Source organism: Perissodus microlepis, chromosome 8, assembly GCF_051167445.1.
Source record: "Perissodus microlepis isolate ML-2025 ecotype Zambia chromosome 8, ASM5116744v1, whole genome shotgun sequence".
Lineage (NCBI taxonomy): Eukaryota > Metazoa > Chordata > Actinopteri > Cichliformes > Cichlidae > Perissodus > Perissodus microlepis.
Genome location: NC_140468.1, coordinates 21,666,902 through 21,727,619, shown reverse-complemented (window position 1 = coordinate 21,727,619; position 60,718 = coordinate 21,666,902). Strand labels below are relative to the sequence as shown.

The window sequence follows — 60,718 nt, the reverse complement described above, 5'->3', positions numbered from 1 at the left end:
AATCATGAGGAAGACTGCTGACTTGACAGTTGTCCAGAGCCACAGAAGGTCATTGCTGCATAGACTGTCTGTCGGAAAAAGTGGACAAGCAAAAAAGATGACCAGTCTTCAGATGATTGTGCGTTAGAAGAGCTTTGCAATCAGTGGACTGTAGCTGGTGTTAGTGCATTAGGAGGCACCACAAGCAGACATCTTTAGGAATAGCGGGGAACAGTCACACACTAATTTTTTGCACTTCATTTTGAAATTAAGGCCGTAGAGCACACGAGTCACATACAACTCACTTTGATCTTAGGTGCGATGGCGCAGTGACATTACAGGATAAATGTGTAAAATTACAGAAAGAGTTTGGGTAGTTTATTGCCCAGGGTGTCCTGGTTTTTTTTTTTTTTTAATCATTAATTCACAGAAATGTTTCTTCTGTGAATTCTTTTACTGTGGACTCACAGAAAAATAAATAAATAAATGAAAAATAAAAAAAACTTACATGATTTAATTTAATAATTTGGTGTAGTATTAATGGTATTTATTTTGGGCGGTGGTGAAGTCTTTACCAATAGGAAAAGCTTTCAAACTAAAAGTTCAAAAACTATCCTCCACTTAATGTTTTCCAAAGTCTTTGCTGGGCTGATCCTGCTCCCTGGGCCTTATAGTTGTTTGGAGGAAGAGTGGGAGAGGCACAGAATCCAGTGGGAAGTTTCCACGGTCTGTGATGATGCTGATGTTGTTGGTGGCTGGCCCACTGTGTGTTATGAAGTCCAAAGTCAACACAATCGTCTTCATGGTTCCATCTGCTGACATGCTTTATGGAAACGCAGATCTCCTTTTCCAGTAGGACTTAGCATCTACCTCCAGTGCCAGAACTGCTACCGAATGTTGAACATCTTATTGTGCTTCATTGGCCAGCCAGCTCACCTGACCTGAACCCTGTAGAGAATTCATCTACAGGGTTCAGTTAGTGTTAAGAGGAACATGACAAACACATGATTAAAAATACAGATGATCTGAAGGCTGCTGTCAAAGCCACCTGGGCTTCAATAACACCTCAGCAGAGCCACGATGCACTAATGCAGCAGTTCTTGGTAAAGGAGTCCAAACAAAAAACTGAGTATAAGTGAACAAACTTTTCAAGAGAAAAATAGTCTGAAAAACTGGATTTCTGATTTTCATGAGCTTACATGAAGATCATCAAGTTGGGGGGAAAAAAAAAGATTTGAAATATTTCACTTGAAGTATGATGAATATATAAGGTATGAAGGCTTACATTCTCTGATGCACCACAATTTCCCTGTGAAATGAACAAATGTTCTAAAGGGCAACATGTCATTGTAAAAGTGAGACATACTTTCCACACACTCACTGAGGCCCAGAATAGCAGCATTATAATCTACATGTAACCCAACAATGACCCTTTGAAAGCAAATAGACACCCATTTAATACACCCACACACCAGCTTATACATAAAGTGCCAATATAAGCATTTTATTTCTATTGAAAAGAAAATTACAGTGACAATCAGGGTCCTTTAATAGGAAGGGCTAAATGGATTGTCATGGCAAAAAAAAAGAAGAAAAAGGCAAATGCTGAGTGCAAATGTGTCACACTAGTCATGACGTGATTGGGCTGAAAACTCTCCACAAATTACTGACGATTGCTCGGCTTGGATATAACGAGGCGGTGATGGCCAACAGCCTGCGCTGGAGTCACTCTAAAATAAGACATGCACCATTAAAATAAAGTAATCTTTTTTCCTATAAAAGTCACGTCATTTCAAACGTTTGAATAGACCATAAAGTCCTTGGCGGCAAAACTGAAAATATCATTACAGATTAGTTTCTTTGCGTACTGGATTTCTCGTCGGTGCTTTGGAATTAACCTCCTGAAGTGGCGCCAAACTGCACAGCCCCCCCGTCAATATTTCAGAGCAACGTATATCTATATGTTTCTTTCAATGTAAACAAGTTAAGGCCAATATTGTCGTCAACAGACAATACATTTATAGTAGCAAACAGTTTTAACAGTTGATAAATACGAAAGCTACAACAGCAGAATCTCTCATTAGGCTCATTTCACTACACTTTCCCACAGCACGTGTAAAGGCTGGAAATTTGGGACACTTTCCAACTTACACTTTCTTTACCTGACACCTCCTAAAGATCTTCAAGCTTTTTTTTTAGTTTCATTTCCCCTAAGCCACCAACAAAATCTTCCACAGATTGAAACTTCACGCAACAGAAGCAGCTGCGTAAGACTTGGTGGGACAATCGTTGACATTCTCTCAGAGCTGTATTTTGGCAATGTTTGGCAGGATATTTATGAGAGGATACAGAGAAGGAGAATCTCTGCATAGGCTGAGCTCCAGTGCTACTGAGGACTGCTGTGGTGGGGACACTCACAAGCCAAAGTAAGAGGTAGGGTGGGGGCTACAGTGGGTTGATAACTGTTGTGTCATCTGCGTGAAAGATCACTTTGAAGACGTTTAACAAATGTTGGTGGCTCTGAGTAGAAGTCGGTGACGGAGGGAAACAAAATTATTTCCTCATATGCATGATCTCTCGTTATCTGGCGTACAGAGCCTGACTGGTATCTGACTTGACTGATATTTTTAGACGACATTCACCTATTACAGATATCTCAGTATCAGTATATAAATGCCATCTGATATGTGCAGTAACCTTTGTTTTTTTAAATATTACTGTTTCTTTAAGGAAAATAATGGAGAAAGGGATGTGTCGGGCAATTATGGCGACATTACAGAGTTTTACACGCTCCCATTCTTTTGCCTTTAATACAATGCCATATTGCACCTCAGCAGATCTGAATTAACGACAGAAGCAATTCCTCCTCTAATTTGACACATGTATTTATATGCTGTATATGTATATGTAGAATACATATACATAAAAAAAGCAACCCATCAGGAGCAAATCGGCCTCTACAAAATATGGTGACGTTTTTTCATTTTGTAATATGGAACAGGCTTTGCTGGTACACTTTTATCTATCATTTAGACTTACATTTGAAATGTCACACTAAATTGATTATTATATGCTGATGTAAAAGAATCCTGCTAAAGGTAAACACCACCTTTTCGGATATGCAGACTTAACTCTGTTGCAGTGATACTCTAACTTTGGGAGCAGCCAGGTTAAAGATACAAACTAAAACTAACTTATATAAATGTGATTAGTTTTTTTAGGGAAACTGGACAAACTGAAGGTTGATGACTCTTGTGCTGACCAGTGTTTAAGCTAAATTAAAGCTGGACCCATTTTGATTAATGATTGATTTAAAAGGAAAAAACAGTCACGGGGCATTGGCTTCTTAATCAAGGCATGCCATAAGAAGTTTGAGACTTCAGAAAAACTGGATAGGTGATGATGGTATGTCTTGCTTGACTGAAAATTAGGCAAACATCCACTAGAGGGTCTACTTGGCCAGGGTGCTGTTGCATTGCTTTGTTGCCATATAAAAGTGTTGTGTTGGCAGAGCCTCCGCAGCAAAGGCTCTGTCTGTGCCAGAAATGTTTGGGAGGTGTTGAAGTATACAAAGTTGGCAACGTGATCACTCACCGATTCTTACCAGTGACGTGAAAAAGACAGAGATGGAGTCACGCTGAGGCAACGAAGGGCACGCTTTGGTGAAAGTGATACGGACAAAGAGAAAGAGAGCTTTACAACACGAAGGGAGGGACACAAACACAAAGACACATCAGTGAACGTCATGACGGAAGCGGGGAGGATCACTGAAGGAGACAGGCACATGAACATAGCATTTTTCATAAAGCCTGAACTCGAATGACTTTGGAAACTAGAAAAGTAAAAAGGGAAAAAAACAAAAGCAAAAGATCAAAACTGACATTGAAAATATGCATCAATATAAAAAAATCCACAAGAATAGCAGAAACAGGATAACACTTCAGAAGTCTTAGCTGTGTCGTGAGAAAGAGCTGTGATTCTTTGATTCTCCCTGTATGTAAAGTGTTTGCTTCCTTCATTGCATTGTATCTCGCCAGATAATTGTCCAGCAATGGCTGTGTAAACAAAACCTCCAAAAAAGGTGTGTGTGTGTGTGTAGTAGATATATATCTGCAAGTGTGCATCAAAGGGGTTTGGCTGAGCACAACAATGCTAGTTCCTCTTCCGTTTATTCTGCGATTGGACTGCTGGCCCAGTTAGAGCTGTGGTAGGCTGGTTAAACCCTTAGCCATCAGATCGCCATGTCTGGTGTGCCTCCACTTCCTCTGAGACGACTAGCAGGAGTTCACAGTTCTTCCCTCGTAGCTGCTGGTGGAGAAACTTCCTGAGAATGTGATAAAAATCAAACAAAGAATTACATTTTTTTAAATTAAAGTGAAAGTGATTAAAGTGAAACAACAACAACAAAATGAACAAGGTGTACACTGATGTAAAGCTTCAATGAATTATTTTTTAGCCCAGCAGAATAAGTTGTAAACCACAAACTGGAGATGTAGCGATAGACCAGCATTTTTGGCCCTAACCAGTGACCCGCCAGTCAGCTTCACATACACTACCGTGAAAGGTTTTAGAACAACCCAATTTTTCCAGTTATTTATTGTAATTCAAGTTGTTCAAGTTCAGTGAATAGCTTGAAATGAACTGCCAGAGGTTAAAAACGTAAAGGTTGCCCAAAACTAAAGAAATAATGCAATTTTTCTTAAATGAATTATACTAAAAGGCCTTTTTCATGGAACATAAAGTGGGTTAACAATTTAAACTGTTCTGCAGCAACGGAGGTTTATCAAGCCTTGAAACCTGGTGTTCCAACCCTCTGTTTACATAAACACTGGAACACACTGTGGATCCATATCCTCTTGAGCATCGGTTGAACAGTATTGCGCTGCATAAAATAGTGTGTTGCTACAAAAATGGTGAGAAAAAGGCAATTAATAATGGAAGAGAGACAGACCATCATAACACTTAAAAATGTGGGTCTTCCCTACAGAGAAATTGCAAAGGAAGTCAAGGTGTCCACCATCAAAATGCACTCAGGAACTGGGGCCAACTCTGACAGGAAGAGGTCTGGCACACCCAAAGCCACACCTGAATCAGACGACAAGTTTCTGAGAGTTAACAGCTTGCGTGATAGGCGGCTCAGAGGACAACAGCTTCAAGCACAGCTTAATAGTGGCCGTAGTAAGCAAGTCTCAGTTTGAACTGTGATGAGGAGACTTCAAGCGGACAAGTTGCAGCAAGAAAAATATAGTTAAGACGTCAGAATAAGACAAAGAGGTTTGCCTGGCCATGAAACATTGCCAATGGACCACTGAAGACTGGAAGATGGTATTATGGACTGGATCAAAATTTGAAATCATCACACAGGATATTTGTACGGCATCAAGTAGGCGAAAGGACAACTGTCAAAAATGGAGGAGGAAGTGTGATGGTCTGGAGCTGTTTTGCTGGACCCAATGTCGGTGACTTGTACAAAGGGTTACCACAGCGCCATGCAGTACCCTCTGGTCAGGGGTTCATCCTACAGCAAGATGATGACCCAAAACATAAGTCCAAGCTATACCAGAGCTACCTCAGGAAAAAAGAACAAGACGGTAAGCTTGAAAACATGGAGTGGCCAGCACAGTCTCCAGACTTAAAGCCCATCAAGCTGGTTTGGGATGAACTGGACAGAAGAGTGAAAGCAAAGCAACCTACTGCCACACATTTATGGGAACTTCTGCAACAGATATTGTAAGAACTTTCTGAAGAATATTTGAATTCTATTGTAGAAAGAATGCCACGGGTGTGTTCAGCTGTTATATCTGCCATAGGCTACTTTGATGAGTCAAAAGTTTAGAATACATTTTGGTCTATAAATTGATTCCATGATTTTTTTTTTTTAAACTCCAATTGTTTATTTGTACTATGCTTTCATCTTAGAGTGCAATGAGACATTAAACTGCATAATTTTCAATTCTAAAACATTTGACTGGTAGTGTATGTCTGATTAAACCGTGTCTTTTCCATGCATGTTCAACTTGTACATAGAGGCTCAGGCAAATAGTCTTTTGCAAATTTACAACCACATGCTAACATGTTGTTTTTTTCCCTTTTTTTATGTTTATATTTTTAGTGTACACTGAGGGCCATGGGAGCATTGCGATTTCAAATTCCTGTGTATAACTCTACATATGGTCTTTAACAATAAAGCTGACCTTGATTTGACTTGGTTAGTATGTGTATAGAATGGGCAATGTCACCAAGTTTGTCAGAGTAAACCACGGTGTGCCCACCACGAGACTCCTCGTAACAACAAACCTAATCAAACACTTGAATTACCCTTGACCAGCTGAACATGGACATTTTAAAGAAGCTAACAAAGGAAAAGTGATTAAAGTGAAAGCTATCCAGAGCTTAGAGTCAGCCTCGGTATGATCAGTGAAAAACCCCCAAAAACATTAAAGCAGCCAACAAGGAAAACTTGTTTGGTTAAATGTATAATATATATAAATATTTGTTATTGATATATACATATCAATAACATATCAAATATATCAGGTAAAAGTGGGTGTACAACAACCCATTTTAAGTTGTTTATTAGTTAGTTATTTGTACCTCTTCTTAGTAGCAGGGCTCTTTATTTTTATTGCTTAGGGGAGAGAAGATCCTGCAACGCGTGCACCAGGTATAGCGGAATGGTTCGGTTTTCCCCAGTATACCTTTTTTGCTTTCTTCTGACCACTACTCATGCTAGGGCCTTCATCTGGGTTGGACATTTCTCCAGGATGCAGGTCATATTGACTATGTTTTCTTTTAAAATATTTATCTATTGCTATTACAGCTGCATTATCTCACATGACTATTTTGTAATTTCTTCTTTATCTTCTTCTGTTTTACTGGCAGTTGGCAGCCCATTTAATTAGAGCAGGAAGTTGTACTGCCCTCGGCCCAGCCTACCTGGGCCTCGGACCGGTACCGGTCCGTGAGTCGTTTGGTACCGGGCCGCGAGAGTTGAGGCTCAGGTGTGAAATGTATGGTTTTCAGGGTTTTCAGCGTTATTTTGTTATCGTTTTTATTGTTAATTCGATTTTCCTTGGTCTTTTCACGTGTGTTATGAATAAATCTTCTTTTTTTCGGTACCGATACTAGTTTTATTTTGTTGTATTTATCTGCGACACCTTAAAGGCCGGTCCGTGAAAATATTGTCGGGCATAAACCGGTCCGTGGTGCAAAAAAGGTTGGAGACCGCTGGCTTAGAGTACTAATCAGGTGGAACCAGATTATCTTCCACAGCACACCTGATCATTTCTCGCGGCACACAGTGGTTGGGAAACACTGGTCTACAAGACACAGCCCTCTGCCCTGACCTCTGTCTACACTTTCTGATGAGTTTATAATCTCACTCATTCATTTCAGGACATATGTAATAAAACATTAAGACTATATGGTAAAGTTAGGTCATTCTAAGTAAGTAGCATGAGGTTTTATCACTATAATAGATGGCTAGAACATTTTTGTGGATCAACATGGCTGTCTTGGGCCTTTACAGATCCTCGAGTCATCTAGAATCGTTATGAGGTACATTTCGTCATGAGATGATGAGCTTGATGGTCCGTGCGGCTGTCCGCGTGCCTCTATCGTCTACAGATTTTACATTACAATGCAATAACTATGCATGCACCCCAGGCAGCAGACTTCAAAGAACTACAACAGGAATAACTACTCAGCTGTGATGCATTAGTTGTCCATGTACATGCAGAGCATCATCAAGGCTTCACACTTACTTCTAACATGGAGCTAACTATACATTTCTCAGCTAGATCCTCTCCACTGGCACATCTATTCGTTTTTAAAACTTTATGACAACAAAATTATAAAACAACACAGCTGCTGCTGCTACACATGCACACACTCCCCATCCCTCTCACCTGAGCTCATCCGGATTGCCAATTGGTTGAGGGCTACGTAGCTTGGAGTCCAAGTTGTAGTAGACTCCTCCCACCTCTCTGACGCCTATCCAGTGCTGGCGCTTAAGCGGCAACCGGAGGGGCCCCCAGCGCAGATTGGACGGTACGTTCAGGATGAAGCCCTCCACATTGGACAGTTCAATATTGCCAACATCCCTAAAAAAAAAATATTTTTTTAATGATAATAATAATAATAATAACAATAACAACAATAATAATAATAGTAACACTAATAATACATATATATTACATGACTATTTGAAAATATTTGTATTTACTTTTTTTAAAGATTATTTTTTTTGGCCTTTATTGGATAGAGACAGTGTAGATTGAAAGGAAAGTGGGGATTGAGAGAGGGGAAGACAAAGGGCTGCGGGTCGGACTCGAACCCGGGCCTACTGCTCTCCAGCCATACAGCATTTTTGTTACCTGTCATTATTTGGGCTTGCATTTACTTGAGCAAAATATATATATATATTTTTTTTTACATTGAAACTTTCAGCTACGTTCAGATAAAATGCACTTACAAGTGTAGTCACAACACAAAGGTCCATTCTAAGTCAGGAAGTCCAGAAAAAAACCCCTGTGATAAACCATCTGCAGTAACAATCACAAGCAAAGCTATTCAGCTATATACAGGACATCGCAAGAGACTGCGTAGAATACCAGAGAGAAGCATTCTTGCAGCCAGAAGTTTAAACAAACCAGGAAGGCATATTCATTTTCAAATGAAACAAACAGGTTATATGACATACATGCTTACGGCACGTCAAAGCACTCTCGATTTTGTCAGTTCCCATTGATGACTGTAATGAACACTGTGTAACTCAACTGCGCTGACCTTTGTGCAGTTTGTGTAGCGACATGTGTTGCAAACTTTGCATCTGTCAAAATTCAAAACTGTCATTAACTGGCAAACGAAGACTGAAGTGGAGACTGTGAAGTTTTAGTGCTTGAATGCCTGCCACACCTACGCTCCAGTATCAGAGCACACTTCTAAACACAGTTGACTGTACACTGATGATAATACTACACGAGGACAACGATCAACCAATCAGATTTAATAAAAACTCAGAGTTTGTGGGTTTTCTGCTCCAGAAATAGAGCTAACTTAAACTCTGGGTCTATTATTGGAGTAACAGACTCTGAGACCGCTGGCAGGTTTTCTTCAACAAACTCTGAGCACATACTGAAATGTATTAATTTAAGAAGTTTACAAATATTATAATCCCACTGATATGTTAGCTTAGTACTTGTTCTATTTAACCTGAGTGCTTATATAATTGATCTTTTCATCTGTGATTCTGTGGACAATAAGTCATCTCTGAGGCTGTCTGGTCAGGGTTCTCGTTGAGGGACATTCACATTTCTGGATTAAAACGAAGACTCTGCGTTTTCTTTACCCAATGCTGGTACCTTTTTTTTTCATTACACATGCTGAACTGCTAGAAAGAAACTCAAGAGTTTTTTTAAACCTGCTCTGTGGATCAGGGCACCAGATTTCCTTGTCTTATCAATCACTTGTCCTCTCATAAGTGACCTTATTATTTTGCTCCCTTCCAAAAATAAATGATATTTATAAATACTGGGTTGGGTTGGAGCTTTTAAGCACACTTTTTTCACCGTGGTCCAAATACTTAAAAATATCTTGGCTGCAAGTGTTTACCGCATCAAAAATCCCCTGTGAGTAGAGTTATAAAAACAGCCTCAGGTCACAGGAACTTCATAAACATAACCAAAGAATAAAAAGAAGTCATGTCTTCTCTTGTCGAGAAATCCAAAATGAGAGAGCGCTTAAGTGCTAGTCCATTCATCGTGTTGTTTTCTCGCCTCAGTCTCCGGTTAACGTGCCAGCAACCGAATGTTTACAACATGTAAGCATGTAAAGCCTTAGTTACATGCAAAAAAGAGGTGAATCTCCACTGTGTTATGCCAAACAACAACAGCGCGCATCTGCAGAGCTCAAAAAGAGAAAAACAGGAATGGGTTTTATCAATATAGCAAGTCTGTGTTTGGTGCTGCTGTCAACAGTCATGTAAGACTGATAATGAAAGAAGCAGGAATGCTGATAAAACCGACTCTTAAACTTTATCAACCACAGGAAGCACTGACTAATCACAGGGATCACTCAGGACCCTGCTGATGAGGTGGTTGAGGTGCAGATGAAAACAAGGGGTGCCTCCTTTTTAGTATTGACAATATATGTGCACTCTAGCGAGATAAGAGAGGAACAAGTGTAAACAAGTACAGATAAGCAACAATAGACTGATTGCTTTTCTTTGGTTTGGGTTTCCTCAGCCTAACATTGACTATTTTGGGAAACAATCAGGGGTAGAAGTCATGAGGCAAATTGCAGTTACAACGTAAGCAAATGGAAATAAATCTATTAAATCAGTATTTCTACTAGATTAAATATGATTTATCCATGCTAAGGCTTCTTTTGTTGCTACTCCTACATACCTTCTTTTATCCCACCAAACTGCCTCAAACCCTCGGGTCTGCAGGGCTGCCATAATGACATTGACGTCATAGTTCCCGTTTCCCAGCACGCTCTTCTTGTGAGGCGTCACCATAGTGCTGGGAGAGAGCCTGCAACAAGTTGACAAAAGGAATCGTCCACAGATCACTTAGTCAGATTGTATTTACGAAACATTTTATGCACACCTTAACACTTTTAATCCACATACTGTCTCACCTCTGGTAGATCTCCTGCAGGGTGTCCCGGCTGAAGGCTGTCCCATCCTGGAAGACGTTATTGAGTGCGTGCAGGGCGCACAGCTCCCGCCGCTGCTTTTCATGATAAATGGCCGGAGGCACCAAAGAAGCTTGGGGAGGAGCTGGCGAGGTGAGTGAAGAAGAGGACGATGAGAGATCTTGCTGCTGAGTTTCCCTGGGATCCCTGGACCTCTTCTCCTCTGCTCCCACCACCGCCTCCCCTCCTCCTCCCCCTCCACTTCCTCCACCACCTTTCTGTTTGCTGACCTTCCAGGGCATGCACCCCAGCTCCTGCAGGCTGCCTCGCCCCTTCCCCTTCCACTCACCGGCTGGATACGGAGCACTTCCCATCCCTGGATGTTCACCACCGCCAGCGCTGTCGCCGCCCCCACCTCCACCGGTACCTCCTTCAGCTCCACAACTACTAATGTCAGGACACTACATGAACATCATGACAACCATTTGCGTGATAACCTCTCAGCCACTTGGAAGAGAGGAGCTTGTATCTGGAGGGAGGGTAAATGAGACCTGTGGCTCTCAAACACCGCAAAACCTTCTTTCTGTCTCTTTCCCACTAAAGGACAGATGTGCAGAAAGATCGCTATGAGTGACCAAGTATAACCAGCAAAGATACTCTAGATGCTCCAAAATGACAGACTAGTCCTCCAACAGCACAGCAGTGTCATCAATCATAGTGCCGTCACTCTTTGCGTTTTCCACTTCCTCCATCCTCTATGTGCTGACATCTCTTTCCATCTAAAGCCTATAGCTTAGCAGGTCTTTCCATCCTCCAAGACTTGCTGACGGCAAAGCTACAGTTCCACAGGAACAGAGGAGTCACACACTGTGGAGAAAAATACAGTCAATAAGCAACTGAAATGCAAAAAATGAACACATTGTATTAAAAAGGAAAGGAAGGTCACGTGTTTTTCCTCATAATTTAGCTATTACACATAATAACACAAGTCCCCAAATCACACCTCGGATATGGTTGGTTAAAGAACAGCTGCCAAATCGGCCTAAACAACACGGTGAAGCACCACTGAATACGCTGCTACATTATTTAGAGCTTCAGTTGGTCAGCAGAGCTCAAATGAAGGGAAGGTAAACATTTCGAGCAGCTTTGAACTGGATAGAGGAAGCAAGCTGTTCACTGAGCTAGCAACATTTGACAAGAGCTACACGTTAATGTGAACCTTACACAGCGTTAAGGAGACATAGCAAATATATTCCCCTAATAGCAGGAAAAGAAGGTTTTAATCCGTGTTAGCAGATATCTGGCGTTGTTCTTACTGCTGCTCTACGTGACTCCGTGTCTCCAGCAAACACAACCACAACGCCTCCTTTTATGATTTATAACTTCATTTTCTCTCGCCGACCACTTCCCCGCCCGTTACCTGCCGCTGATGTCACAGCTGGGCTGCCGTAAACCGGTCTAAAACCCGAGTCTCCTCTGTCCTTTTCCCCCTAAAGGGTGCTCAGACCTTTGTCTTTGCCACTTTTTTCCTGTTGTGGCTCTCTCCTGTCTCTTTCTCCGTCCGTGCAGTCGCGGACATGCGCAGTAGCGCCTCCCTGGCTCCATATTGCTGTCACCGCCTGCGTCAGTAGACTGGAGCAGATCCTCCCCTGAGACTGCCAAAGCCTACCTTTCTCACTTTGTTCTCACCTGTAGTGCGCTTTTCATCACAATACTGCTGCACAAAGGGTTTAAATACGTATAAAAATATGTTTTACCATAGGAAACATCACCTGCTGTGTTCTTAAAGCAGTTCCAACTCTTAAACTTTACATGAATGGGTCATACAAATGAGGACTGCTTTAGCCTCCTTTAGCTTATTGTTTAGCTTTGTCGTTTTTGATTTAGTCTCACAACATAAAATTTGCCAGTCTGTAAATACTTAAGCTGCTTAAAAGTTAGATATTTTCCACTTGGTGGGAACTTAAAAAGAAAAAAAAGTCTATTTCAGTTAAACTAATGCCATATGCCTATGTCCATGTTCACTGGTTGAGCAAATTAATAGGACGGCTAAGTTTGAAATTTGTTTTTGGTACAAAATCTTCCCAAGAGGTTGATTCTGTTCATCTGGACGTAGCGTTTTCAGTGGGAGAAACGTCTCAGCTGACTGCAGTTTCCCCCAACCTTATAAACAGTACCTTTTCACAATGACTGCAACTGGCACCACTGAATGAACAATGGGCTGTGAGGTCAGTTCCTTGATCACTGGCTGGGGAAAACTTGCAGTCAGCTGAGACTGAAGAAGTAAAATGGATGAGCGACGAAACGTTTCTCCCACTGAAAACGCTGTCCAGATGAACAGAATCAACTTTTTGGGAATTCCTTACCGGGATGATCAAGCATGCATCAAGATGTTACAAAAACTTGATAAAAAGCATAATAATATCCAAATTGCAGTGTTGGATTTCAAATGAAGTGAATGTTTTCACATCATGAGAAGCAGATATCCGTTTAAACCCACAGTCATTAATATGTTGGGGAGCTCAAGTTGCACAATATGTGAAACAAATTAACAGGAAACAATTGATGTGAAACACAACACTGCCTCTGAAGCAGTCTTAACATGATGGCCTTCTTGTGTTGTCCTTCATTAAAGAAAAGTGAGAGAACTGTCTCACCCCTTTATTTATTTTACTGACATTAAAGGGACACAGGAGTTTTCTCTCTTAATTTAGCATTTCGATTTGAAGCTACTCTTTCGCAGTCACCACCAAGCACCAGGCGTCAAACCAACATTTATGACGTTAAACACATACCAGTTCAACTGTACCTCAAAAAACCCCACCAAAGGACGCCCTCTCTAAAGTAAAAGCAGCGCAGACAGTGTGTTGCATTGTCACAGGAATTTGCATAGTTAGTTGGTGAAGCAGAGGACACCTTAATATATATATTTTCATGCTTCCTCCTGATTTGCATATAAGCTGCTGGAGTTGCAGCTCACACTACACCCATTAGAAAGGTGATCAGTTCATTTGTATATTTGCTTATCACCAAGAATAGCCAATAAACACAGTTTTCACTTTATACGTGTTGTTTTGTTACTCTTTATAGAATTTTATCAGAATTTTATCATCTGTTCCTCTGATAATGTTTGATTAAAGCGGAGGGCAATCCGTTAAGTTTGTGCTGAAGGAAGAGTGAAATGATGTGTGAAGGAGAAACCCTGAGTTAACAAACAAAGTTTTTTTGTGATAAAATGTTTATTGTGTTTAGACAAATGTAAAAATATAATAAAAGAGTAAGGGAAAAAGAAAGAAGGGGGAGAGGAACAGACAGAGAGGCACTGAGTACAATAAAAACTTCAAATTTTACGCAACATCTTCTTCAGCTTTGTGGGTTCGGGCTGTTCAAGATAAGCAACATCCATGAAAATGAGCAACCACTGCTGCCAAGTGAGCAACTGAAGCTTCCTCCGTGTGGAAATCAACTTTGTAGCAGCTATTAAACCAGCTAAAAACACACTTTTCTGAGCCCCATGCACTCTTAATCGACACGAATCCCTTAAAATTGAAAAAAAATGGGGAAATGGAACTGAAATATGTTATAAAGTAGAAAGATTTTCTTTAAACATTTCCAAAACGTGGACACTCCAGGACTTTCCCATGCCATGTCATAAAAGGTGGGTTGGCAAAGTCAGCCTTAAGTTTCATACTATAAAATCTTTGTGAAGTCATATATGTCCTATGTACAAAATAAAGAAATGTATTTGTTGATTATTAGGGTTCCTGGAGGACTGTTTAACGATGTCCCAAACACCGTCCCAGTAAAACTAGTGCTGAGGTCCCATATCTGTGCACCATAATGAATCCACTGGCAATGGAAGGTTTGTTCCTTTTCAATTTAATTTGGAAACTCTATGACCGTACCATTGACTTTAACAAATGAAGTCTGGCGACACAGATCAGGTGTCTATGTTGTGAATTTGTAACAGTAATATACTGAGTTCTTCACCTGTAAATACAGACCTCATTGTCTGCTGCGCGGATGACTTGGCATTTACTGTAAAAGTCAGTTTCGAATGTCTGTTTTCGAATTTGCATGTGTACTGTGGAATAACATTTGTGCTTCTCCTCTTGCTTTTTAGCTTTGCTGATTTTGTATTCAGAGAGGATATGAAAATGAGAAATGCTACAGAGCAAAGAGCAAACAAATTTCCAAGAAGTGTGTACGTGTTATACAGTTTTAAAAGAAATACATACAAATAAATGTAGACTTACAATAGGTGAAGGTTAAGAACTTGATGAAAAATGGAGTTGAACCTGAGGCACAGGTAAAAATGAAAGACTGAGAAATGTTCGAGAGAAGGAGGGAGGCAGAGGAAGCGGCAGCCTCCTCTGCTCTTCAGTTGCCCAAACACTTCTTATTCTTGTGAATCCAGCTCCACAAACCTTAACTGTCATCTTTCTCTTTCTTGTTCATCTCGTTTTCTTTATATTTTTTCTTTTTATTACTATGCATTCTTTTATCTTTTTTCTCCTTGTGCTCCACCTCCATCTGTTCTATCGCCATTATTTTGAAAACCCTGGAGCATTTTTTTTGGGATGTTCTTTCTTAAGCAGCATTCCTGCAGCTCTTGATTCTTCTGCTCCAGGTTTTCCTTCTCCTTTTCAATTACTTCTTGTCATGCTCACGTTCTTTCTACCGTACGTTCCCGTCTTCATATTTTTGCTGCAGTTCCTCTCACGTCTTTATTCAGATGCAGTTCTTCTATCTGCCAGAAGTTTTTGGACTAACACATTCACGGTCTTCATCCTTTGCTTTAACAAATCCCCTTCTGTGTTTTATATGTATGCTTTGGATCACTATCTGCTTGGCCGAATGGCAGCATTTGGCAGAAAGTATTTTGGAAGACATCCAGGTAAATATTTCCATGTACTGCATAGGTGATGAAGCGGACGACACATTGGTAAATGGTAAATGGCCTGCATTTGTATAGCGCTTTACTCAGTCCCTTAGGACCCCAAAGCGCTTTACACTACATTCAGTCATTCACCCATTCACACACACATTCACACACTGGTGACGGCAAGCTACATTGTAGCCACAGCTGCCCTGGAGCGCACTGACAGAGGCGAGGCTGCCGGACACTGGCGCCACCGGTAGGCAAACATGGGGTTAGTATCTTGCCCAAGGATATTTGGCATGCAGCTAGGAGGGATCGAACCTGGGATCGAACCACCAACCTTCTGGTTAGTGGCTGACCTGCTCTGCCACCTGAGCTACAGCCATTGACAGACAGCAACAACATGCTGCAATCTAAAGCCCAAGGACAGGACTATCACATTTAAAATTGACACTGGTGCTGATATGACTGTCATTCCTGACCACGTATTCAATGTGATGTTCACAGATGTAAAACCAGCTCTTTAGAAAGAAAAGATGCCCATACTTGTACAAGGTTTTATACCACTGGGCATGCTAGGGTTCACAAACCTAACACTACAGAAAGGAGAGAAACCAATATTTGTGATCAGTAACCTGCACTCTCCTGTTCAGGGCTAGTGGGCTCAGCTAGTCGCTAGTGGCTAACAGCCCCAAGTCATGAAAATGTATCAGGATGGATGACCAGAGAGCAGATCATTAAAGCTTGGTAAAGCTGCACTGTGCAGATGCCTCCTTTATTGTGCATGATAGCCTCTAGCTAAAAAGGGCATAATTGGTCATTCCTGCAGCTTTAAGAAACAGTGTCCTCAGCAGGCTACATGAGGGGTAGCTAAATGCATGCAGAACATGCGTGTGAGCCAAAATGAGCCATTGCTCCCAACAAATCTACTGGAGAGACCCAGGTGAGGGCAGACCTGTTTACAATCAAAGGGAAAATGTACTTGCAGGTAGTGGACTGTTGAAATGATATGCTGAAATGGCCAACCTCCACCACATAAAGTTTCCTGACGTCACTGTCCATCTGAAATCCATGTTCGGATGTGACGGGGTGCCTGAGATCTTAAGGACTGGCAATGGCCCACAGTTCTCAGCGGATAATATACCAAACTTTGCTGATACATACAGTTTCAAACATGTGATCAGCAGTGCACAGTACCCACAAACCAACGGGGAGGCTAAACAGGCTGTTCAAAAAGACCAGATCAGTACTTCTGCATATCTTGTCGTCCCACTTAAAAATGTGTTTTAGCCCAGCTCAACGTTTGATTTGGTGCCAGCTTGGTTCCACTGTGCTGACCCAGCAGTGCTTCCCGACAGCGCAGCGGTCACTGTAAAGGAGAAAGAGAGAATGAATTCACATCAGAGATTCTTCAGCAGGCATCACTGTGCACAGGAGTTCAGTTATCCCCCCACGTGGGAACAGGCGTGGTTGAACTGCACTCTAGTTCCTTCCCTACAAAAACCAACACCCGGAACTTTTCCAAATAGCCCCACAGTCATAACCAAGTCAGGCAGAGCAGTTTTGAAACCACAGGACTGGACTGAACTTGTAGACAACTGTGCAAACAAGAGTTTATCCTTAGTTTGAAAGATAGAAATCAGTGGGAAAGCTACAGCATTATGATGAAACTTGGGCTGTTGTTGGGCTGTTGGGCTAAAAAGTTTGTTATCTTCAAAAGAAACAAAAGAACAAAGCAGCGTTCAAGTTAAGAATCTGTTCAACAGTAACCAAATCCAAAGTCAAATATTTTATGTTCTCCTTAAAAAGGGAGCTGGTGAGATGTTGGTTATGTAAGGAGGCCCAGAGGATTTTGGGTAACGTTGTTTTTGTTGTAGTAGGGGGCTCCAGTTCTAGTAGCCTCACATTGCAGGAATTAAGGGAGCCTTATACAGTGAAAACCTAGAAAATATAAACTCAAGACTCTGAATCAACTTCATATATTATGTCTGCTTCATTTGTCATGAAATAACAGAACAGTCCTCACCTTTCCATGAAACTGCAGTAATTGTCGTCCAATTACCTATGAACCTCTGAATGTCAATACACACTGAAGGTAAAGTGGAAGAACTTAAAATCCATCTGGGGCCCCTCACTTAAGGGTGTCTCCTGGCCGGGTGGGTACCTAAAGAACAACCTGACTGATCCTGCCAGCAGCATGTGCTTGTCTCTGTTTAAGTACATGTGGTGGTTACAGTAAAACTGTGAATGGTGCATGAAATCACTTATGGTCAAAGGAGCTTGCAAAGAAAAGCGTCTGGACTTCTTTAAGTTACTTGAAGACGTTTCACCTCTCATCCGAGAAGCTTCTTCAGTTCTAAGGTCAAATGGTGGAGAGTCCCAGATATAAACCTAGTGACTGTATAGTAGTATACAGTCACAAGACTGACAAGACTCAGCAGTCCATCTGCATCTTAAGGATAAAGGACACTCTTTCGAGGATGCCAATGTTCACATTTTGGACAGAGAGGACAGATGGTTTGAAAGAGGAGTGAAAGAAGCCATCTATGTCCACTGTGAGCGACCATCTTTGAACAGAGGCGGGGGTTTACGACACCAACTCTCTGCCATCTATAATCCAGTTTTGAGATCCCTTCCCAGACGCCTTAACGCCCACTCACATCCTGGGCCATCTGACCTCAGGAATTCGCATGATAAGGTGGGGCCAGGTTTCACAATGAACACACCCGAAACTCTGGCTGATTGGGACCCACACCCAGTTTCACACCTTGGCTCAGGCGATTAGAGGATCATCAGGGGGTCCTTTTGTCCCTCTGTGGGGGGATACTCCCACTAGGTTTATATCTGGGACTCTCCACCATTTGACCTTAGAACTGAAGAAGCTTCTCGGATGAGAGGTGAAACGTCTTCAAGTAACTTAAAGAAGTCCAGACGCTTTTCTTTGCAAGCTCCTTTGACTACGATGACCTGGATGACTGAGAACCTTCACAGACGAAATCACTTATGGTTCCTTTGATTGCTCAGCCATTATTTGAATAACAATGGCAATCCGAGGGCTAATAAGTATAAAGTTTAAAGGAAAGCTAGATAGAAATCCAGACTTAGAAATCTAAGTGCACCAAACAGAAAATCCGGGGCTATGTATAAAAATTGACCTGATATTATTTTTTATTTGGTTTGCAGAAAAATCTTTACCATAAAATAAAACACTGATTACTCTACAAATATAAATCCAAATAATCTGAATCAATAACTACATTACACACATCCATAAATACTTTTTTAAATTTACTTTTACCTAAATGCATCTGTTTGTCTTTCAAACTAAGAATTAGCATGTCAGTTTGGCTTTCTTTATTAAAAATCACATAAAACATACTTTATTGGATTAATTATATTACAAAGAAAAAAGACTGTAGTATTGCAAACATCAGACCGAAGTGAAAATCACATAGAAAAACGCGCTTCTTTATTTCGGAGACATATACCTGTAGCTCCGTGTGTCCTGAAGTACACGCAGTTGAACACTAGAGGGAGACAGAGACTGCGCATGTGTGACAGAAACAGTTCTCAGAAGTGCAAACACATTCTCCACTTCAAGTTAAACAGCATACCTATTTTTGTGGCGAGGGCAGTGTTTTACAGGGATATGCGGGCAAAGCTCCGCTCTTATTTCTCCTGTTACCGAAGCGGGCTGAACCCGTGGGAACGGCGTAGCGAAGGAAGTGGGTCTCTGCGTCCCACGCAGAGGAGGGTTTTCCGGTTAAAGTTTCCTTTGTGATTCGGGGGTGGCGCTGTGATGCCAAAGGCGTTTATCCTCACAGACACAACACACAAGTGGCGAACATTATGAGTAAGCATAAAAATACGAATTCATGGTTCGGAGTTAGAGCAGCAGCTTAATTTCTATTCAGCGAGAGTAACAGCCTGGCAGATAACTGATCGTAGGCGTTGGCACTTAGGGGTGATGTTGTTATGGCATGCTAACGGTTGCTAGCTAACTTGGGGTGTCTGTGTCTGCAGTCAGCAGGGGAGCCGAAGAGTTTTCCGCTGAAGCCGGTGTCAGCGTTAAATACTTTATTGTTGTAGTTGATAGCGTTTCACGTCCAGTACGGTGCGTGTGTCCGCTTTTCTATAGCAGCCCGACTTTGGCTCGCGTACTGAATGTTTAGGTTCACTCCCACCCAGACAGGCTAACAATAGCTTAGCATGCCTGTGTGTTTTGGACAGTGACAGCTGCAGGCTGCGGCCCCATGACATCTGTGGAAAGGCCTCCTGAAACGTGGATTTCTTTAGCCCATCTTATCAGTTGTCATGAGTCTTGTACTATTGTAGATCTTTGTTCTTTTCTTTTTTTTCCTGCACATGCCCTGGTTACTGTGATACAGCTGCTCAGCATCATAGTACATACAAGTAGTGGATCAGAAGAGCAAAGGGGTATAACAGACTATTTGTACTGAAGCTTTGTTCTTATTTTGCTTTACAGGACCGTTCAAAGCTCTGTCCTCCTGAAATGGGAAAACCCCCCTTCCAGATTTTGTAACACAGGTAAGCAACAAGCCTTGTTCACATCTGGCGTGGTTTATGATAAGCCAGGTTGCAACCACATCCTTTTACCTGTTTGCTGGGGAACTGAAAAGCTCTTGTAATTCTTGGTAGCTGGTTTCCTGTGACTGATGGTGAAACAGCCCTGGCTGTCAGGACGTGTGTGCCTCGCAGTGTGTACCAGTGTAATGATGATGCATATCTGAAAGGCTAGTGTGGGCGTGTAGGGAGGAATGCTTCCAGTGTGTTTCAGCATTTGAATGTACTATTCAGCAGAATAGCACATTATGCATGTTTGAACAGCAGCTGTTTGTTGGGGAAAGTAGGGATGAGGCAACTGTGAAGATCTGTCGTATTCATTTGTGACTTGGAGGTTAATTTAATGTGTGACACTTGATATTTAGGTCACTGGCTGTTATTGTATTAAGCTAGCTTTTGTGTGAGGCCTCGACAAAAGCTGCAGACATAACGCCTCGCAGTTTTTCTCACCTGTTGTTGAGGAGATAGGCATCTCAGAGTGGTGTGCTGAGACAAAGATCACACATCAGATTGAAGAAGCAAGTGCATGCATTATCTTGCGTGTCTCATCATGTTGGCTTACGCTGTTATTGAGCTCATGTAGATACAGCACTAAGTAATTTCTTTATACAATTACAATACAATACAAGATTTAGTCTGAATTATTGAGTTAATGTTATTTTAGCACCATTGTCAAGGTTTTCTGAGCCTTTCTAAACCAGTTTTCGGATTTGTTTTCTCTGGGTGAGCAGTCAGGCTGTCTAGCTAGAATAGTTTTGGCTGTTGTCATCTGTAAAATGATTACAAATCTCTTGCGTGATCAGGTCAAAAAATCATTGTTAAATATCAGGTGATTTTGACAGCTGGACAGAATGGTGAAAAAATGCTTATGCAGTTTGTTTTCTGTCTGTAACATGTATACGCACTGATACAGGGTTATTTGGACCAGCTATATAATTTGTTTAAATAATTGTCATCTTATTAAATCATATTAAATTATAATATTTTGCTAATTTTTAGCTGTATTTTATTAGGTCCGTCATTGACTAGTAATGAGAGAATCTGGTTTATAATTTGTAAAAGCGGGTTGTGTTAGCCTCGTGATAGACTGGTGACCTGTTTCTCACCCTTTCACAGCTGGGTTAGACCCTAAAATTGGATGGATGGATGCTCTGTATAAGGTGCAGATACTTACTGAGTAAAAGCCTCGTGCCAGATAAATGAGTGAACAATATGTTTAGTTGTTTCTTTAGAGGATCTCTTGTCCATTTGTTGAACCCCCGACTCTACCATCTTGGACAGTAGCTGCCAACGTGAACCCGCTCGTATTCTCAGATGGATAAAAAGTAAATTAAAGTCAGTTTGTGAGGAAACTCAGCCCCACAGATGAGAGAAGACTGATTTTCAATCCAGTTTTAACAACTCAAAATTATTAGTATTTTCCATAAAAAGTAACACTATTCACCTACATTCTGATAGGTTCACATATTTTTTTTTTATCTCTCTGTTTTACTGTTTTACTGTTACTCTGTTTTTGACTTAAAAATAACATTTGATAGAACACAAATGTTATCTAAATGTTTTATGTCTGTCGCGATCAAACGTGCAGTGATCCAGTGAGATCAAGAGAAACTTTAGTGTCGTGCGGTTAGTGTGTCGCTATTCAGACGTGTAAGCTTGTGTTTGATTGTGAGAGAAAGAGAGGAGCAGCATCTCAGACAACACTGCCTCATTGTTTGCAGCCCCGCTGTGCAGTAATGACAGAATCCCCATCAGAACCCCACAGCTAGAAAACACATATTTGCAGAGAGAGCAAGAGGGAAATCAGCACACAGCACAGCGGCAGGTCCTGCCTTTGTAAACAACCATTAGCGAGTAGCTGTCAAAAGTTACTGGGCCTGCTCAGTCCAGAGGAGTGCTTGAGAAAGGAACCAGTTACACCAGGCTTGTGCCAGCAAATCAGGAAAATCTCTTCCATAACATGGGTTTGAATGGTTTGACTATTCACAGGAAGGTTAGCCTTCAGGCTTCGCTTCTTCACACGCTTAACCAGTTTGTGTTATAAATGTACCTGCCAGTCAGAAAGCAACAGCGATTTTAAGAATTTTTTTTGCCCCCAACTAGGGCTGCCACGATTAGTCGACTAGTCACGATTACGTCGACTATCAAAATCGTCGACGACTGATTTAATAGTCGACGCGTCATTTGAAGCTTTGTAAGATCACAAAAGACGCAGGAATAAGTAGTAGGATTTAAGCGTGTAATAACGGACTGAAACAGAAGATGGCAGCACTGCATGTACAAGGATGCCAGCTGCCGTTATACCCCGAAGAAGAAGAAGTAGCTCTGTCCCAGAATTCATAGCGCGGCCCAGCGCAGGCCAGCTCATTTTCCAACAATGGCGGCAGCTAGTTAGTTTTAATATTACTCTTATTATTCTTTCTGGGTCACAAAATAAACGTTTAACATATTTTCAGGCGAGAATGTAACTGCGTAAACCTCAAATATCTGCTCAATTTATCAAGACACCACATACTTTCAAAAGTGCTCCGACGTTTTCGGAGACGTCTGTTACCCTCTAGCTCGATAGCTAGCCGGGGGCAAGACTCACTAGAGCCGGTGAGCACACCGGACTTCAGGCAAATCGTTTTCAAACCCACCGCCATCTTTCGCTACTCAGGTTAAACATGATATATAAGTCACTTAGATAACTTAAAAATGTTATTGTTTGGCTTTTTTTTTTAGTATTTTATTTGTTCCTGAGTAAATCGGTTTGGCTGAGATTAAAGTTATAGTTTTTACACAGCTGAATAAATGTCAAGCAGACAACTGATTATCAGAAGCATGAGATGCTCGAGAATATACTCCGGTGTCCTGTTATATTTTAGATAGCAAGGAGTTTATTAAACTTCACCGAAACAATCTGCAAATTTCATTAAAATTTAACAAACTATCATCTTGTCTTTATTTTTAGTTAGCACATACCTTAAACACTTAAAGCTATAAGCTAATGATAGTTATATAAGAGCAGATGCATGCTGGTGCAATAAGCTGTACGTTTTACGTCCAATGGATGCATGATCTGATTAGTCGACTAATCACAAAAATAATCGGTGACTAGTCGACTATCAAAATAATCGTTTGTGGCAGCCCTACCCCCAACCATTACGCCAATGAAGTGTTAATCGCATCAAGAGCACATTTTACACAATTGCACCTGTTGCATCACTTTCACACTGTGATGGCCTATTGGGGCTTTTTTTGTAAACACAGCAATAATCACCTAAGCTTGATGGAGAACCAGAAATGGAGTAAAGTTATTCAAAAGTCAGTGACATGTACGACTTTTGGCTCATTACGGAGCAGTTTAATGCTCTATGTGTTTGTGCTTTGCATAAAATTTCCATGGAAACATTAGAAGATATCCATGCTAATAGTATGATAATGAATTGCATTTATATAGTGACACTTGTCACTAAAGCCAAGTAGCCTGAGCTAAACTGAACGCTTTTGTTGCTAAAAACAGGTTTAGCTTGTTTAAACCCGCACATTAGTTTAGGTTACATTTGCATTATTCCCATTGCTCATTACAGGTTTACAAGGAGTGGGCAGCCTCAGATAGGGAAGTGTCTCCTGAACTCTTTGTCTCGAGGCTCCATTTAGTCCAAATTGACTATATGGAAGCATTGAAGTTTTTTATACACTTCCTCAACTCAACGTTCAACTTTACTTTAACTCTTCCCATGGAGGGACTTTGTCTCTCTGCAAGTGCAAGGCAACACACAGCTAGACAGGCACTTTTTTTCTTTAATAGCTTCCTTTATGAGATACCTCGAGCTCTGATGGCGACTCGTTACCCGGGCTAAATGTATGGAAATCGTGGTGAGGTTGTTAAGAAGTAAAAAACAAAACAAAACATAAGCTGCCTTTTTAGAACAGCGGCCACAGCAACAGTTGTAAAAGCTGAAACATGCAAATTCTTCCGTGATGGCTGATTTAATCCCTGGTCTACAGTCCAGCATTCTTTCTCTTTCCCAAGTTATTTGTGTATGAAAGAGACAGACAGTCAGACTGAACGGTTTCTGGGACTAGGACTCAGGTTCCTGGAACTATGTTTTCCGGACTTGTCAAAGCCTGTGAACATGTCTGGAGTATTGTTTTGTTTTTATAGCGTGGCATAGTTGAGGGTTCCTCTAACTACATAAAGGACAAGCTGAACACTGGAATTTCTTAAATCCAATTCTTAGTAATTCATTAATAGATCTGTTTTTAATGGGGAAATGAATTGCAATTGGAAGAATGGAGGTCACTGCGGCTTCAGCAATTAGATATTCATGTTGCAACAGCGCTTCATAGTCAGTATAGCTCAGAAAAGTACAAACTGACTCAGTTATGAGCCACACTATAATTTGTTTATTCATTTCCTGTGTAGAGCTACATGCTACAAAAAAATGGAAAAAATAGATGTGTGTGTATATATAATCCTGTTTGGTCAATTCCTAAATAAAAACGGCATACATATGCATTAGTTGCATTAATCACTGTCCCTTTATATGGAGCTTTCAACTCTGTGTCCTCTGATTATTTCACAAGACATTACACTTTCTCTTTCCCTTTTGAAAAAACGATTCCAGGTCTTTCTGTCACCTTGGCATCGATGGACTCACAGAAAGGGGAGGAGCCAAATCCTGGCAGTATGGAAGTTGCCAGTGTGCCAGGCTCGGCCTCGAGCCCCCAGAGCGACGCCGTGACCAGCGAGCTTCAGGAGCTCTCCCTTCAGCCTGCTCCCAATCTGCTGCCTATACAGGAGCGCAAGAATGGTGAGACAGTGACGCGCATGACCTTTGTGTTTTTCAGCCACCACCGCTTCAGTTTGATGCTAGGTTTTGGATAGGTGTTAAAGAAACCACAGCAGACATCTGTCACGTGGCACAAATACATCCAAAGCTACGACTGTTATTTTAATTAGACGTTTTTACACATAAGAGCTTGCTCTCCAAAACGATAAAGAAGTTAAAAAGGTTCTAAAATCCAGTTTTTATGAATTAATACCATTTTACCATTCACTGTGCCAGGATGTTTGATTAAATCACACACTAAGTATTTTATCACAGCTGCATGTAAACAGAGTTAAATGCGATTCAGATCTGTAAGATTGTGGTTTATACACGTCAGTTTCTCTTCATAAACTTACCTCTGCCTGCTCTTTCTGTGCTACAGCCCTGCAGTTTCTGAAACGCCAATTAGTGACATAGTCGATGGATAGCGTTGCTTTGATAGAGTGCAAGATTAAATTTTAGTGAACAGACCCACCTGACCCCCCCCAGTCATATTGCAGCCACCGCGTCTAACAACTTTTCTGGTGGAAAAACGTGGTATAAACACTTCCTTTGAGCATGTCACACCAGGTTTGCTTCAGTAATTGGGTCTTTCTGTAAAAATTCACACTTATGTGCAGGGCTGCTTTTCAACATGTATGTTTTCTGCTCATTTTTGATGAAGTAGTATTCTGCCCTACCGCCTGACTCTTGGCTCTCACCACGAGTTTTTGTAAAGCAGTTTTAAAAACACTTTGTCCCTATGTCGTCTTGTAGCGTCACACTGTTTGTTTGGGGTTTTCTGCCATTAGATGTTTGCCATTATATACATTACTATTATGTCAAAATGAATAAGTGTTGTATTTACAGTTATTCCTGTTGGCTTTTCAGAAATGTCCTTTTTCTAGGATGATGTGTAGGAAACGCTTAACAGATATTACTGACCAGCAGCACTCTTGCTTCTGCCCCAAGTTAAGATTTTGTCGAACACTTCTCATGCCTGATAGAAGTGAACATAAAATCCTCCAAGCAAAGAAAAGGTGTGCTTGGGGAATATGTTACGTAAGTTGAGGACACGTGGAAGGTGTGGAAAGCACTTGTCTGGGAGGCAGAAGTTAAATGTCAGATGCGCCGGTACCTCTTGTTCATTAGTCAGTAGAGAGATTAGCTCACCATCGAGGGCGTCTAAAGGCAAGCGAGAGACCGAGATTTAAGTTCTGACGTGGTACTACGTGTATGTAAAAGACTGTGTGCACTGAAGTCTCCAGAAAGAAGGGAGTGAAGAAGCTTCTGTGCCTAATTGGCTTGCTCCTCAGCTTTGACCTGCCGCTACAGTAGATTAGAGTGTGCTGCATGTTTGCTCTGTGGAGTTAACACTCTGTAGACCCTTTTTATGTCTGGAATTAGGATAGAGCTTGGAGTACTTTGTTCTTCTGAGTTACTTGAGCATCTTCCTTTAGTCACAGTGGAAAGGTTACGTTTGCTGGATTAATATCTTTGATTTGTTTAAGGTCATAATGCTAAATTACAAGTGAAGCAGTGCTTAGTGGCATAGTGTCAAGAAAATGCTTGGTAGCTAAGAGAGCAAAACTTGAGCTGTTTCCAAAAAGGTATAAGTAACATTTTCTAGTGAATGTCTTTAAAAACGTATCCGTTTGTTACAGTTTCAGAAGTAACCAGAAAATACTTAGCAAAAGTCAAAGTTTGTTAAAACATTTTTGTAGCTAAGAGTCATCAAGTTCTTCTCCCTTTTCATCCATTCTTTCTGCAAAGGGCTTCTGCTCTCTCTTGACCCATCTTGCATGCGGTGCTATTTATGTCCATAGTCCTCAGTGGACTATGAGGGAAATGGCAAAACCTTTAGCTTGCACCTCTTGAAATAGTCCATTGTGGATTTTACTTTGTAAGCAAAGACATGCAGCTGGTCATCTTGTAGGGAGTACGCCTAGACTAGCTGGTCTATAAAGTGGGCTTGTGCTCTTGTGGAGGGCAGAATGGAAGCTATGGGGAGAGTTGAAGCCAACTCATCTGAGATCTTGTGGAAGCAAAGGCAGCTGTAGTCAAACACTAATAATCCTTCTGCGTGTTTATCTATGGAAACCTTGTTATGCCTTTTAGAAAGATTTTGCTGATCTTGGCTTGAGCTGAACTAAGCTGTGAGTAAGGTTGAACTTATAGGGATGTCTGTGAGCGCAGTGCTATAAAAGGAAGGAGGAAGTATCTAATTTATAATACAAAACAAAACGAAAGCTACCGGCTGATAGCCCAGCCCTACCTTTGATCATAGAGCCCCACAAAAAATCTATTTCAGCTTCATCAGTCCACAACATTTGTTTCCAGAATGTATTAGAAGGTCAGTTAAACACACTCACACATGCACATGTATCTTGCCATATCAGAATTGTCAGCCATATTGGCCATTGTTCCCAGCTGGGCGTTGGTCACCCATTTACTTGGAGGGAAAGTTAGTTGACTTGGTGTTGATTTGTATGGAGATGAAGGTTAGGCAAGGTTGGATCAGTCAATGATTTATAAATCAACAGTGGGAGAGAACAATGCACAATAACACATACAATAAAAATCTGAGTTACAAAGTACAATGGAAAATAGAGTTAAGGCAGTAGACGGCTAACTTTTAGAGTGCACTGAAAGCAATAAGATAAGAAACTTCGTGTTTCTTGAACATCATTTCAAATATGTTTATGTCGTTACGGAAGTATTTAAGAGTGACTCTGTGGCTGCTTGTCCCAACACCCTGTTTACTTCACCGTCTCACAGCCTCAGGCCATCACTCCCTTATTTAAACAACCCCTGCTCTTCTTGGCCTTCTCCTTACACTTCAGTGTGGTAGCCAGGAGCAAACATGTTGCTGCAGACACCCCTGCAGCTTATCTAGATGCCTTTACAGCACTGCGTGCGATTGCATGCACATTTCTGCACACGCACATGTGTTGCAGTGGAAGCGCAGAACCTGCATTGGGAGGGTTAGCAAAGCTTTATCTCTGATACCAGGTTGTACAGTATGCTAACTGTACTGGATGAAGGCTGGGACATTTGGTGTTAAACACGCCGTAGAGATAGGTGGCATGTTTTTCAGGATGGTCAGGTCTGTATACATTAATGTTTATGCAAGAGAGGAGAATATGGAGCCAGCTCTGTTTTTAAGGTGGAAGGCTGATATAAACCAAAACTAGTCTTGAAAGAGTTTTACATTTCCTGCCTTCCCAGTTGCAAACTTGTCTCTGAGGTTTTCTGTGCCAAAAAACCTGGTTATGCTATGATAATGGAATTGAGATCATTTGAAACTTTGAGCTGGAAAAACTTGCTTGAGTGTGGGCTGCGAGAGCAACATGAGAAGGAGGATGGGGATGTCGTAAAGAGCGGGGGGAAGAAGGGAGGTCATGTCTGAAATGGCTGTATTGCATAATTTCCCAGAGAGGGAACAGAAGGATAGTGAAGGAAAGTGGAAAGGAAGAGAAGAGGGGGTGTGTCACTTGGACTTGAGGAGGTGAGGCTTGGAATCGGCTTGTTTTTATTCTTGTTTTAGAGTGCAGAGGAGTGACCAAAAGTTTCCCTTTTCTTTTTAAGAAGAGCTTAAAACTTGTTCACGGAACAGTGTATGGGTGGATCTTGTTCTTATCCAAGGAGCAATAAGACACAGACGCACAGACCTACACACGCCCTTTCTGTTGGGGCGTGCATGCACTTGTAGTTCAGAGAAAGGGACTGTGAGGTGGAGTACCAGCTCCCTGTGACAGCATTGCTGTGGCTTTTCTGCTGTCGGACTTCTCCTCAGACTCCTGTGTTTTCTCAAATGAACAACGCTGGCTGTCTTTGGAATATGAATCCATAATCTTGCCAGGAAGGTGAAGTCTCCCTTCAGCATGGTGCAGAGGGATATGACTATCCAGTCAGGTAAAGCCCATTTGAGTCTCTAGTCCTCGTGCATTTTGTTTTAAACTTAAGGAAACAATTGAAAGTTTGGTCTACCTTAAGATGGACCTTAAGGTGAAATACATGTGAAATCTTCAATCATGCAAAGTGCCACCTTAGATTTTAGCTGCAACGCTGCAACCTTTTGAATATATATAATCATGTGTATGCAGTACATGTGTGTAAATTAGATCCGCAGGGCACAGAAGCTAGGCGGGGCTGTGAGGCCAGGTTTGTAGAGGGTGTCCTAAGTGGAAGTTAGGGGGTGAGGGAGCTGTGCAGGTTGGAAGATGTAGTTATGGGGAGGAGGAAGGCTATCCGTCACTCAGCAGCTGTGAACTGTCCAGCCAGGGCAGCAGTTCTGCCCGAGGAGTGACTGCAGGCAGTGGGCCAGGATCCGGGCGAACTTGGAGAGTCAGAGGTTAGCTGAGAGAGGAGGGATAGAGGCATATGCCGGGCTCACTGACGGAGACTGAGGCTGGGGGGAAATTAGGTTAGAGGCGTCACAGATTTTGCTCTCGATTTAAGCAGAAATGACCTGCTCAGTCAGAACAGATTGTTCCAGATCACAATGTAAACTACGTCTACTGCCACTCAGTCGAAAGAGGTTTTTAAATGATAAATGGAATGAGACAGTGTCAGCGCTGTCTGCAGCTGACAGCTGATTGAAGAAGCAATATACCTGCAACTACTAGATGCTGCAATGTTTGCTATGAATTTAAAACCTGCAGAATTTTCTGTTACAGGCACAGAGGCGAGTTCAAACTGTCTGATCCAGAAAAAGCCTCCATGTTTTTAAATAACCTCTTGTACTTTCTGGTCACTTAAACCGTTTTGACCTTCAGGACTTGACTGCAAATGACCCCTTTACAAACTAGAGGTAGTTGCAGACTAAGAGAGGTTGACTGCTAAAACATGGTCACGAAAAGGGTGAAATGTAAGAGTGGAGCTGATAGCCTCCTGCTGAAATTCCTTGAAGTGAGATTTTGGATTTGCATCCCCGTGTCATTCAGACTTGTAAACAAAGACAGATAAATATCACATGCTTCTTCATCTTCGACACATGACGGGCTATAGATTACATCGGGATGTAGGACAAGGGTCTTATTTGCATGAGGCTGAAATGATCAGTGTGAAAAATTTAAAATGTGAATATAATGTGATCCCTGCACAGCCAGACACTCATGCTTTTGGGTAGTAGTTAAGATATGTATCAGTGCTGAGGCTAGCCTAGCCCAGCAGTGATTCAGGGGAGGCTGCTGGTACTGTTATGTAACCTACTGGGATGCTGCCAGCAGCAGAGACCCCAGATCATTCTGTCAAGCTGAGAGTAGGAGTGAAAAGGAGAGGGAAGAATACGATGGAGGGACTGATAGATGGCGAGAAAGCGAAGGAATAAACGTGCAGAGAAAGAAGAAGAAATGCAGAAAGAACTGAATATTCCAAAAGGTAGAAAAAATATAAAAATTAAAGAGAGGAGGGACGGAAGGAAAAGTTGTTTTACTCTTATCCCTGCAAACAGCTGCAACCGACACAATCCAGCTGCATGTCTTCTTTCTTTTATAACAGTAATTCTTTCATGGCATTAGGTATTCTCCATAATTCCCCAAAAATCATTAACACACATGAAATGATACAACATAATTGCAACAACACGCTTTTGGTCATATTTTCACTGGACATGCTTCATATCTTTATGCATGTGGTGATAGATAGATCTATGCACATTGGAGTTTATGAAACTGCAGCACAAATCTGTGCTTCCTAGCAACACGACAAAACAGATTGAGTCCAAACAACGGGACACCAAATGTCGTTGCTTTTGGTGAATGTAAACAGCATCCAGTCTAATAAACACACAGGCAGGAGAATATTTATGCAACACAGGCAAGTCCTGCAAAAAGCTTAGATCTTAAGTGTGTCCAGCACACCACGCACACACCCACAGGCTACCCGTGACTCACCCTCACACACACACACACACACACACACACACACACACACACACACACACACACACACACACACACACACACACACACACACACACACACACACTTTTCACAACTGGTGTCACTGTCAGAATCTGGACATGCTCTTCTGGGAATTGGTAGCCTTCCATTTTTTCATTAAAAAATTTTTTTTTCGACTGTGTCCTGAGAGCATGGTATTTGAACAAGCACAGACACACACATACATCTTTGATTTACAATCCTGCAAATTCCTGTTAGATAATGAGAAGTGTGAGAGCATATCCAAAAAAACCTCACTCAGATCTGTTGCCTAAAGCTAAAGAAAAGCACTTCGCAGGTCTGCTCGTAGCAACAAGAACACAATGCCTGCACACCCACAGGTACAAGCCCACTCATGTCGCTCAGTGATCTTTAAAGACACGCAAGCACACATCTTACAACGTGCAATTCAGTTTCAAAGCTGACAGATGGACACACATTTACCCCAGCTAATATCAGTTTTTTATCACTTGAATGCAGCATGCTGTGTACAACATGAAACCTTTTGATATTCTGTTTCACAAACACGGTTATGCTGCGGTGTGTATTTTGAGCACAGCTACAGCACACATTTGCACATTTATAATTGGTGCTGTGAGTAGCAAGACAGAAAATGAAGGCAATAGAGTGCTTTATTAATGAGAATGTGTGCTGCCTTCACATTACTGCAGTAGTTGTGCATTATATGGCAGGGGTAATTGTAATCATGTATTGGAATAATAGTTTTGGAATAATACTATATTACTAACATGGTACCAAACATACTAAACCCAATGTTATCCACTTAAAAACTGGAAGTGTAAAATATGGAAGCGAGGTAATCCCAGTGCAATGGGAAATAAACTGACTGGCTATTTTATTTATGCAATAATAACTCTGCCATAGACTGGCAACCTGGCCAGGCTGTACCTCGCCTTTTGCCCTGTGGCAGGTGGAACAGGCTCCAGCCTGTCATCGTATACTGGGTAAGCGGTTAAGACGATGAATGAGTGGATGGACCATGACAGTCAATCTTGCTGTTTTTCAACACAGCAACAAATTCCTAATTTATTTTATCTTTACATCTTTTCTTTTCTTTACGAACAACCACAAAATAGCCTTTTTTTTAAAAAAGGTATTGAATACATTCAGTAAACTGGATGTGAATTAATTAGAAAATAACAATGGAAAACTACTAAACGATGCACTGATTTCAATTTTTATAAGAAAAATCTGGCCTGACAATTCAGTTCTTGGCCTGTTCAAATTTTCTTTCTTGGAGTTTTAATAAAAGAAAAAGGTTATTTTTCTGCAAATTTATTTTAATTTAAAATCAATCTGAAAAGAATTGCATGCGTCACACTTTAACATGTTTTACATGTCTTTGTCTCTGTAATTACACCTCCTAATATGCTAGATGGCAATGTGGTTACTATGCTGTTTTTAGGTTCTTCTTGTATGCAAACAGAGTTGAATGAACCCAGCAGTTCATGCAGAATTAGGAGTAATACATTATGTCTTTGCTAAAATGACTGCAATGCAAAGAAGAGACAAGATTTTTGAACAATTTGAGTTTACTCACGACAGACTGAGAAAACTGCTCATGCTACACTGTTAAATTATTGCCTGTTGTGCTAGCATCAGCATTATAAGGCAGTCTGACAGAATTATAGCCAAACCAATGTGAAAAAATGTATTATTACCAAACAGAATGTGTTGGGTTTTTTGGGGTTTTTTTGGGTTTTTTTTTTTTTGCGAAGGTAAAAGTCAAGTTGGAGTGGAATTGGCACAGAATTGCATAGATTTGAGGCTGACTGGCACAACACCGATCATGGCCAGTCAGCTGAAAACTGGCAGATTCTGTTCATCAACCAATTGATCAGTGAATCTCTAAAATTATGCTCAGGTTGTGTAGTCCCTCACTTAGAGTTCCAGGCAAGTGCAAAACAAAAAAAAGAAACTGTGAGAGTGAAAACAAACAAAGAAGACGAGGCGAGCACGTAGCTTAGGTCACATTTTCCTCTAATCTATTACATCTACTACTTCCTGAACAAAGACAGTCTTTTAACCAGCTGCAAGCAGGAGAAATAATTATGATTTTAAACAATAATTTCTGTCCTACTTGCTACACTTGGATGGAATTGCACATGTACAGATAAATATTTGGACTGTTGCATTGTGTTTTTTAGCCTTTTTATGGTCACCTTCATTTGCATCCACATCTCCTAAGACCTTATATCTAGAGTTGCAATGATCTTGCATGCATCTTTTATCAATTGTCCTTTTTGAGCCTCTGAAAGTCTATGCTTCAATCATGCCTTGATTGCTTGATTTAAAATTCACTGTAGTGGTGTACAGAGGTATAAGACAAAAACTGTGTCATGTTTCAAAACCTCCTGCAGCTAACTGAAGGTTTAAGCTCCTGCTGTCACAGGTGCAAGCTGTGGGAACAAGTAGGCCCACAAACAGAAGACATGTGCTCTATGATCATCACCAACCCGGTGTGCTCTGGTGTTTCTGAATAATAGAAGACCTATTAGCCTGTGACTCACCTGCCAACACCAAATGTGGCGCACTTAGTGTTTGCTGATGAATGTAACAGAGGTCACCGTGAACTGGCAGGACTCCTGTTTCATCAGGATGACTCAGACACGAGTCACAAGAATCAAAAATCAGGGCTGTAGGCTAGGATGTGCCTAGCATATATTATTAAAGCTATATGTGAAACACAAAAAGAAGAACCACCAACATTTGTCATAACAAATGACAAATCTTAAGTATTTTCTCCCTGACATGTCACCTCTTTGGCTAAATAAACTGGAAAATTGTTTTAAGTTCCAGTAAGTGTGAGAACAGAGTTGTCTTTCTGCACAAACAAGAATATCTGTTGGCAACGCTCGATAACATCAAACCTTTCACCAATCTGCAGAGATTGGGAAACTCTCGTAGAGGTTATGTCACATCTCAAGCATTCCTACACTCGACTAAAAACAAAGCTGTGTGTGGCTGGATTGAATTTCTTGAGTTTGTTCTAGACTTTACAAAGTCATTTGAGGTTTCTGCATTTTGACACATTTCTTTCTTGCAGGTTTTCTTGTCTTTTGCTTTTGCAATGAACGCAAACCACATTTAAAGTTTTGTTTGTCTGTTTAGTCACTGTGTAAAAAATCTGCATTGTAATAGAACATGAAAGATCTTTTTAATCAGCATTGCGACACATCTGCAAATATGTCATGTGACTAATGATAAGTTTTCTTGAAAGCAAAGGTAGAAGAATGTGTAGCACTAGCAGCTAGCTGTCTATGAAGCTCTGTCGTTTCGTACGCTTGGATCTGCACCTGCATGTCACTTAAACTCTTGTAATAAATAGAAACCTGTGTCCCCAAAGGTCTGTGTCTAATAAAAACTCTGCTGAAGCAAATTAAGAGCCAGGCTTTTATTAGATGTTATATACAGTAACAGAAAAAGGAGAGGAGAGGATGAAGCAGAAAGAGCCCTATAAAACTCTAAAGAGCACCTGAAGAAAAGAGACTTGTAAGAATACAATCAGTAAGTATTAAAAAGACTTTCTCAAGCCAGAAAAACAATCTCTATCAGATGCTTGTGAGCTGTAATGTGCACTCAGTCCAACAGTTTTTTAAATTTGTGTCCACTCTGTCTTTGTTTGCTGACAGCCTGCCCAGGAGTTTGTTGTTGTACATCTGAAGGAAGGAAAAAAAAGTTGTTTCCTCTGCAACTAGGGCAGGAGGTTAGGGGGTTTGTTACAATAAAAATTATTTTCAGATGTTGGAGTTATGTAACAGTGTTACGAAGCTGTCATCCCAGCACTGGGAGCACCCTTTCTGCTGCTCTTGCTCTCTGTTTTTCCCTCTGTTTCTCTGAAAGTCTCATTTTGCTGAACACGACCTGAACCCCCACCCCCCCCCGTTCTCCTCCTTACCCAGTCGTTTCTGTTTTACAATAAAGGTTCACAGAACCAGATGCTAACAGCTGCCAGCTGGCTTGTGGGTCTTTCGGTGCTTGCGCACTTATAGATGCTTCTGTTTCCTTCAACGGTATACAATTAGAGCTCGTTTAGACTACTTTTCATTGACATGATGTGACAGAGTGAGGGGTGCTGCTGCAAGCTGGTCAACAAAAGAACCTTTGACTGTGTTTAAAAGGAGTGGGCTTAATTAGTTCCACTGCTTTTAAAAGCAGAATAAATTTTCTCTTTCGGCCATCTGATGAATAATCATGTGGGGAAATCAAATCAAATAAAGTAGTAGTAGTTAAAATAGGCAGGACTTCAAACCTCTGAGCTCCTTAAGTATATGTGAAAAGTCAAAGCTACAAACCAAACCAGCCTGTAAAGATGCAGCTCAGTAGTACAGACTAGTTATGACTTGCTCCAGCTGTGACATTTAAGGATTATCGGTGGTATTTCAGGTAGATCATATTGGGGTTATATCTGATTAGGATCTGGGAAAGGTTTGTGCTTATTTTTTATTATTCTATTTGAACTTGTGCTAATTGAACCAATTAGTATTCCGTGCATTTGGATATCTGACTGTAGCACTTTGCAGTAGAAATAGCCAAATAAGTACGTTGCAAAGTATAACCTGTCTTTGAAGTTTTGTTACCTCTGACAGCTGACAAAAGCACAAAACTTGATTCCTCTTTGGAATGAAGCTGAAGTTCAGCAGTAGGTCAGTCAGGGATTATGCATCTGATAAACCCAGGACTTGTACTGTTCCCTCATCCCCAAACATGTAAAGAGTTGCCTTTTCCTGTGAGTTTGCTACTTTAATTACAACTATAAAATAAAGTAAATGATTAAGTTCGGCCTTGTTGCTGCATTTTGTGGTTTGTTAAAAATTCCACGTCTTTTCCTAATGATTACGCACATGGCTACAATGGCTACAATGGCTAAAAGTCTCCTCGGTTCAGGATGACGCTGAGTAATCCCCTGCCTGATGTCAGTGAGTCCCAGGAAACAGTGCTGGTAAATTCCACAGAAGAGCGAGTGGGTGGGGGGAGACCAGGAAGTAAAAAGGAAAAAAAATTGTTGCCTGTTTTCCTTGCTGGAATGTTAATGGCTGGTCTGACCTACGGTGGCCTGTCACTTGGCCTGGTTTGTTTCTTGGCAGCTCGGGTTTTGTTGAGTTCATCTGTTTAGTGCATTCTTTGTCCATCTGTAAACTTGCCTTTGACTAGAAAGACATCAATTCAAACATTCGGACATCGTGAAAAGTTACAAGTGAGGAGTTTTGTCTGGCTCAGTGCTGATAATGTTACGCAAGTTTAAATTTACTTGTGGTGCGTCTAGTTTTTATATAACATTGTAAATCCTTTTGCACTGGACAAATGATCCCAAACTATTTGATGTGTGTTTGGTGTAAAATGTTGCCTAAATAAAACACTCTGAAGTTAAAAGCGAGCTTAAACAGTGGTGGTCAGGTAGGGAATAAACATGCCAAAACATTCTAGTTAATCCAGTTGACGGCAAATTTGTAAGGTGAGGTCTTTGCCACTTTGTGGAAGAGGCGCTAGTTCCCAAGGATGTATTTATTCAGTCAGAATTCATTAACTCTTATTCGATAATTAACATACTTGGAATCTCGTTGCCTGAAATGATTGCTTTGAAGATGCGGACCAGATCTGCAATCGCCAGGTCAGTTACTGTCTTCAAAGTGATTTTGAGGCATCAAGGCAGTGATAAGATGGCAATAAAATAGAGTCAGTCTGCTATCAGTTTGTGATTAATCAACAAGGAGACACAAACCCCTTCTGGATTGTGTCATGAAGGGAATTTGGAATAAAAAGGCTGCTGCAGTGCTAGCTGCTGTGATCAGACTGAAATCAGCTATTTCTATTTAATTAAAAAAGACTTAAAAATACCACAGAGAGGCGGTGTACCGAACGAAAAACACCATGGAGGACAAAAAATAGCGGAAACAGACACGTGTCTTTAAACAAAGGAAGTCCCAGAAATATGAATTACCACTTATAATTTGAACTTTCAAATAAAAACTTAAATCAGGCTTTGAGATCAGAATCGAAGTAGTAGGCTTCAACATTAAACACTCAAGAGTTCAACATTATATTCTTCTTTTAACCTTTAGACCAGATTGTCCACTCCTACTAGATAATGTGTTTTCAGGTTTCCCCTCCATTAATTTGTGGACGTCTCTGACTAACTGTGAGACCTTCAAGTCATTCTGTCTTCTTCACAAAATGCGTCTCTTTTTTTTTTTTTATTATAAAGTCACAGAAATGTTTTTAGTGAAGGATAAAGGAAAATACCCAAGGCCAAATAACTTCAGTGGAAAGTACTGACGCCCAACAACACCCATCAGATCAAAGGTTGTAGAGTCCAATACTTTACTCGAGCAGCGGTACAGTTTGGACACAGTTTAAGCTTTCACCTCTCGTTGGAATCAGACTCTTTGGAGTTTGCAGTGCTTTGGTGGTTTTTTGTGTAGTTATAGAGATCCTAGAATCAACTAATTCAAAGTAATTCTAAAGAAGATCATAACTCATCTATTAGTGTGGGTTACTGGTTACTACATAATCCTATTTAGTGGGGTAAATCCTGGGAAACTGTGAAATGTGCCTTCCACACACTGTGGTCAAGCTGTTTCAAAACCATAAAATATTTGCCTGCATTACTGGCTCGCTCAGTACTGTTATTACAGGGGAATCGCTGCCCCTGAGGTTTTTAGTTATGTGAAATATACAGCTGGCTGGACTGTAGAGGCTGAAAGCTGGTTACAAATAGTTGAAATGCTAATGTAACGGAGGATTTATGATTTTGAGCTGTGGAGGTGTAAATAAGCCAATATGTGTTTAGCATGCTGTGTCGGTTTGTGATGTGTGCAGTGCTGAGATTCAGCCTACACAGCCATGTCCTAATCCCAGCGTGTGCTGTCTTTTCTGTGTTTCCTGCCCAGACTGTGAATCATAACAGCAGGTGGACTTTAATCTCACACTCATAACACACAGTAATTGTAGTCACCAGACAGGGTTTGTTTAAGGTGTTGTCTGTGTTTTCAGGTGCGCTGCTGCCCTGTGTGATATCAGTGTAGTATGCTGTTCATTTCGAATTTGGTGTTTAAACCGGCTGCAGTTGAAGCCTCTCTGTGCTGAATGTATGGTAAAGTCTTCTTTTGTATCATAAAAAACTGATTTAGTTCAAGGAAATGGGGCTTAAAGTTTTCTTGTATGTGTTTGGAGCTAGAGATGTGCATGCCTGTCTCAGAGTAACCTTACCCTGCGAGTGCACAGGTGATACCAAGCTGTATTTAGCCCCCTTATGGCCAGCTGGCCCTGCTATTTAAAACAGATTGAGGGGGAAGGGTGACTGTGGCCGTGGCCGGCGTTTACCGTCAGCAGACAGTTTTGGTCAGTAGTGCTGAACTTCAGAAGAATCTGAACATTTTAAGACCAGGTTAGGACGCATTGGATAAGTCGCTGGTCGCACCAGACCAATTAGACTGTTGTTGCTTTTCTAAAATGTTTTTTCCAGTATGAGTGCAGATTTGTGTTCGCTGTCTTCCCTGAAGGGCAAACCGTTTGGAAAATCTTTCAGAATTTCGTTTGTGATTGGGTATCAAATCAGCCACTCTAAAAGTCAGCCTGTGACTCATCCTGGTATCAGATTTACTCAAGCATCTTTGGCAAAGGTCGTTTATGGTGCACGGAATCATTTCTACCTGTCTAATAAAAACTGTCCATAGCTTGTCTGAGTCATTGTTTTGTTTAGCCAGAGGAAGTTTTTATGAGCCGATCTTCTGTGTTGTTGCATTGATTTTGATCAGCTTGCTGTGTTTGGGTTGAACAGGGAGCAGGTTTTCATGTTGGAGCCCCCCTGAGCTTGTAACTGTGAATGAATGGCAACAGCTGAGCAGGAAAACTTTATCAGCAGCCCTCACTGTGTGTGTGTGTGTGTGTGTGTGTGTGTGTGTGTGTGTGTGTGTGTGTGTGTGTGTGTGTGTGCGTGAGTGTGTGTGTGTCTCCCTGCATGTGTGTGAGATTCAGGAGGAGCTGCAATCAGAGCAGTCTCACTGGGGAATCTCTCTGCTGAGCTCACTGCTGTCCTCCCTTCCTCAGCCGCTGGCCTCTTTTCAGTTTCCTCCCTTTAGCTCTCTTGTTCTTTCTATCCACGACTCGTCCTGTGGATTTCTTTACACCGGCTCTCTGGGAAACTGCAGAACAGCGCTGTCGTGACTCGCCGGCTGTCACTGCAAGGAAAGTAGAGCACAGGAGGCAGGAGAGAGAGAGCAAAGCTGAGACAGCCCAATCGATTTCTTTGATACAGAGAAGAAGCACCGGGATAGAAGGGCAACGGCGGTAGCTGTGCTTTTCTTTGTCATTTTGGTTTAAAAGGAGATATTTGTTTACTTGGAACGGAGTCTTCTGAAGCATTTGAATCACATCTTTCCCTTGAGAAGAGAGGACAGCTTTTGACACGTCAAGGGTGCCTTTCTTCAGGGATACGGTCAAAATCTGGGACTTGGGAGGAAATCTACTTTAAACCGTGGTGTTCAATGTTTACCTAATAATCAATCCCTATTCTGAATGATAATGCTGGACACCAACCATTGCCTGTCCTTTGAACCCTCCTCCCTGGGCTCTCCTCCAATGGGAGATGACATGGAGAAGGCAGGACTGAAGATGGATCATGACAGACTTGTCTATCACAGCTTGAAAGAAGGTGGGCAATCTAGTGTCAGATCTGGAGATCTGTGTTGTGTTTTTGTTCCTGAGTTCACTGTACATTTTCAAAACAGGGCTTTATGGCCTAATACAAATAGCTAATGGGGTGTTGCTAAAGATAAGTGATAGAGTTTACTGGCTTGTGTAAGATGGAAGGAAGTTGAAGTGGTTTTAGGTTCTTTCTGATAAACCCTTTCAATAGAGCAGACTTGACCACTGTGAATTCAGGAAGTGCTGACAGCCGGACCTGTGACGTCGGGCTAACTTTGCTCATTTCTTCAAGATTAAAGCTTCCAAATAATATTTCAACATAAAAGGTCAAGTTAATGTTTAAAATTAGTCAGTGTTCACCCCAAAAAATCATGCATATGTTTAAAGAAAGAAATGTGTTGACGTGCGTTCATTCACAAACAGCTTTCCCTAGTGTAGTTTGAACTTGGGAATAGTGTAACTGTGGTGGAAATTTACAAACGTCACATAAATGCTCCACACCAGGCATTCATAAAGGTACAGACTTCAAAGGAAGACAGCTATAAAGACACTCTGAGTGTGTGCGCACGTTTATGTCTGTTCAAAAAGTGTGTCTATAACAGGCAGATTGTGAGTTGTCGTTTTCTCTAGAGCCACGCCTCCAAACTCAATGAGCGAGCAACACATTTGTCACAGGAAACCAAAAGCATGAATAAATAACATAAATAATAAATAAATATAACACGTCCAGGTGCCTTTGTGAGTTTCAGCTTGGGTTTTAGACCAACAGTGCAATGAAATGGCTTTTGTTATTTTTTTATAATATTGAAAAGATTGTTTAAGTCCTAGAGTCTAGGTTTTAGGGTTTACGTTAAAAAAAATAGATTAAACAAAAGCTTTATAGGATAAGAGGTAGAGTGAGGGTTCAGCACTTATTTGTTATGCTAAAACGTGGAATTTATTAACCTGAGAATGTGTTAATGTGAATGTGAGAGCCAAAAAACATGGCTTTGTGTGGATGTGTGCCCTCCGTACTGCACACGGATTAGGGCAAGTAACTCGAAGGGAAACTCCAGTAACACATTTTAGCCCAAATATGAGAACTCCACATCCCAATATTGGAAGTTTGAAGTGGATCGTAGGAATGGAGATGCATGCACCTTACTTCACCTACAGTGCAAGTTTCAGCTTTTATCTTTTTACAGTAGTGTCTTATTTCTAAAGTATTTCGGGATGTATTAAATATGACTGTGTGACACTAGTTGCCACTGTGCATGTTTGGGATTTAGATGTGGTGTGCAAAAGGCTCAAAAAAACATGGCGTTCCAAAAAAATGAAGTCATCCAACAGTGACATACTATCAAAAGTTAGCCTAATTTGGTATGGTCCGTGCAACAGTAAAAAGGCTTCACTTTGTTTATAACCAGCGTTACGAGCATGGACCAGAGTCTCAGATGCCTGGCTGCAGATGAAACAAAACATTCCTGTGAGGTTAGTATGACTGAAGATGGATGGAGTCTAAAGAAAAGCAAAGGGATTAAAAAAAAAAAAAGCCATCAGTTTAAGATTATTAATCCCGGTGTGCTTTTTGCTTACTCTGAAGTATGAGTGACACAAATTGCAAAAGCTGCAAAAGCCATTATCCGTCTGTTCTCACTTGAACTTTAAGGATGATTAGTATTCACCGCACCTCTCCGTGTTGTCATCCTGCTTCTCGGCACAGCGCAGCAGAGGAAAGGCAGCGGGAGTGAGTCCAAGGTGTGAATGGCCTTAACCTTGCATTGTTTCTGCGCTTTTAGCTCTCTAGCTTCTTTCCACTCTCACTGATGTGCGAAACATTCGCTGCGGTCATGCGCTGCGTTCGCCTCTCCGTTCAGCACATGCAATTGAACGGTGCTACCGTGCGAAAGATGAGAACATCTTTCCCGATTAAAAAACATTTCCAAAGCCAGTGCCAAGCGTAACGTCTGTTCAAAGCGTCTGCAGGGCTCGTCTTTAGGTGGGTATGTGGCACACGCTCTGTGGGCCTGAAGCCTTTTGCCTTCATGTGTGTCACTCGGGTTGGTGCGCGCAGGCTTAGTCGTGCCAAGCCAGGGGTCTTTGGGGACAGTGACGAACTCAGACATGTTTAATCAGATCTACTGACACATGAGCACAGCAGGCTTAGCCCAGTTGGCCACCAGCATCCCAATTCATCCTCGTTCTTCCCTCTAATGTGACTTTTTACCTGTACAGCCTTCTTTTAGACAATTATGATAACTTGAAACTGATCTGATCTTGACATTTAGGAAATAAAAGCTCTATAAGATCAGGTAAAGATTTCATTATTGGTGATTTGTTATAAAGTTAAGCTTGTGAAAGGTTTAAAGAAAGCCATGACTTTATTTGCCGGGGAGAAAAAGTGTTTTGTTTTGGGGGGGTTTTATGTACACCCACACAGAGATCTTAGAAATAACAAATCAATGTGCAAATCATAGTGTTAGTTCTCTGACGTTTGCAACGACGAGTTTAATCAAAAGATCGAACAAGCGAATTGTCTTCAAATAAGCCACCTGCTGTCATTTCCTCTGCTTAATCTAAAATCTTCAAACGCTTGCATCTCTGCCGTCTTCCTCTTTCTCCCTTGTCTTCCTTTGCTCTAACTTTTTATGAGTGCAGTAGCAAGCTTTGGCTGTGGCCTACTATCCCAATAAAACTGTCCTGCCTTTTCATCCATTTTCTTAAATTAACCAGAATGGCCTTCAAACCTGATTTAAGTCCCAGAGCATGTCCTGGTCGCAAAACACAAAGACACATCCCTCCTCTTTTTTCCCAAGCAGTAATCTGCTTACAGTTAACAAAACATCACTATCCTTGTTGGTTATGTTTTTGTCCACTATCTTATCTTATTATAAGTTCTTGCTGCAGTGCATGTAACCATAGCCACTGTCGTAGTGCAAAAGTTTTCATTTGTCTTTCTGGCACCCATTTAAAGTTTGTTTTGTGGTTAATCCAGAACAAACAGTTCACAGCCTCCAAGTGGTTTTTGTCTGTCTGTTATACTCCTGTCTTTGTTGCTGTGCTGCAAGCAAGCAGTATTTATTTGTGTAGGACTTTAGGAGTACTAGAGTCACAAAGTGCTGTACAAAACACATGACAGTTTAGTTCAGCAGACTAAAACTAGGATTAAAAGCACTGCAACATTGAAAGAAAGGGCACGAAAAAGTTAAAGTAAGGAAAAGTGGAATTAAAGTAGATACAAAATGAGAAGAAAAGTTAAGAAAGAAGACAAAATAACAGGCAGTGGTGCAAACATGATTATTTTATGCACATGAATCTACAATTTCAACACTGCTACATTTTTCGCGCCATGATTGTCTGCCAGAGACTTCTGCAATGTTGGGGTTGGAGGTTTATTGATAGCTGACGCTTTATTATTATAGCCAACCATTGGAGCCAGTGTTGCAACTGTACTGAGCTCATCAGCTTGGTGTTTAGGGGGGACAGGAAAGAGAGGGCAGGAGAAAACTGGAGTATCCTGGGTGAGGGATAGAAGATGTGGAGGGGGTTATGGATAGAGGGAAAGTGTAAGAGTCTCTTTCTAAGAATAAACCTTCCTTCCCTGGAAGCCCTGTGTGGCATGGCATCTAATGCCGCATGGCATCTAATGCCGCATGGCACGGTCAGTCTGTATCAGTGTGTGTCTGTGTGTGCACGTTCCTTTATTGAAAGTGTTTTCCTGTGCGTTTGCTACTGAGACAAAATGAGTGCTGCCAGCTGCTGTACAGGCAAGACCATATAGATCGACTTGCCTAAGTGTGTTTAGGCGTGCGTGTTTATAATGCTAAATGTCAAATGGCAAGTTATTGCTTCTAGAGAGGAGTTGGTAGTGTTAGACTGATACTTTCAGACTTGGAGCATACACACTTGTAAAAACAACAGAGGGGAGCCGGGATCGCCAGCAAGAATTTGGAGCCAAAGAATGACATTTAGTTGCACAGGCTCTGACATTAATTCATGGCTCTTGCGGCGTTCCCGTCTAGGCGAGGATTCCTTGTCATAACACAGAGGCAGCACTGCAGCAGCAACAGCTATATCGTGAGCTAGACTGAGTACCAGTGATGTCACTTTGTTGGCAAGGAAGAACAGGTGCTGCTTGGCTGAAGTAGCAAACACAACCCTAGCTAGAAATGCTTGGGAATCTTCAGTGGTTTGCACCACACTGTATGCGGACACACACACACACAAATAGATACGTAGCCCTTCAGTAAAGATTGCTGGGACAACTTGAGCAGGAGCGTCAGCTGAATGTTTACATCAGTAGTGAAGTTACTTGGTATAACAACATACTGCTTCCTCTTCTGATACTGTTAATATCTTGGAAATAAAAGATAAACAATGAAATGGAAAGACATCATGCACTGCCACTTACTTACTTGCTTACAAGCTAAAAAAAATCATTACACACAAGTGTCTGCAGCCATTCTGGGTGTCTTTTTTCATGGGTGGTGTGTTTGTGTGATGTGATGGTTGACTAAATAGTTCAGGTCACTTCCCTAAATTGCTGTCGTGTTGCAACGAAGCCAACATGACAGTGATGAAATGCTGTGTACTTGTGATCTTGCAGGTGTCTATATGTAATTGTTAGTTTGTTATATTTGTGTCTTTGCTTTGTTTAAACGATAGCCAGCTCATTTCTAATTTATTATCCGGTTACAATGATGACGCCAGACTTTCTGGGCTCGTTAAAACTTTAAAAAAGTATCAGGATGAGGAGGACTGTGCCACACAGCACTCAACAACTGACATTTTATTTGTTTAGAAATGTCAGACATAGTCCAACTCTTTCTGTCCAGCTTTGTGTTCCTTACAGTTCTCCCCCACCCCGCCTCTCCATTATGTAACAAGAGCTTCCTGTTTTGAAATGACGATGCAATCGGCCCATTTAAAAATGAAAAAGAAAAAAAAAGTAATTTAGCTTCAAATCGGAGCTTTTATTTTTTCATTTCTTTTAATTTTTTCGTTAATTTCTTATAGCAGCATTATGCCTTAGTGTTCTGTCTCTCTCACTCTTTGATGGATGTTTGCTGCTTTTTCACACATCTGTGCTCAGAAACAGGAAGTCTGTCTACACACACAACCACCTTGTACCCGCCTCCTTTGTAACTTCAAAAAAAAAAAAAAGATGCATGCGAGGCAGGGAGACTGGAGAATGAACCGGTTGCCACAGAGTAAAGGTCCTCGTCGTGTCAGTCATATATGTTCCTTTATGTGCTTATTTACCTAAATATTGTGGATCTGTTGCTGATTGTAAGGCTTTACGGGCACAGAGCTTCACCGCTGCAGTTTCTTAATCTCGCCGGCCGTCACTGACTGTCTTCTCTTCTTTCTCCTCTTACCTCCTGTGTCTCCATGCAGTCCTCCAGCTCAAACTTCAGCAGAGACGCACACGAGAAGAGCTGGTCAGCCAAGGGATCATGCCACGTAAGTCTGCTGAGTGTGTTTTACTTGCTTTTTTTCTTTTTTTAAGCTCATGAACCAAAGTATATATCGTCAATGTACGGTAGTCTGACTTTAAGTGTGCTTTTAGACTCTCAACTGATCGCGTTTTACCCAAAGACAGCACTTCTTTATTGTCTGGAACAGACGGTATCATCTCGTTTTTAGAAACTCGAGCAGAAAACAGGAGCTTTGGCTGTGAGCTGAGGTCAAACTGCTAACCCTTTCCTGTTTCAGGATTACACACCAAATCTTAAACTGTCACACACTAACAAGGTCGCTACCTGATGCTAGACGCTAAACGATACTCACGTATTTTTGGAATGTCGTTTAATTCACATCCCGCTGACGCATATTGGTTCTCAACAACAGAACCTGGATATGTTGGTAAATAGCGTCTGTCAGTCTGTGCCGTATATGCTGTCATATGATGGGTTGTATAGTGAAGGTCAGGAATGTCGTTTCTTGTTTTTTGCTGAAAATGTCGTCTCTTATCGGCATTATCAGTATGAGTATGTGTGTTCTGCAAGTGTCATATTTAGCTGTATCTTTGCACCACTTTGTGTTATCAAATAGGGCAGCTTCCTCTTTATGTCTATCCACTTCCTGTTTCAGGGTTCCTCACATCACAAGAGTCAGAAATATAGTTTTAAAAGTTTCCCTCCGTTTCTGTGTAGAACCGAAAGCACTCTGCTTTTTCGTTTTTCCAAGAAGACTTTTGGTTTGAATTAAAAGTGTGCAAGCGAGTGTTCGCCCTCATACTGTAGACGTGGTAGCCAACATTCATTCTAACTGAGTAGATTTTCAAATGGAGACTAAATACCTGTTAGATTGCCCAATAGGCCTGTTCAGACATACAAACTTTGACTGATTATGCTAGCTGTGTGTTAAGAAGGGTATCAGGAAAACAGGTAACTGTGAATGGATGGTAACATGTGGCACACCTGTTGTCATATTTTGTTTTTGACAAAAGCAGATGCGATTGAAAAGATACACCATGCAAGCTGCTGTCAGCCTGCAGTGCTGCACATTCAGTTTACATAACAGTTTAAGGGTTAGATACATAAGAGTACCATAAAGTGATGACTGAGGGTTTGTTTTGGTGGGCAGCATGGAGCCTTCCAGTGAACCATTTAAGTAGTCTAGTAAATCGCTCTGTGTCCTCTTTTCTGCAACAGGCCTCGTGCCAGATTGTTGCAGATTTAGGATCAACATGTTTGGATTGACTATTTCGCTTTCCAGCTTCTCCTCTGTGGAGATTCCTAGAGAAAAAAAAAAGTATAGCTGTGGGTTTAAATGAGATTTTAGATTGCTCCTAAGTCGATGACTTTGTTGACTACAGAAATCCTCTTTTAAATTGTTTCTCCGAGATGCAGAAAGATGGGGCAAAGGTTGTTCAGGCATCAGGTCCACTGTTGTGTTATAGTTCAGTAAAGATCATATGAACCGTTCTCTTTTCACGGTAACTGTATCTTGTTGACAGGAACAAACTTTGCCAAGTAGTTCCACATTGCTCCACACCCTGAACACTTTCCAGCAAAGAAAAAATAGTCTTTATATTTATTAATGACTCTGTAATTACTGTTATTTGCAGGATTTTTGAAACATAAAAAAACAAAATCTGAAAATTTCATTTACAAAGTCACCACATGGTTTGTTTTAGTCAACATAGAACCTCCGAAGGTGACATAAATGATCAGGTGTTTTCTGTCACTTCTCTAATTCTTACATTTAAATGTCCTTTGTGCTGTGTTTTCTGGTACTAAAAAAAGACTTTTATGTCTGAGTGCTGAGGCAGGGTCAGTTCCTCCTGTGGTATCAAATCCTCACACTGGTTTTGCAACTGAAGGTGGTGTGAATGAATAACTTTCCACTTTCAAACACTTTCGTGAGGTTCCTGAACACAGACATTGACTGTCCAGCTGTGAGCAAAACTGTGAAAAACTGGGCTATGTGTGAAGAAACCACCAATGTTTTTATAATGAAACTGTAGCTAATGGGGTCAGGGAGGTTGTGGTGTTTCACAGGGGAAAGTTCTGAACAGTGTTATGTGCCCAGCTATAAGAATAGGCTTGAAAATGCTGTTTTTGAGCCGAATGTTTTCACTTCCTCCTGGCATGTTCAAATAACTTTTAGTGTTTTCTTCCCCATGAAGTTTCAGTTTAAAAGTGCTTCAGGAGCAACCTCGTGAAAGAAGAACTGTTGATCCAGTAGCTCGTTTTGGGAGTTTAATTTGCACCTAGTTCTATTGGTGTGTGCGTGTTTTGGTGTTTCTAATTCTTTTAATGTTTGAGTATATCCAGTTATAGGTTACATATGCAATGATCATTTACACATCATAAAAAACTAGCTGCTTTGGGTCTTTTCTCTTTCCGTTTAAGCCATCTTTCTTCTGATTGGCTGCCTCTTGCAAATAGAAGGTTTAAACTGCAGGGGTTACATGAGAAACTGGGACTGGTGGGGACGGCCGCACCAATAAGCACCAATGACAGAAGGGCTCACAGGCCAACAGACTCATTGTCCATTCTTTTATGCATTTGGTGAACAAGGTCATAACCTAACATTTATTTTCCAATGAATGCCAGTAAGAGTCTGATATGATTAAAATAAAACCAGCCCAGCCTTCCCTTGCCCATACGCAAGGAAATATTGTTTTCATTGAACATCATATTGAAGCAATTAATCTGTGTTTAAGTAGTTTATGGGCCCGGTTTGTCCTTGTGGTGTTATTATTGTGATCCAGACCACTCGTTGGTCATATTACAACTGGTATTCTTTGAACGCCAGGGGTTGTGACACAAGGAATGCTTCCGACCCCCACCCATCATCTGTGGTGCACATACAGTTGACGCCCTGCTGTAGCCAGAATGTCCTATCTCAAACACCCTTGGCAGGGATTTCACCAACTCTTGACCAATCAGACGATCGCTGTCTTACATCATTATAACTGCCGCTGTCCTCTGAATATCCTTCCCCAAAAACGGAGCGGGCATCTCCCCTGTCCGTGTAGCTTTTCTAAAACCTCGACTTTATATTTGTGGTTAAAAAGAGTTTGATGTCTAGCGCTTTGTTTTTTGGATAGAAATGATCTTCTAGGCTCAAAAAAATCTGTGATGGGAGATGGACTGTAAAACTTTTTGTTTCCTTGCACTGGACCTTTCTGCAAACTGAATAATTATAAAAGTGTAAGATAAAATGCAAAATATATGACGCTTTGGACTCATTTTTCATGTTGACCACCTCTTTCACCTCAAAGGTAATACAGATTTTTTTGTTTTTACACAATTTTAGCCAGCTGAAATTGCTTTTATGCATTTCCCTCTTACAAAAATACTGCATAGACGTTCACTCCCCCACCCCATACACTGGTCATGGCTGAGCAATGAAGTGATGAATCTAGACTTTCGCTGGGTGTGCTGCACTCTATTCATCTCTCTTCTGCTGCTCGCTCCTTTTTAAAGAGCCATTCCAGACTCTGTTCATCAAGAATTGATGTCCCTCAGCTACAGTCCATCTGCCAGACTTATTGCAGATAGTTTGACCTCTGAAATGCAGTTTCTTTAGACTTACCTTTCGTCATGGAAAAACTTAGAACGCACCACAATCTGCAGCACGTTTCTGTGTAAAATACCAATAAAAGTATAATGAAGCTGGGCTATATGTAACCTGTAATCTTTATAAGTGTTTGTATTCCCTTTTTAACACGGTGTAATTCTAAATAACAGATCAAGACAAAGCTGAATGTGTCCAAAAGTGTCTAATGTCAGTTCAAAGTATGAGAAAGAACATTTGGAAACTTTGGAATACGTGGAAAACTCTTGCTGAATAATGAACAGTGTGTTCTCATTTAGGTTAATGAAACTGCTGAGTGAATGTTTGGTACGGTTTGCGCTCATGGTTTTAGTCATATTGTTCCATTAAATCAAGCTCATCTAAACTACTTCACTACCACTGACCACATCGCGACACTTCCTGCAGCTGCCTTGGTGTTTGAGTTGCAATGAGAATAAACGTAACACAACTGATGTGAAAAGCGTAGTAAAAGGCCGAGGAAACGCTGGCAGTAACGGTTTTCTCGGTGATAACTGAGGTGGATGTGCACCACACTCAGCAGCAGAGGCTGATCTGCCTACTGAGTTGTCATCAGAGTGTGTGGTTTAGAATAGCACTCCTGACCTTCTCTGCCAGAAGCCACTTCTGCTTTGAGTCTGTCTTTGACTGTAACCGTACAGGTTCTCACATTTTTGCTTGCTGAAAGGAGCATCACGACTTCCTTCACAGTCGGTCTGAACTGCATTAATCTTGGCTTTTTGTTTCTCCTCCTGTTCCCCCTCCCTCTCCATGCAGCACTGAAGAGCCCAGCAGCCTTTCACGAACAGCGGAGGAGTCTGGAGCGAGCAAGGGTGAGAGCCATAAGAACAATGAGTCTCCTGCAGTCTCAGTGGATTTTCTTCAGAGAGGCAAAAAACAAACAAACAAAAAAACCCACAAGAATCTAACAAATTGAAAGCTTGGACGCCACGGATACAGATTGGTTGTAGTTGGGTTATCATACAGATAATTTCTGGTTAGTTGACGTTTCTGCAAAATTGTTGTGAGCTGCAGAGCCAGGAAATAATGAAAACAAGTGACATGGAAACAAAAGCATATATTAAACTGACAGAATAATATTTTATGGTGTTGTAGCAATTTGGAGTTCATGTGATTTTTGGCATCTTGTTTTCTTCCCAGACTGAGGACTACCTAAAGAGGAAGATCCGGAGTCGTCCTGAGCGCTCCGAGCTAGTCAGGATGCACATTCTGGAGGGTGCGTGTTTTTTATTTGTTTTGTGTTTTTTAATCAGCAAGTGCCAGTGTTGTCAAAAAGTCACATTTTAAGCTTTGTAAAATACCAGACAAAAACAGAACCAAATCTTTATGAAGAGGTTAATGTATAGTTCCTCCTTCATATTTCTGCTTGAAGAAATTCCGTGTTCTTTGAGGGTATTGCTTCTGCATCTTAAAACTGGGTAGCTCGATTCAGGCGCTGTGAAAACTCTTTTATAAAATGTGTTTCGGCATGTTGTCTTCATGAGGCAAGGTGCTTATCTTCACATTTTCACATTCATTTTAATATATGTGTTTGTGGTTTAAAGTGTTGTGTTTGTTATGATTTTTTTTGAAGCAGCTGGTTTGACTGTTGGTTTAGTTTCTTTTAAATTAGGTTGAAGTCAAATCGAGGAAGTGTTAAAATAGGCTAAAACCTGCTGTAACGTATTTAACAGATCCACAGAGGATTATATGTGTGTGAATCACTTGATAAATAAATGCACATGTATCCATAACGGCCTGCTGTGCCCTCTGCAGAGACGTCGGCAGAGCCGTCTCTGCAGGCTAAGCAGCTGCAGCTGAAGAGAGCACGACTGGCCGACGACCTCAATGACAAAATCTCTCACAGACCGGGTCCCATCGAGCTGGTCCACAAGAACATCCTGTCTGTTAACTGCCATCTGCAGCACTCACTCCCAGGTAATAACACACACCTCATCAGCGTTCACCTGTACGCGTCTCAGTCCAGGAAAAGAAAATGTCTTCATTGATGGCCTTGCTCTTTCGTTCTAATGTAATCACAAGTTTAAGTCGTTGGGAAGGTTTGATTGCACCTGCGATCATCTTCGTCAACGTTATCGTCGTTTCACCTGTGTTTCATCTGCTGCACTTCCCGTGTGTGAGAACGTGCACCCGCAGTTAAACTGAGAGCAGGAAAAGGAAAAGCTGGGGTGACCTTAAATGACAGTAAAGCACAGTAACGACTCACACTGAGATGAAGTGAAAACGAGTGAAAATAAATGAGCATTGTATAAAAGTCTCTTTCTGAGGAATAATCACTGGTGCAGGATTGGTGCTCGTTATCAGTAGATGCTTAAAGTCCCAAAATACACAAGTTTTACAAATAAATGACTGTAGGCCCACACAACATCGTCACACGTACAGCGATCATTAAGATCTGTATTTTATTTTTTTAAACTGTTCATTCTTTATATTTCTTTATCATTTCATCATCTTGCTGGTAATACAATGTTACAATCTCTGTTTGTAAAAATTTGAACCTCTGATGAAATTTTGTCGGACTCGCCTGGAAAAATGAAATGAAGAATTTGAAAAGGTGCCGCAGGCTATTGTTTAAAAGAAAAATTGGGCAATGTTGTATATTTATGACACTTGGTTCAGAGATTTACACACACACACACACACACACACACACACACACACACACACACACACACACACACACACACACACACACACACACACTTTTGCACAACGTTGCACAACACTCACAAGCGTACCTGCAGGAATTAGCAAGACTTGTAAATACAGGACAGTGGACAGGTTATGGTGAATTCAGGCTGAGCCTCAGGCATGTGATGAATACAAGTTCAAACACGTCCCCTTCCACTGTTCGCGGTGCTATTGTACCTGTGACTTGGTGTGCAGTTGCGCCACCTCTACAATTTGATTTCCGTTCAGACTGAACACCTGAGCAGTTACAACATTCACATATTTACAGTCAGGTGAGTGTGTAAACAAAACAAGCAGCTCTGAAACAGAAGTGACTCAGAAGCTTTGTTTGGACACGGCACTGTTTTGAAACATGAGACACGGCACGCGGTGTTGTAACTTCTCTAAAATTGCTTAGTGCCGATTGCTAAAGAGCGGTGACTAACTTTAGAGAAAGTTTATTTGACTGTTAAAATTGCAGGGGAAGCTGGGAATTAAGCTGTCCTTTCCTGTGTTTCCCAGCGGCTCTGGAAATTCCAGACAACGCCAACCCCTTTCGCACCGCTGAACCGCTACACCAGAAGACGCCACCATTAAATTGCGGTTTCATTAAATGTGTGAACGTTTCTGCACTGTCACAGATTCTCCAAAGGGAAACGGAGGAGAGAGCTCATCTTTGGACGAAGACAGCAGTGATGCTCTGTCACCTGACCAGCTAACCAATCAGGACTCTCCCCTGAGCGCTGTCCCTCAGGTCTCCCCCTCAGACGTGCTCACCCAGAACGGAGACCTCTCCCCCACACAGGTATTACTGAGGTGGAACAGAAAGAACTGGACAGAGCAGTTAGTGAAACAAAAGCAAGTGTTTTTCAGCAGGATCATGCAATTAACCACAGTGATATCTTCTCACCAGTTTCTCACACAGCCTCCTGCTCCTGCTCCACCTCCACCACCACCTCCGCCGCCCCCTCCCTTGTTGAATGGGTCCGCTTTGTCCCCTCTACCTAAAATTACAAACGGGACAACAGTGACTTCTGGATCCTCCCGCCATTCTGCTGGACAGGTCAAGGTGCGCCGATCGTTCTTTCAGACGGCTCTCGCTCGAACTTCCTGTTGATTTTCATGACTTAAAAATAATTCTGACCTTAATCTCTATTTATGGGAACGCTGTAGCTCACCAAAACCCCCTCCTCCTCTCTTCATTACCCCCCCCCCCCCTCTCATGGTTCTCTGACTGCAGTCTCAGGCCAAGACGAGTTCAGACCGCCCTCCACAGAGACCTAAGAAAGCAAAGGACAGCAAACCAAAGGTCAGAGGTCTTTGTTTTGCTTTCATTTTAACTCGCACACCGGCACATAATTTATGGCCAATTTTAAATTACGACCAGTCACCGGGTAAAGGCTGTTTTTTGATGACATCTTGTCTGCAGTAAAGATTTTAAGACTTCAAATTGTGTTTGTCTGGCTTGCTGCTCCCACAGCTGAGCAACAAATATTAAAAGTTACTCCTTAGATTTGAAAGAGCCAATAAAAGTCTTCTTTGTGGTTTTTGCGTCGTCTCTATTAAATCATAGAGCAGGGGCTTCTCTCTAACCTCAGTGCTTTTTTCTGACATTTTACAATCATACTGAGGAGAAATGCTTGTAAAAGAGGAAGAGATACCATTTTATGAAGCCACAGTGGCCTCAGCACATCAGAAATATATACTTGCTTTTCTTAACTGGAAGTGCCTTAGCTTTTACTTCAGTTAAGTTTTTATTAGTATGCATCGTTTGCCCTAGATGTACAGAGTGCCCATGCACTTGACACGTGTCTGTCTGTTAAACATTCCCTCCTGCCGCGTGAAGGTGAAGAAGCTGAAGTACCATCAGTACATCCCCCCCGACCAGAAGGCTGACAAGGAGCGTCCGCCTCAGATGGATTCATCGTATGCGAAGCTGCTCCAGCAGCAGCAGCTCTTCCTGCAGCTGCAGATTCTCAGTCAGCAGCAGCAGCACTACAACTACCACACCATCCTGCCCGCCCCTCCCAAGTGAGTGTCGAACCACTTTTGCGTATGTGTGCGTATGGTTTGCAAGCGAGGATGAGTAATTGCTGTGGGGTTTTGCCGAGAGTCAACAACTTCAACACCCTTATTTTTTTTTCCTGCATTAAGCTAGTAGTTGCAGTGTAGCTTTATGGTTTGTATTGTTTTCGTTTTTACTTTGAGTATACTTTACAGTTAATATAAAACTTTCATGTTTCATTTTAAAATTCTAGAAAACTTATTTAGAAATTCACAAGTTTCATCTTTAGAGCTGATCATCATAATTTCCCCCGTGGTCTGCCAGAGAAAAAAACATGCTCGATAATCTTTATTACAACTTTGTTGTTTGTCTTCTTTCAGGCCACAAACGGAGCAGCCTCCCACAACCAACTCTGGCCCTTCCCCCTCCCGTACCATTCACACAACAACCACCACAGCTTCCTCGAGTCAAACGGGGACGGCCCGTCACAGCCAAACCGCAGTGGGAGGAGCCAAACCAGCTACTCTGCCAGCCAACCTGGATGAGTTCAAAGTAATTAACTCAGGACCCAAAAACAAACTTATGAGATCATTACTGCACACAGTGTTGTGGCTCATTTTGTTGGGTAATTCAAATCAAAGATCTAAGTTTGTGCTCAGCAAAATGGCCCCAAACGAAAACATCATTGACCCTGCCCATTCTAAAATAGAGCTCTGATTTTGGTCCTTTCTCAAAGGGAAATCTGTGAAAGTCTGCAGCAGTCTAAGCTGTAAGGATTAGATCTTTGCAGACACCCCTCATATGGTGGTGGACTCTACAGACGTGTAGATGTTCTTATACTTTCTTCATGTATTCTTTGTGCTTTGTCATAACTGCAAAGCCAAATTAAGAAAGATAGTTAAACTCACTCGGCCAGAGAATAAAAGACGTGATCATTGGACAGTTATTGTGGCGCACTGAGCCACAAGCCAACAAAGTTATGTTTTAAGGCTCTTTCTTTACCCCTTGAAACCTTACTAGGAGTAACCCTTGAAACTCTTCTCTGCCCCGAGTGCTTTCTATCATATTTCAAGCCTGCTCATAGAACAAAATCACCTGGTTTGCATTCAAAGTTAGTGAGTGTCGTCTCTGTCTGTGCGGGAAAAAGCTGGAAACTATTCAGATGGTAATCAAATCACGTCTTTGTTGATATTTACTGAGGTGTCGAAACTCATTATTAAGGGTACAAGGGAGATGTCTTTTTGGGTGAAAGAGTTGAGCTCTTTGTCTTTGCTTTTACTCCTGATTTGCATGCAGTTCTGTGTGTGTGAATGGTTTACACACACTCATTAGTGTTTTGGCTTTAAAATAATGTGTCATTTTATATTGGTGTCATTTTAAAGAGTCACTTGTCTGAATTTGTCCGAGGCGACCTTTTACATGGCTTTTTTTTTATCAGTACATCACCACCTACGCACCCTTTAAAGGTCCAGCTGCATAAAGTTCCTTTGAGCTGAGCGTTTTAAATTTGAGTCTATTCTCACTTTGAGTCAGTGTTTGTTTTATGAATACCACTTTTGTTTCCATCTTCCAGGTTGCTGAGCTGAAACAAGAACTGAAATTGCGGGGTTTGACCGTCTCAGGCACCAAGAATGACCTAATTGAGAGGCTCCGTAACTACCAAGAACAAAATGGGGGAACCGCAACTGTTTCGAAGAATGGCATTTTGCAGTCCGGCTTGCAGGGCACGACCTCAGCTGCTAGCATCACCACATCTCCCACCACAACTTCCACCTCTGACCACCAGTCAGTAGAGGGTGGGTTTAAGTTGTCTCTGTCCTCACTGGCTCAGGCGGTTCCAGGGCGGGTGATGCGGTTTGGCAGCACCAGCTCGAGCCCTCCGGTGTCGCCGACTCCGTCGGAGAGGTCGTTAGCTGGAATGAGTCCAGATGAGACCAGCTGCAATGGAGACATGTTTGGAGAAATGGTGAAATTTATGTTTCATTTGTTATTGTTAGAAGCACTTTGTCATTTTTGTTTCTGCCCAGACATTTTCCTAACATCCTCTCCTTTTTTTGTGTGTGTGTCCTTCAGGTGAGCTCTCCACTGACCCAGCTCACCTTGCACCCCTCTCCTCAGCACCCAGCAAATGTCTCTCCACTCGCAGTCAAAGATGAGATCCAGAGCTCTTGCAGTCTGTCCAGGTCCTCACCTGCATCTGTCCAAACCCTCGAGTCCGGAGCAGCCATGGACACGTCATCTATGGATAAAGACCAGATGCTCCAGGAGAAGGACAAACAGATCGAGGAGCTCACCAGGATGCTGAGGCAAAAGCAGAGGCTGGTGGAGACTCTCAGGTCCCAGCTGGAGCAAGGCAAGATGGCAGGTGGGATAGTGGTCAAGAGGGAAGGGAGCGATAAGAGCAAAACATCCCCAGAGGTTAAGCTCCAAACTCTAATAAAAGCCTCAGCCATTCAGCCCCCTACGCTCCCTAATGGCATCGTGTTGAAGGTCAAAAAGGAGGTAGAGCCAGAGGAAGGAATGGAGGGAGTAACAGAGGAGGCTCTGTCAAAGAAGCAGGTCCCAACGATGCAGTATTCCCAGGAGACTCTGCTCAGGCTGCAGCAGATTCAGCAGCTGCAGCTCCAACAGTCTGATCAACAAAAACAGCAACCACAACCGAAACAGCAACAAAGTCAGGCGCAGCCGACGAAGGCCGCAGAACCCAAACCGAATCCTCAAAAACAGCATCACCAAAAGAAAGAGGCTCAACTCCTGATCCACCAGCAGCAGCAGCTGCAGCAGCTCATCTTCCAGCAGACCCAACAGAAACAGCTCCAGGCTCAGCAGAAGATAACGCAGCAGAAACTGGCCCAGCAGAAGCAAGTACAGCAAAACCAGCTCAAGCAAACCCAAGGGCAGCAGCAGGCTCAGCAGAAGAACCAGGTTCAGCTAAAGCAGGTTCAGCTGCAGATCCAAAACCAGACGGTGACAAGTCAGAAACCCGCACTGAGCCAAACTCAGCAGAGGAAGCAGCTGAAAGCTCAGCAGAGGCAGCAGCAGAAACAGCAGACATCAGCAGCCTCAACACAACAGGTAATACTGTGAACTTCAAAGACTGAAAGCACACACGCTGCAGTCTTTACGATGAGTATATAGCATATAAAAAAATGCTAACGCAACTTTTCTGTTTCCAGGTGACTCCAGTCATCATCAAGCAACAGAATGGCACACCAGTGCACACTCAGGCCATCTCATTAGACCTCCTCAAGGCCAATGGCACACCTACACTGGTGACAGACACCAACGGGAACCACTACCTAATCGCTCTCACCAGTCACACCACAGATGGACAGAATGGAGTTTCCTTATTGGCCAAAACCAACGGACGCATCACACTGCAGGTACAGGGAACATGGTATTCTGATGATAATGGTAATAATGCTAAGTGTTTCCCTCTAAATTAGACTATTTGTACATTATACAAAAATAATGAATATATACTGTGTAGCAAATAATTCGTTGCACCTTCAGTCAGTATTTTGAACAGCAGCGAGTAAACTTGGCCTTACAATTACTCTGCAGCCTTTGTGCGTTTGTTGTAGTGGCATGTGTAACCGTTCTCCACCTGCTGTGGGTTTTCTTAAGATTTCTTGTCTTAGCTCGTAGAGCTTCCTGAGCAGAACAAGAGCGACTGTCACCAGCTGTAGCCTACAACAGCAGTGTCTTTTTGACGATGTTAGTTCAGTTCTGTCAAAACTCTGAGTGAGTCGCTCATCACAAATTGCTTTGAAGCTGACAGCTGGTCACTAGGGGACATTCCAGGCTCCTGTTGCCTAGGTATATTTACTAATTTAGGAAGTTTATCTCATGTCGCCGGTGGGGGTTTTCTTGTTTTGTTTTCTTTTGTCCCCACCCATCGTCACCTGAAGTTGCCAAATGTCATTGACTTACTGTAGTATTTCAACCTTTACTGTCCATGGATGAAAAAATTATAAAATAAAAAATACACTTCAGTAGGATAGGGTTAGTCTTGCATGTACTGTTTATATATGGGAAGCACATAATATTAAATGGTTTGACAGAATATGAATGTTTGCGTACTTGTAACGTTTCAGAGATTGAATTCAACTCCAAGTAAACTGCCCAGCGCCGACAGCCAATCAAAATGTCAGGCAGAGGCCGAGCCTGTGAGCCAACCAAGCAAAAAGGTACAGCAAAAACTCTTTCTCAGTAAAACATGTAAGCATGGTTTTTCTTCATTTCATTTGTATTGTTGTAGGGTCTTAACCTTAGAGTATATAAAGCGCCCTCAGCCAACTGTTACTGTGGGTTGGCGCTATGTAAATACACGTTGAATTGATCTCTGTTTACTAATTTTGTCCTGAAGACAACAATAGCAACAGATTCGTACCACAAGGTGTCGCCACTGAGACACTGTAAAATCATCCAAGTTAGATTGTGGACTAACAAAGGTTAAAAAACAGCATCTTATCCCAGAATAAGACTTGCATGATTAACATATGCAAGTGTGCCTTCCGTTCTAAACGTGCCACTCTTTGCCCTTAGGGACAAAAAGCGGGGCTGCACTTAGACGCCAACGGTGATCCACAACCCAGCCAGCCCGCCACCGCTCCACCCAACCTGCAGCCTTTTTTTGACGACATTTCAGACAATGAAAGCCAAAACAACTTAATGTCATCTCTCAAGGTAACGCCAGCAGCAGCACCTCCTCCTTCTCCTCCTCCTCTCCCTCCCCTGCTTCCAGGCAGAGTTACCTTCAGCATGTCATCTCTAATGGTGGTCTTGCTCTCTCCACATGTTCATTAAATGTGTCTTCTTGTTTCTTCTCTCTTCTCATTTCATCACTTCATGGCACCATGCTGACAGAGACAGGAGGTGTGTCCGCCTTATGACCGGCACACGCTGTTCACCCCTCCCTCTCCTAAACCCAACACCTCCCTTTCTTCTCAGCGCTTCAGAGTATGTCCTCCAGCATGTCTTGTCTTTCCATCTGCCTTGCAGTATTAATCTTTCTCCCTGTCTCGACTCCTTTTTTCCATCTTCTCACTTTTTTGGTCTCTAATGTTTTTAGCAGAGGAGTGGCAGTGGTGTTGGGTTGGGTTTGTTAGGACGTAGTGGTAGATTAGATCAGTGTCATCCTATCAGACCCAATTATCTAAAAGAAATCGCCCCTGCAACATTCCAGTGAAGAACACCTGCTGCTGTTTTTTGTGTTAAATAACTACATGATACCTCACTGTTGTTAGGGCCAAGTAATAATATTCTTTAGCCAATGTGAAAGATTTTGCATCTACACCTGACCGGTTATTCACTGACCTAATTAAACTGAAACTGTAAGAGAAAAATAGCCCATAATTTCATTTTTTGGAGTTTGTTACAGTATAGAAAGCAGTGTTGTGTTTACATGATGGCTAATGAATACTGTGTTTCTGTTCGACAGCCCGAGAATGGCCTGAACAGCCAGCAGATGGACGACCTATTTGACATCCTGCTCAAAAGTGGAGGTAATGATGAGATCTCAGTTTAATGTGAGCGAGACATCACAGGTCGGTACGTCTTGATGACCTTTATTTCTCTGTCCTCCCCCAGAAATCCCCGGCTTCAAGGCCAACCCGGACCCTTCCCTCCCCCCTCTCCACTCTGACCCACCTTCTCCATCCACTGCCCCATCCCCCCTCCACCTGTCTCCTCCCACCCCCACGGAGGCCTTCATCTCCCCGGAGTCTACGGTGGGAGAGCCCTGCTCAGGCAGCGGGCGTCTGGAGGACTTCTTGGAGAGCACGACGGGCACCCCACTGCTGGGCATAGAGTCCGACGGCGGCCTGGCGCTGATCGACGACCTCCACAGCCAGATGCTGAGCACGCCCAGCATCCTGGACCACCCCCCCTCCCCCATGGACACATCCGACCTGGGCTTCTCCCCGCATTCTGCGGGGCTGGACTTTGGCGACCCCAACCTGGATAGCATGGACTGGTTGGACATGGTAGGGAGCGCAAGTGGAGGTAGCGAGGGCAATAGAGGAGAGCGAGGAGGTGGAGACGGAGGGACGAGTTTAGCTCCGTTGGCGCCACACACTCCGCAAAGCGTGTTCTCAGCCGACTTTCTGGACAATACGGACCTGCAGCTGCACTGGTAGCCACGTCTGTAGCACCTCACGCAGACGCACACAGATGAACACATGGTCGCTCACACTGTGTACAGGCTCCGTCGTTATTTCATGCACATACTCTATGCTGTCTCTACCACTGCGAGGGGTGTCTGGCACATGCACGCGCACACACACACTCTCACACATTTACTCAGTTTGTCTTGTCTTTCACTGGTTGTTGCTGTATGCAAGGTGAGGTGGTGTTAAATTCATTGAAATTACTTGGTGGACCTGAAGTGGACTTGTAAAGATTTTAACTCTACAGGGAACCAAAATGGATAAAATCCCATTTCCCGTGTCCTGACCTGCATTAAAGCCAGGTTTAAGTAAACCAGCCGAAAGTTGCAGGTCGCTTTCAACCCATTTCAACCCTCAGTAAACAGCTGGGCAGATCAGAGGCGAGAAGGGACTGTCCGTGATGTTTTCCTGGGCTCCTAGAGATAGCAGTGTGTGTCAGTGCCTCCTAAACTTTGCACTTATGCTGAATCTGATTGGTTTAAAGGGTGGGTGTTTAGGTCAACAGCTGAGTGAAAGCCACCTAATGTTACAATGGTCAGCTGAGCCACTGATTGTTTTTGTTTTTTTTAAAAAAGAAAAAAGGCAGCTGCTTGTGGCCTCACCATGCCAACCTAAACCCCACCCACACTAGTCAAAGATACAACCTTCATTGGTTGAGAGTTGCTGTTGAAATGAACCTTATCAGTGGCAACAGTTTGAATTGAAGCCTCATTGGAGGTTGCGTATAATTGGTAACATTATGGTAGACCACTATGTATTGCTGTATATCGGGTGTATATTACAATTTGTCCATATGACTATTTTTCTTTGCTGGTTGCTTTAGAGTCAAGCTAGCCGGCTGGGGAACAGAGGGGGAGGGCGGGGCTTCCAAGAGAACTTGGACCTTGTCATTTTTTTAAAGAAAAAAAAGATTAAAAAAATAAACATACCATTAAAAAAACCTCTAAAGATGTGTTTCTTTTTCCTTTTGATTTTTCACATTAACAGATACACTTATTTCATCTCAGCTTTGTGATTTAAGTAAGCCTGGTAATGAAATTAAAGCCACAAGAGGGCGATGTTGCTCAAAGAATAAAGAAAGCAGCTTCCATCTGGAGCAGGAGGGTATTTTCCAGAAATTTGCTTACCCTTGAATTTTTTATTTTTCGTAGTGCTAAACAAGACCTGAGCACATTTACCAGTTCTTTGTTTGGTGCTGAAAGACACGTTCAACTGTATTTTTTTGAGTGCTACTTAAAGCCTCACTTTACAACGTAAGGGTTTTGTGTGCTAGTTGTCACAAATTTCAAGCTGCATTTCCCCCACAGCTGCTTCTGAATGAAAACACACCCCTG

General features: G+C 41.9%; 2 protein-coding genes across 8 annotated transcripts; one reads left to right on the top strand and one right to left on the bottom strand.

The window, feature by feature from the left end:
• Positions 1 to 1,455: 1,455 nt before the first annotated feature.
• Positions 1,456 to 12,205, bottom strand: josd1 (Josephin domain containing 1). Its single transcript, XM_084938214.1, has 5 exons — positions 12,038 to 12,205; positions 10,621 to 11,484; positions 10,386 to 10,514; positions 7,887 to 8,081; positions 1,456 to 4,303 (listed from the first exon to the last, which is right to left on the bottom strand). The coding sequence occupies exons 2-5, from the start codon at positions 10,989 to 10,991 to the stop codon at positions 4,204 to 4,206; spliced, it is 795 nt and encodes a 264-aa protein (XP_084794340.1). The 5' UTR covers positions 10,992 to 11,484; positions 12,038 to 12,205; the 3' UTR covers positions 1,456 to 4,203.
• Positions 12,206 to 19,111: 6,906 nt separating this feature from the next.
• On the top strand, positions 19,112 to 60,302 carry mrtfab (myocardin related transcription factor Ab). 7 transcript variants are annotated; one of them, XM_084938213.1, is made up of 21 exons: positions 19,504 to 19,613; positions 19,986 to 20,047; positions 24,697 to 24,882; positions 39,433 to 39,498; positions 44,868 to 44,933; positions 49,296 to 49,351; positions 49,680 to 49,755; positions 50,295 to 50,456; positions 51,851 to 52,014; positions 52,123 to 52,278; positions 52,450 to 52,518; positions 53,056 to 53,240; positions 53,595 to 53,766; positions 54,788 to 55,180; positions 55,288 to 56,289; positions 56,391 to 56,597; positions 57,312 to 57,404; positions 57,763 to 57,903; positions 58,084 to 58,176; positions 58,658 to 58,721; positions 58,807 to 60,302. In XM_084938213.1, the coding sequence occupies exons 3-21, from the start codon at positions 24,720 to 24,722 to the stop codon at positions 59,352 to 59,354; spliced, it is 3,876 nt and encodes a 1,291-aa protein (XP_084794339.1). In that variant the 5' UTR covers positions 19,504 to 19,613; positions 19,986 to 20,047; positions 24,697 to 24,719; the 3' UTR covers positions 59,355 to 60,302. The 7 variants fall into 7 exon arrangements, with proteins under 7 accessions (XP_084794333.1, XP_084794335.1, XP_084794339.1 ...); XM_084938207.1 differs by lacking the exons at positions 19,504 to 19,613; positions 39,433 to 39,498 and adding an exon at positions 19,112 to 19,352 and having other exon boundaries at positions 58,807 to 60,301; XM_084938211.1 differs by lacking the exon at positions 39,433 to 39,498 and having other exon boundaries at positions 58,807 to 60,301.
• Positions 60,303 to 60,718: the final 416 nt, after the last annotated feature.

Excerpts from the sequence above, each read along its gene's own strand:
- josd1 (XM_084938214.1), bottom strand. The coding sequence starts at position 10,991 with ATGGGAAGTGCTCCGTATCCAGCCGGTGAGTGGAAGGGGAAGGGGCGA. Across the intron at positions 10,515-10,620 it reads CTGCAGGAGATCTACCAGAG|GCTCTCTCCCAGCACTATGG; the intron begins GTGAGACAGTAT and ends AACTTGTTGCAG. Across the intron at positions 4,304-7,886 it reads GGCAATCCGGATGAGCTCAG|GAAGTTTCTCCACCAGCAGC; the intron begins GTGAGAGGGATG and ends TCACATTCTCAG.
- mrtfab (XM_084938213.1), top strand. The coding sequence starts at position 24,720 with ATGGACTCACAGAAAGGGGAGGAGCCAAATCCTGGCAGTATGGAAGTT. Across the intron at positions 44,934-49,295 it reads CAGCCAAGGGATCATGCCAC|CACTGAAGAGCCCAGCAGCC; the intron begins GTAAGTCTGCTG and ends CTCTCCATGCAG. Across the intron at positions 49,352-49,679 it reads GGAGTCTGGAGCGAGCAAGG|ACTGAGGACTACCTAAAGAG; the intron begins GTGAGAGCCATA and ends TTTTCTTCCCAG.